Genomic DNA, 71,743 nt, shown 5'->3' on the forward strand with positions numbered 1-71,743 from the left:
GCAGAGTCTCCCTCCCATGTCCACAACACCTTGAACTTGATTTAGGGAGGAGATTGCCTCTAATTTTCTGGGGGCGGTTGCACTGACAGTCTATTTCCTGCTCAGTGCTCAGCACCGAGCTGTCATTGATGTAGAGAAATTAGTATGATCAGGACCGCGTTCAGAGCCATCTCTCGCACTGGAGTCTCTGACATGTTAATTAAACTTGATAAATTCTCTGGTCTAAAGATAACTTTTGATTAATGGACCCAGTCATTCACTTATTAGTTGAAGTACATGCTCCTGCAAATCTCGGGGGCGGGAGGGCCATGCTAGGACGGGGTGCTGGGGAGAGTGGACTGGCACCCTCCCTGGTGCAGGGACTCCTGGGCTGGGTGTGGAGTGGGGAGACCAGAGCAGCGTCCAGCCCCAGCTCTGAGCAGGACTCTGCCCTCAGCCACTTACAATTCCACCCCTCCCTTCCTGCTCAGCACTCTGTCCCATCACCACATCACTGCCGTCCCATGATGAGCACCACTGGGGGAGACAGGAGAGCCTGCAGATGTGACTTTTGCTTCCCACTTGGAGTCACTGTCTTGGGGGCCCATCCTGGGTGGCATCTTCCGGGCTGTTCTGCTCCCTGCTGCTCTCCCCTCTCCTACCACTGGAAAAGCCTTGTGATACATGAGTCTGCTCCCAGGATCACAGCAGCAAAACTCTGCGTTCCCAGAGCCCAGCATCAGGAAACACCCGGTGAGTCTGTCCTGTGGCTGTAACTTCCAGATTCTGCCCCAGGCTCCACCTAGACTGCCAAGTGCAGAGACATGAGAGGCCACAGGGTGTCACCAGTGAGCCCGGCGGAGGCCTGAAGAACCACACAACGGAGCCCAGCCTGAAGGGCTGAACTGCGTGAACCAAATAAACTTGTATATGAAGTCCCTGAATGTGGGGTGGTTTGTTAAGCAGCATTACTGTCGGGAAAAATAGTTTTGTATCCTTGTTTTAAGGTTGGGGCTGGGACCTTCAAGCTCTCAAACGCAAGGGCCCTGTTTGGTTGTCGGTGTGCTTTGTCCTGCCCCGTATCTTCCTGTCACCAGGCTCAGGGGTCCCAGCTTAGGAGGTGGTACAGAAGCATGCCACATGGCCCGCTCACTAATCCCCAGCCTGGTTCCCGACTCAGAGCAGAGGGGGCTGAGGGTCACCTTATCTTCAAGGCACAGCTGCTAAGTCTTAATTTGATTGCGCGGCTCACAGCTCAGCACAGAAGGAGCTCTCACTGGGGAGGAGGGGCTGTGCTTGGATTGTCTTGTGGTGGTGGCATTTGCAGCAGATGGTGATCACCAGGCTTGAAGCCGTTTTATATTTGTGACTGCCTTTTTGGAGCAGATCGATTGGGCCTTGTTATTTCTGCCCTGGGAGTGATGCTGGACCTCAGGGTGGAGTCGGAGCACCTCTTCCAGCGGGCCTGCCTGGTCTCACTTCTGCGGCTGCCTCCAGAAGCCCTAGAGTACAAGGAAGGAGACACAAGGCAAGTGACGTGGGTTCAAATCCCGTTCTGCCTTTTTCTAGCTTGTGACCATGGGCACATTGCCTCCCCTCTTGGCTTTGTCACTTGCCATCTGAGGGGTTTGGTCATATCTGAGGCTGGGAGGCCAGAAGAGTAGGTCCTGAGTGGGGCACTGGGGACGTGCACATGAATCAGGATTGGCCTCAAAGACATCACAGTCTGGTGGAGGAGATGGCTGCCCATGTGGGTGGTGGTCACACAGATCAGTCTAGAGCAGGGGGTGATTTTAGTTCATTGAGGTGCAGGTCATCAGGGAGGGCTTCCCAGAGGAGGTGACAGGCAGGCAGAGGGAGGTGTCTAAGAGCTCTCCTGGCAAAGGCCTGGAGGAGGGAAATGCAGGGAGTGTTTGGGGCCAGAGGGGTAAGTGTGGGCATGGAGTAGTCATGGACAGTCTGGAGAGGCCAGCCACCCTAGAGGCACGCCCTGTGCCCATGCCCATCACAGCCTCCTGATTTCCCCCACCCCCTTGACCTCTCTTCTGACTTCTCCAATGATCACATGTTGTGTTTCTTTGTGGTTTTATCCTCCAAGTAGAAGCTATCATCCTTTAGAACTCTCACGTGCTTCAAGTCCCTGGGTTTGCAGACGCCTCCACCCCTCCATTCTCTGTCCTGTGTCTTTTGAAGAACAGGGCTCTCTTGACTGTGGACCTGCCCCCATTGGCAACTGGCTGACTGTGCCTTCCTGGTGCCATTCAGTGTGCTCCTCTGTCCTCGGGCTCTGCTCACGCAGGCTGGTCATGGTGTTTCCATCAGGACGACCGAGTGGCATCTGGTGTCCCCCTTCTTTGGATGTTAGTGGCTGTTGATGTCCAGGGCATGGACTCACTGGGGCGCAGAATGACACTAGTCTGGTCCTATTGTAGCATTTCTTTTGTCATCTGGAATAAGTTCACAGAGGCCCTTGCTGGTCTGTTTGGTTACAAGGCGTACCTTCCTATGGGAAGGGCGGGGTACATGCTGGAATAGTGAGTCCATTCCCTGTCATCCTGGGAAGATGACCAGACCCACTTCCCAGAGGGAACATCCTAAGGGTGGGGACAGTGTCTTATTCAGCTGTGACCCTGAATCTAGCAGAGTGGGCAGACTGTTGGTGGTACCAGGAACTTTACTGAGGAATTTCCGGAAGTCCACCTTCCCAACCTACCTAGAATATGTACACGTATATGAATTATATATAAAGTATATATATAGCATGTGCAACATATGAATACATAATTTTACCAATTTTTAAAAAGCTAGGCTAGATCAATAGGCTTGGCTCCCATTGGCTGAGGGCTGCTTCCTCCCAGACCCTGCCAGGCTGCGTGGAGGGCAGGGGATCTTCAAGAGCTGCCTGCAAGGACCCCATGATCGTGCTGATCAAAAGAATTCACTGTGAGTCAGGGCTCTGGTCGTGGCCTCGGGGACGGCTGTGGCAGCAGGGAGAGTGGGAGTTTCTTCCGGCTACGTGTGGGTGCTGACCTTACTTCACCCAAACCTGTTCATGCCAGTTGCACCTGTGACTGTAACAATGATGAATATAAATGAGGAAAGAGGGTTTTTTTTCCCTATGAAAAAGAAATAATAGGATTTGAAGACTCAATAAAATTCAGACACTAAAGTTGTGCTGCCGAAGATTTGGGAGGAAGTTTTAACCCAGAAGGTTCTGCACTCTGATGGCACAGGATAGATCTTGAAGCTTTTTTCTTTTGTAAGAAACCTGATCTGGAAACTGTGAACAATGCACCAGGAGTTAGGTTTTTGCAATAAACACTCCCAGAAATGCCAATCAGAGGTAATGCCAGTCACATCCAAAGAAAAGTCACTGCATCAGGAAAGTGCAATGAGATAGTTTCAATTTGAAGTGAGAAGTTTAAGGTACATGTATGTTACTGTCTTTTAAAAATTGAGGTTAAATTCACAGAACACACTATGAACCATTTTAAAGTATACCATTTAGTGCATTCACAATGTTGTGTAATCACCACTTATTTCTAGTTTTAAAATATTTCAGCACCCCAGAAGAATACATGCATCATTTAAAAAATAATTCTTTGCTTTACTATACCTTTTTGACTGACAGACAGATGTTTCATCCTGATGATGTTGGTTGGGAGGGTTGGGTACTAGGAAGGTGGGCTTGGGCTTTCTGCTGCCACCTGTCCCTCCATAGGGTGAACTTCTGAAGCAGGAAGCTGCCAGACACAGTGGTGCAGAGCTGGAAGGCGGAAGAAGAGGTAGATCCGTTCAGCATCATGGGAGCATCTGGATCGAACTATGCCTGAAGCTGTCAACCCTGGGGCTTCTGCATTTTAGGAGCCAAGAAGGTCTCTGTTTTACTTGTCAGCATGAATTGGGGTTTCCTGCCAGTCCTTAAGCAGACATTATCCCATTGACTCCTTGCAGTGACCTGGAGCAGTCACCTTATTGCTAGTTTACTGACCTGGACAATGGGAATCAGAGGAAAGGTTCAGCGGCCGAGCCTGTCTCCCTTCTGCTCCCGCTTGTCCCCGTGATCCTCAGGTAGGAGGGAATAAGGGTCTGGAGGCCCGAGATCTCCTGTTTGACTGCCTCTGCTATCTCCTGGTGAGAGACCTGGCGAGGGCCCTCAAGCTGGGGCGGGAAGCCTGCACAGCACCAGCCCTGGGGGCTGTTACTGCCGGCAGGAGACACCTCTCATTCAGAGGCTTTCTTTGCCTTCTGAGTGGACATCAGATTATCTTTTTAAACTCACGAGGAAGCTCAGCTCCCAAACTCACACGCCACTGTGTGAACGTGAGCAAGGTCAGTCACCTCTCCGTTTCGCTTGTCCTACCTGTAAAATGCAGTGATTGGACTAGATTGGTGTCATCCATAGGAAATGTAATATGAGCCAAAACATGTCCTTTAGAATTTCTTAGTGACCACATTTAAAAGGTGAAAGAAAGAATAGGTAAAAGTCTTTTGATATTAAATTTTATTGAACTCATTATAGCCAAAATATAGTTACAACATGTAATCTGTATGAATTGATCATGAGTGATTTCACAATTAATTTTAATTTTATTGTTTTGGTTCGGAGCCTTTAAAATCTGGTTGTATATTTCACCCTTGAGGGGCATCTCAATTTGGGAGGCACTGCATCTGGAGTCACAGTAACCACACGAGCCTAGCGGCCACTGTGTTAAACAGTGCTGGACTAGATAGACTAGGTTCCACACTTTAAAAATGTATGTTTTAAGCAACAGGACCATTTTATTTTTTCGAATGAGACTTTGTTCAGAGTCTTATATAAATGGACAGAGGGAAGTTTCCCTGGTTGTTTCAGGGTCTTGTTCAACCTTCTCCCTCCTGCACTGACCCCTGTTTGCCACCCCCTCCCTCCTGGGGCCATCCCCCAACCTCCTCATCTAAGGTGGGGGCTCCTAGAAACACTACTTGGAGGTCACTGTTCTGGCTGGCCTCTGAGGGTCCTAATTATTGTAAACATCTTGGCTGATGTGTTTTTTTTGTGTGTGACAGATATGGAGAGACAGAGTGAGGGACAGATAGGGACAGACAGACAGAAAGAGAGATGAGAAGCATCAATTCTTCGTTGTGGCACCTTAGTTGTTCATTGATTGCTTTTTCATATGTGCCTTGACCAGGGGGCTATAATAAACCGAGTGATCCCTTGCTCAAGCCAGCAACCTTAAGCTGGTGAGCCTTGCTCAAATCAGCTGAGCCAGCGCTCAAGCCAGTGACCTTGGGGTTTTGAACCTAGGTCCTCTGCGTCCCCATCCGATGCTCTATCCACTGCGCCACCGCCTGGTCAGGCTTGGCTGATGTTTACATGTAGAGAAAGGCTGGGGTTTCTCCCTCCCAAGCTCCATGCTGCTAACCAAGTAAATCTCTGGAAATCTGTTTTTATTCATTCCTTGAATCAGTCAGCCTGGAATGGGCTTTGTGGCAATAACAAGGTCTTAAACCTCAGTGGCTCAACACAAAGTTTATTTCTTCTCATGCAAAGTTGCATGTAAGCGCCTTGCTCAGGAGTGGGTTCCTCCATACAGTGACTCAGGGACCCAGGCTACTTCCTTCCTTAGCGCCTGGTCTCCATGATCCCTGTGGCAGAGGGAAGGAGGCTGGGAGCACAGCCCTGACCAGAATGCAGGACCACAGCCCTTAATGCAAGGTCAGTGCACTGCTGAGACCCCATAAAATGAAAGGGTGCTTTCCAAAGAGCAAGCCCCCTCCTGCTTTCAGGCCTGTGCCCCAAAGCAGTCTCCTCTGCTTGTAATGCTCCTTACCGCCCTTTTCTTCTAAGTCAGTGCTGGTGGTCTCAGTTCATTCTTCCAAGTCAGTGCTGGTGGTCTCAGTTCAAAGGTCATCTCCTCAGGGAGGGCAGGGAGAAGAAGCTTTGGCACAGCGTGAGGCTTGGTCCTGCCGACTTCACTGCACAACCTGTGTGGATCAGGGAGGCCGGGAGCGAGGCAGCTGGCATTTGAGAACGGCCTCTTTGGTGCCTGGTAGATGCACAGTCAGTAATGATACTTCTATTTTTAAGAAAGGCCATCTCCCCCGGTGGCGCCCTGAGAAAAGGCCTCCCTGCATGACGCCAACGTTGATGAACAATCTCGACTCTGTGGAACAATTTCCCCAGCACATCGTGTCAGAGCCGCATACGTGACTCAGTGGCGCAGCGGCGTCAGCAGAGGGGCCCAGGCTGCTCCCCGGTGAGCAGGCTTTGTAAGGCCGAGGGCCCAGAGGGGCTGGGGAAGGCGGCGCTGAGAGTCGGGCCCCTCGGAATCTTCTCAGCATCTCAGCCAGGGTTTCCGGCCGCCTCTGAAACCCAGCCATATCCTTCATGTCACAGGCCTTGATGAATGCAGACTCTGAGTGGCCACCAGGGACACAGTGGCTGGCTCTGTGCCAAGGTGGGCAAACAGGCCAGTGCCAGGGAGAACCAGAGCAGAACCCAGCCGGGCCCACTTCCCCAGCGGCACCACGGGCCCTGGGTCCCCGTCAGCAGCCTCGGGGGTCAGCTTTGGCACTCTACCACCTGTGGTGCAGGCTCAGGCTTTCTACACAATACAGTGTTTCAGTCTCTGCCTGTGTTCTTGGGCTACAAAAGATCTGAGGTTAACGGAGTGTTTTTGTTTGCAGACTGACCTAGATTTGGTGAAAATTCCCAAGGCTGCTGCTGTGATGGCTGGCATTTCTAGGCTGACTGCAGGACAAAACCTGGTGGGACCGGACCCCCTTGGCTCTGGCTGGTGAAGCCGCCGCCCAGGACCACTTAGAGTCCTGGCACCTTCAAGCCAATGGGCCCGCATGGGTGCAACCTCTGTGAGTGCCTGTTCTCCCAGATGGGCCTTCAGTGAACCCACAAGTTGCCCTGTGCCTCCCGTAGCTGCATGGCTCTCCAGGGAACCACTCTCAGCCTAAACTAGATTGAAGAAACACCCTCCTGGGCCCCTGTGTCCCTCACATCAATTCCATTCCTTTCTTCACTCGTGAACCTTCAAACTCTCCCGCCTTCCCAGTTAGCTCTTTCACTCCACCCTCTGTTAACAAACATCCATCTGGATGCTGGGATGGTGGGCTCTTTCTTTTTGACTAGGTCAACTCCTATTCATCCGTCAATACCTGCAAATGCTCCCTCCTATTTAAAGCATTTCCAATTGCCCATAGTAGCCACTCCCTTGCTGCTGGTGCTGCCAAAACACGTCATGTAAATGAAGGACATGACATCAGAGACCAGAGTCTCCACTATCTGTGAGGCTCAGTGCCAAGCTCTGTCCATGGCGATGGGGGAGGTGGCATTGAACAGAGGCCAGGCAAATGAGGGCACTGGCCGCATTCATCTGTGGGGTCACAGGATACTCCCTCAGGGTCTTCCAGCAGGGTTGGGGCATACATGCAGGCTCAGGAAGTGACCACACATTGTGTTCAGGCAGAGGGGAACTTTGGAAGGGGAGAGAAAACCTTCGGTTCCTAACATGGTTGGTGGGCAAGGTAGGGTGAGAATTAGGGGTCAGCCGGCTGCAGAAGAAACAGGTGATTTCATTTTTTTTGTTGTTGTTGTTGTTTTTATTTTATTTTTTACAGAGCCAGAGAGAGGGACAGGGACAGACAGACAGGAACAGAGAGATGAGAAGCATCAATCTTCAGTTTTTCTTTTTTTTTTTTTTTTTTTTTGCATTTTTCTGAAGCTGGAAACAGGGAGAGATAGACAGACTCCCGCATGCGCCCGACCGGGATCCACCCGGCACGCCCACCAGGGGCGATGCTCTGCCCACCAGGGGGCGATGCTCTGCCCATCCTGGGCGTCGCCATGTTGCGACCAGAGCCACTCTAGCGCCTGAGGCAGAGGCCAAGGAGCCATCCCCAGCGCCCGGGCCATCTTTGCTCCAATGGAGCCTTGGCTGCGGGAGGGGAAGAGAGAGACAGAGAGGAAGGCGTGGCGGAGGGGTGGAGAAGCAAATGGACGCTTCTCCTGTGTGCCCTGGCCGGGAATCGAACCCGGGTCCTCCGCACGCTAGGCTGACGCTCTACCGCTGAGCCAACCAGCCAGGGCCAATCTTCAGTTTTTTGTTGCGCATTGCGACACCTTAGTTGTTCATTGATTGTCTCATATGTGCCTTGACCGCGGGCCTTCAGCAGACAGAGAGTAACCCCTTGCTTGAGCCAGAGGCTGGTGAGCTTTTTGCTCAAACCAGATGAGCCCGCGCTCAAGCTGGCAACCTCGGAGTCTCGAACCTGGGTCCTTCCGCATCCCAGTCCGACGCTCTATCACTGTGCCACCGCCTGGTCAGGCAGGTGATTTCATATTAAAGCACAGGATGGAGTTCTAGTCTTTCCTCCCATTCATTCCTGTATTCACCTATAATCTAGCCACCCACACACCCACCCACCCAACATCCATCCACCAACCCACTCACCATCCATCCGCCCACCCTCCCACCCATGCCTCCCCCACCCTTCCTCAAATACTTGTGTCCACTCTGTACTACACTAAGGATGCTAAGCAAAGTCAAACCCAGTCTCTGGCCTTGACCCTTGGCAGACCTCAAGCCCTATAACTTTGTGCTGACTTTCTTCAATCTTTCTGGTTGGGGAGGGGGGACAGAGGTGCTACCTGGCAATGACCACCCCGGGTGGACACTGGGATGGACAGAGGGGAGAAGGATGGGGCTGTGAGCACCCAGGGGCCGTGCCTGGGAATCAGGAAGGGACATCTGAGATGAATCCAGAAGTATGTGAAGGAGGTATAGCCAGGCAAGGGATGGGGAGGAAGAGGGCAGCGGTCGGCCTGAGCGGGGCAAGGTCAGGCCAGGGCAGGGCTTGCAGGGTTACGGGGAGTTGAAGTGGAGTTGGGCTGGGGCCTCATGCGCTGTGTGGAGGTCGGAGGGGCCAGCAGGAACCAGATCCGGGCTGGCCTGGGTGGCCAGGCTGCAGGGTCAGAGGTGGCTCTGATAGCTCAGCCTGGTGGGGCTGGGCTCTGGCAGGCGTTTGACATTGACCCTTCTCCCAGGCCCTGCATGTGGACTAAGGTTAGTTAAGAAATATCGAGAAAGGAGGCTAAACACACCCATTTCCTTTTCCCCTTGAGCCCCGCGTGCGTGGGCTGAGGCCTGAGAAGGGGCGGGCTCTGTGGCTACCCTGACTCCCACCCAGGGCTCTCTCCCCTATGGCCCACCAAACACCCAGTGCCCTGCCCTGTGCTGCCCACTGCGAGGGCGCCACTAAACACCCCTTGCTGGCCCAGGAGCTCCCCACCTGCATCACAGTGGCGCCCCAGGTTCAAGGGCTTTCCTTACTGAGATGAAGAAAGAACATGGGGCAAGCTGGACATATAAGCCTTCAGAAAGGTTGTTTGAACAGGTTGGGTGAAGGGGTGGAAGTGCATGGCTGTCAGACAGTGGAGGGTTCCAGTCTTTGCCACAGCCATCTTCTCAGACGGGGTTAAGTGCCCTGGCTCACAAGCCAGGCATCCTGGGACTTGCGTCCTGGCTGTGTGGCCCCAGGTGATCCAGCCTCTCTGTGTCTCATTGTTACATTTGTACCATTATGACAGGGGTCCAGCCCACCTCTGGAGTGACTTGTCATGTCAGACACACTGGGACATTGAGGACAACTAGTGTCATCATTGTTCTTATTTTCCAGGGGACAGTCCTGCCTGGTCAGGCAGCTTGCATGGCTGTGCTCAGGAGCTGAGACTGAGGTAGAATTGGCCGACAACTGATCATCTCTGAGAGTACTGGCCTGGGGATGTGATGCCTCTTCCCTTCCTTTCCTGTGGCTTCCTTCCCTCCACAAACATTCTGACATTCTGCCCTGGATACACAGAGATGACCCAGGCTGGATGGGACTGGGCAGGGGGGACAGCAAGGTGGACATGGGAGGTTGAGAGGTGGTTGAACCAATGCCTGGGACTTCAGAAAGCAGCTCCAGGAGACATCAGGTTTGAACCGAGTCAAGAGGCGGAGAAGGTGGGTCTCATGATGAGTAGAGAGAACAAGGGCAGGTGCAAAGACCCTGGGGCCTGTCCTGGTTGGTCATGGGTTCCAGGGTCTGGTCACCAGCATTTATCTTTTCACTCTGCCGGTTACTAAATGTGCAGCCTTGGATGTGAGATTTCTCTCTGTGCCTCAGTTCCCTCGTTTGTACGCTGAAAGGGAGCAGGGAGCAACACTCCCTATCTCCACTACTTGCCTGTTGGGAGAGTGAAGTAAGTGGTGTGTGTGTGGTGCTTGGAGCAGGGCCTGAAAGTGTTACTTAAGATCAATATCCGGTGAGTCATCTGGAGGGCCCTCTCATTCGTTCACACCCCCTGCCGGTGGAGACTGACTTGAGGAGATAGCAGCACGAATGCAAATTCTTGACAGGTGAACACAGGTCTCAGATCCCGCTGGAGATGACCTTCTAATTGGCGGTGAAAAGGAGCATTTTCAACTGCCTGCTCAGACTCCGGCAGCGTCTGGTGACAAGCTGCTGTCCCGTGCTCTTAACAAGGCTGGGGTTTTACCGGGCTAGGGTGCCGGCTGGACCAGATCTGAGATAATTGGGTCCTTTGAAAAGTCTCCAGAAGGGACACTGATGAACTGTTCCCTACTTGGAGCTCGGTGCCAGCGAACACGGGCGCTGGCTGCTGTCTCCCAGGGACACGCTCCCTGTGTCAGCACCACAGCCTCTATCTAGCATCTAACATCCACGGTCAGGTGATCCCACTGCCAGGTGCCCCCACCAGGGGTGGGCAGGGGGGCCCAGGGTGCTCAGCTGCCTCCCCTCCAGGAAGTCACTTGCTCCGTGAGGAGGAAGCGGTGTGGGCTCTGGGCCGTTGGAGGAGCCCTGGCCATGCTTGCCGCTGGCTGTTGAGCTAAAAAACCCCAAAACAGCTGTTGCCGTCTGTGTTCCAGATGGATCCCGGCGCTGCGATCGCCCAAAGATTTCTGCTAATTAAAATCAGGTTTTGACATGTGGGGCTTTTTGCTAAAGATGAGAGATCACACTGCCGTCAACGAGGCACTGAAGCGTCAGACTCTGCCTAAGCGCGGGCCCCAGGAGGCTGGGTGCTGTGTCTCCACACAGTCGGATGCATTCATTTATTTATCGATGCGTTGGTACTCTCCCCCACCTCCCGCCTCATGTTCCATAGACTCCCCGAGGGGGCCACAGGAACAAATTCATCTTGCTGTAGAAGAAAAAAGAAAACTCACACAGGCATTCATGTGATTTCTGGAGTCCAAAAGGACTGGGCATGCATGACTTCTGCTGTTGCTCTAGCTGTGTGTCCTCAGGCAAGTCACTTCACCTCTCTGAGCCTTGGATTCCTCATCTGTACAATGGGCTTGTAAGGACCAAGAAAAGATCAGAATGTTTAAAATAATAGGATGTAGGCTAGGCACTAATAGAACAGGGAACTTAAGTGTTACAGGCAGGCCCTGCTCCTGACCGTTAGGAATGCCATGCCCAAGGTTGTTCAAGATGCTGGCTCACTGACCACAAAGTAACAGTATGTGTGTTTAGGCTTGATAACGGTATATGTGCTATATGTGTTTGGGCTTGCAGGATTTTGAAAAATTCTATTCCATATTTGGGTTGTTATGTTATATAAGTATGAATTAGCCAATAGCTAACTGCCACATTTGCTTCTATGAACTGCTTGCTTGCTTAGCTTATAAAAGGACTTAGCTGTAAACACTAGGTGCGATTCCCATTTGCAGCTCCTTGTGAGTACAGTGTCTCTGGACATCTCGGGAATTCGCCCTTGCGCAGGTTAAACTGGCCAATAAAGAAACATCCTGAAAGTCTCCGACGTCTGTTCTTGTACCCGGTGCATGCTACAGGCTCATGCAGTGTCTTCATTGCAAGTTTCAATGTAAATAAAATTAGATCATGAGATAAAGAATCTTCGTTGTTCAATAGATATTTCCAAAACAGGCCTTGTTTAAAATGGTTCACAGAATAAGAACAGAGAAATGAGGCCAAAGGACGGCAGGGCGGCAGGGGTGGCCACTGCTGCCCAGCCGGGACTGTACCTGCTCCTTCTCCACCTGGATGGCGCTGTGGGAACTGCCACCTCTGGTTCTGGACTATGTGAGTGGTTCAAGGCTGGGACACAGAGAAAGGGAGGGCCAGGGAAACTGAGGCACAGCCTTCTCTTTTGCTATCTTTTTTGCAGGAACTGAGGTCCAGGGAGGGAGGGGTGGAGAGAAGGGAGATAAGACTGGATCCAGGAAGCCCCCTGGCATCCGGCCTCTGCCTCCAGGTGTTCCTCAGACTCCGGATCCTCCCAGCATCCTAATAAAAAAGGCCCCATTTTGGTTGTTGGCTGCGTTTTGAAATGAAAGGTGTGAACACAAGGGACAAGGGTTGTAGTAGACAGAGTAGTGGGGACTGAGAGCAAATCTGGGCCTTTTTGCAGTGACCACAGGGGATCTGGAGCCCCCTGCCCCCGCCACTCCGAGCATAAGTGCTCCGCCCTGCTCTGAGCCCTGTCTCTCCCCCCGCAGAAGCCAGGCTCCCCACGCCTGCCTGTGAGCTCAGGGGGCTTCTGGCATGTGATCTGGAAATATCTGAATTGTAACAGGAGAACTGGCCACAGTGACTAGTGGACCTAAGTCCCCATTCGACCCAGCAACCCTGCTCAGTGGAAAGGTGCACAGATGGTCACCAGAGATGCACAGAACATGCCAGAAGGTTCATGATCGCCTCAAACTAGAAACCACCCATTTGCCCATGGCAGTGGATGAATAAATGAACTTGGATGTTCACACAGTGGATACTTCACAGCAACAAGAAGGACAGTGGAGCAGACACAGGCAGGGGCCATGATGAATCTCATAAACAGTGTGACGTGGAGGGCATCAGGCGGGAACGAGACCCTGTCCCATGACGAGGCTATGCGAGACAAACACAGGCACAAGAACCCAACAGTGACAGAGTTTTGTTTGGTTTCCTTTTTCTTTTATCCTTAATTTTTCTCCATCCTTCCTCCTCCTTCTAGATTTGGTCTCTTACTCTCTTTCTGTGCACACACACACATGCACACACACTTGTAGCCTTTTCTCTGCATCAGGAAAGAATACCCTTCAAAATGATGTCCCCACTGTCACAGGAAGGTTTGCAAGTAGTGTGTACTTATTGACAGTTTAAGTAGGAATGCTTCGGGGGAATGCACTACCGTTTTCATACATACATCAGCACGGGTTCCAGGTCACTATCAGACACAGGTGCTCTGTGGGGTTTGCTTCGCTGGAGGTGGAGGTCGGCAAGTGGGGGTGCTCATGTGAAGGAAGGGCTTGCCATGCCCCATCGGGTGAGGGTGCTCCCGGAAGGGGGGCATGGCGATGCCATCCAAGTGGGTATTCCCGCAGAAAGAAAAGGTGAGAGCTGGTCATTTTAAAATTGTGTCTGCGTCTTTTCAGGGGCTGTGAGCAGTCGGTTATGTGGACAGTTTATGGCTTTTGTAACCATGTCTTGGTGACCAGTGTTTAAGGTCCAACATGTGGGCACCTGGCTTTGTCTTTTACTAGTGATTGTTCAAGGGCAAGTTAATTAACCTCTTGGTATCTCAGTTTTCTCTTTGGTAAAACAACTTCAAAAATCGCACATATTCCCATAAGATTGCTTTAAATAAGAGATGAGTTGCTGTTTGTACGTATAGCACTTGGTAAGTGTCAGGAGCACAGTAGCATTTAATAAATGTCTCTCTACACATGGGTAGGTTGTTGAAAAGTCTCCCCCGCTTTATCAGTCAGGTTCGCTGTAATAATGCCATGTGGCAAGCAACCCGGACCTCTCTCCTGGGCTGTGGTTTTCAACAAGGATCCTGCTCTCTCCTGGGCTGTGGCTGGGCTTAGGTCTGCTTCACCTGTCTGTCTGTCTCCCCTTCAGAGAAGGAGCAGTACCCACCTGAGGCATTTCCTGCGAGGAGGGAAGGCAGGAGAGCAGAACCGTGGGATGCCTCTAAGAGCCGCCGTTCACTCGCACCCAATACTCTTACTGCCCCCAGTCTCATGACCAAGCCTGGGGTTGGGGAAGCAGACACGCTGACCCCACCCATAGGAAGCCATGGCCAAGGAGCAGCTGAGGGAAGGGAGATTGTGTGTGTGGGGGGGAAATCACACGATTTCCTACCCATTCTCTATCACCTGTACACACGGCCCCTCCTGTGGAAACAATGGTGCCCTGATGTGATTAGATTCATGAACCGGAAATACCTAGTGAGTGACATGAGCATTTTCCTGCCATTTCATAAAATGTTGCCAAATTGCCCCCCTCTCGAGAGATTGACCAAGTTATAGTCCTGCTGAAGTATATGAGCCTGACCCACAGTGCCAGCCTGCGTATGGTAAACGCTATTCATCCATTTTTGCTAAGTTGATAGGTAAAAAATACTGTCGATTCTAGTAACGATAGCATTACCCTGTATTACTGGTTTGGACCTTTATGGTGAAGTCGGCTGCATGTGGAGTCAGAAGGGTCATGAGGTCATGGCTGCTGTCCCCTCCTCACCCTCGCTAGGCTGTGCTGTGCTGTCCCTTTGACTTGGGGCTTGGCCTGTGGCCTGTGGGCCGACAGGCCATGCCCTGCCCAAGCAGTAGCTTCAGTGTACTCCCCTGGTCTGCTCTGCCCTCCCCTCTGGGCTGCTCTCTCCACCACGAGAGCGTCATGTCCTGGATGGTGGCCACCCCTCCATCCTGGGCTCTAGAAAGAGAAGACACCTGGAGTCCATCTCAGCTGAGCCACAGTTTTGAAGGAAATGTTTAACTCACATTCTTTTCTTCAACTAATTCCCAACCCCCTTCATTTGGATTCCTCCGGCCGGGGAATAGAATCAGAAATAGCTAACTTGTTTCCCAATCCCCCAACCCCCTTTGTGTCCAGTCACCCGGTTGTTTCTGACCATTCCTCAACCCCTTTACCTAGTAACTGATATCCCCATCTCTCCCTTCCACCTTGACACAGCCATTTAAACTAGCCAACCGAGAAAGAATAAGATTGTATGATCAACACTCCAGCCAATGGAGCAAGACCCAGCATCCTAGAGCCTGCGTTAGGGATAAAAACAGAATTTGCCCTCTGCCCACGCGCTTGCTGGCTGGCTTTCACTAGCGGCAGCACGCCCTTCTGCAGAAGTTATTAAAGTTGCCTTGCTGAGGTGTTTTGTTTTCATGAGTCTTGCTTAATTCCATCTCTAACAGTTTCATCTCCACCAGTCTTGCTTAATTCTCTCTCTAACATTTTTATGATGGAGAACAGGCAGTACTGTTCCTTGCTACAAAAAAAAAATAGGGTATTAGAATTGTCTATTACTGTAGCAAAACCTGCCCTGTGACTTGGCGTCTGTAAGGCCAGTGGCTGCCACCACGGCCATCCACATGCAGATTCACATTGGATTCAAACAGACGGTAAAAGAACTGTGGAGCCAGATAATGGTGGGCCATTCCGTTTAACAGCCGACAAGCAAACAGGCAGGGAAGACCGACCGCTTACCTTTCCGGACCCAGTGGACTCAGGCCCCCTACCAGCCTCAGCACTCCCCAGCCAAACAAGTCGGGCTGAAATCTCAGGGTTCCCAAGCTCCTCAGCACACTCTTTCACTCTCTCTCTCTCTCTCTCTCTCTCTCTCTCTGGACTCTAGCAAAACAGGCTGGGGGAAAATAACCCCTTCTCCAGCAAACAATCACCCCTCCCAAGCAGGAAGGCAATCCACAATTTGCGATCTGCGCCCTGAGGGCAAGCACCCACAGCCTTCCATAGACAATACACACATGGTGCTACCCTGCAGCAGCACCAACGCAAAATGCAAGTGAGCAAACCTAAACACACTTGTTTGCCCAACAGCATCCTCCCCTCACCGGGGGTCTGAAGGTTCCAGGTTTACAAAGGGAAGGGCCTGGACAGTGATGCATAATGTCTTTCTTAAGCTGGGCTCCTGTGGCAGGATGCTGGCTGGGGTGGGCCCTCTAGCACACTCCAGCAGGGGTGAGTGGTGCAGGCACAGCACGGCCTGGGGAGAGGCTGGCCTGAGCCACTGGCCTGAGACAGGCCTGCAGGAGAGACCTCAGCCACCAGCGCTGGACGTGGGAGGGCCTGCAGAGACCGCCTGAATTGGGCCAAGGCCAGCCCTTTCCACCCCTGCATTGAGCAGTCATGGGAAGCAGGCTTCTCCTGGGGAGGGGACTACCTTGGGCCAAGTTCGTTTCTGGAGACAGATGCAGCTGGGAACCGTCAGCAGCCAGCTCCTGGGCTGGAGGATCTGTGTGGTGACTAAGCTTCCATTGTTGAGCACCAACTGTGGTCACAATGGCCTCTGAGGTTAGTGTCAACATATCCTCCCTTGGAGAGAGGTTCCCAAGGTCAGGCTCTCTACAAGGAGGCCAAACCAGGTTGGGGTCCAGTACTGTCAGCTGCACAGACTGAGTGGAGTGGGCACACGGCTGTGACCTAGGATCACACCTCTCCCAGCAGGAGGCGCCCGATGGCATCATTGTGCAGATGGGTAATAAGATCTGAGGCATGGCCCCCTGCTTGGGTGATGGGGTCTGACTATTGTGTTAGAGATCGCTATTGCTACCGCTGTCTGACTCTGGGAGCTTTTACTCTTCCAAAAGCGAAGCAATTTAGAAAATGACTCAGCAAACAGTCTAGCAGATGTTCCCTGGGGCTTTGGGTTTTGCCAGTTTGGAGAACGTGCCTCATCTTTGTGATGCATCAAATCTGGTCCAAGTCCCCGACGAGGGGCAGGAAGTGTGGGAAAGAGCCCTGAGATCTGTGTGGGGGTCCCTTGTGTCTTGGGGTGAACACTCGGGATCATTCAGGCCAAGATTCCCTATGACCCAGCAGAGAATAAGGCTGAGGAGCTGGGAGCCTCTTGGGAACTCTGGAGGGGCTGCATTATTCCAACCAGGCAGAGGAAGCGGCCTTACTAAAAGCCCTGGGCATTCAACTGAGACTCCAGAGCGGCCACACTTCAGCCCAAGGTAAAGACAGTGCTCGGCTCTTCCTGGCAAAGCCAGGACTTGAGAGAATGGAGGAGAAACACCAGTAAATTAAGCGCCCTCCAGAACCAACCCCCACAGTGTTTCAAGGGAAATGAAATAATTTTGATGGTCAATAGCCTGGCGATCACAGTGCCCAGCACACAGTGAAAATTTACCTGTACAGGTGAATGTCCAAACAAATCGTGGCCTTGTCATCATGCCAAGTCACTCAGTCAAAAAAGAAAAGGATCTAGGGAAACAGATAACTTGAGTCCCCAAATCTTATGCTGAGCAAGACTGCCTAGACACGGAAGGCCATGTCCATAAAAGACTGCGGCATCCGAAGGTCTAGACAGCAAAGCTAACCTCAGGGGTAGAGGTCAGGGTAGTGGTGACCTGTGGGGCCAGCCGGGGGTTAAACTGACAAGGGGCACGAGGGAAGATTCTGAGGGGATGGAAATATTCTGTATCTTAATAGGGCTTGGCCTTAATCAGGGTGTTTATTTATGCCAATTGTACTTAGGAGAGGTACCTTTTACCATGTATAAATTATACCTCAGTAATAGACTAAAATGGACACGAAAGGTTTGCCAGCTGAAGGACATGTTTCTGCCAGGCGACTATTGTGGCACAGGCCGGGGGAGGCGGGATGTTGGGGGAGTGGCAGGCTCAGTGGAAACTGAGTGATTTTGTTGGGCTGGATTATTAAGAAGTATGATTTAGGGGTAATTTGGTTGGACTCCTATTTTATAGATAAGAAAATAGATCGGAAGGGGAGTTGCCTGGTCCACACTTTTGCAAGATGTCCGTGGCTGAGCTGGAACTCAGATTTAGTGTGTGTGTGTGTGTGTGTGTGTGTGTGCGCGCGCGCACGCACGCATATGTGTGTATATGTGTGGGTGGGGTGGGGAGGATGAGGCTGTGATTCGACTGCGGTGATATTTGTTGAAGGAAAGAGGGATTCACTCTGACCTGTGTTCATGTCACTCAGACATGCTAGCTGTTTTAAAATAACTCTTCATAAAACAGAGAAACTTCCACCCCAATCTGCCACACCAAGAAAGCCAGCTGCCCTCCCTCACGTGAGTAATAACAGAAGTCACGTTTTTGCCTCTAACTCCTCTTTGCAGCCCTTGCAGTAAGACTTATGGGGTGGTTCCTATTCTCATTTTCCAGATGAGGGCTTGCGGCTTGGGGGTGATGCTCTTTACCTGAGGCCAAGTGGGCAGCAGGCCCAAAGGCGGCCGCCTGCTGGGTGTGACAGGTGGGTCAGAGTGCTGTTGGGACTTGAATGGAACCCTGGTGGTCAGGCCTCTGCACTTGCTGCTCCCGATACCTGGAATGCAGTGCCCCAAATATATGTGGTGGAGCCTGCTGCTTATTCAGGCCTCAGGTCAAAGGCCAAGGAAGGCCCCCACTTTAGTCACCAGCACTTTCCAGCATGTCCCCTTTTTATTGTCACGAGAACACATGCTTTATGAAATTATCCTGTCTACTTTGTGTGCTCATTATCTGCCTGCCCTACTGTAATATAGGTCCCAAGATAGAAAGGTCCTACTGTATCATCCAAGACCCCATCGAATGAACAAATACATGAATGAATGAATGAATGAATGAAGAAAGGAATGAATGAATGAGTGTCGCTGAATCCTGTGCCTTCCTAATTTCTAACAGTCCCTGCTGCTGCAGCCTTTTACTTGGACATCAAAGTGGTCTCCAGTTTCACTACTGTGTCCGTGGTTGCAACCCATCATAAGATGGCCTTTGTGGATTTCCATAAATCTATGAATGTGTGCCCAGTGAATAACATGTTTAAAAAAATTATTTGAGCCCTGGCAGGTTGGCTCAGTGTAGAGCATCAGCCTAGTGTATGGACATCCTTGGTTTGATTCCCCGCCAGGACACACAGAAGAAGCAACCATCTACTTCTCCACCCCTCCTTTTCTTCCTTTTCTCTCTCTATCTCTCTCTTCCCCTCCCTCAGCCATGGTTTGGTTGGAGTAAGTCAGCCCTAGGCACTGAGGATGGCTCCATGGCCTCACCTCAGGCACTAAAATAGTTCAATTGCTAAGCAACAGAACAACAGCTCCAGGTGGGCAGAGCACTGCCCAATAGGGGGCTTGCTGGATAAATCCCGGTCAGGGCGCATGCAGGAGTTTGTCTCTCTGCCTTCCCACTTCTCACTTAAGAAAAAAAAAATTACTGAGATCAAAGTGTTTATGATGGTGTGTGGTTTGTTTGTTTGTTTGTTTGTTTTAATCACAAAAGCCTGCCATTTTGAACACCTGCTATGCTGGACCCTGTGTGCAGTGTGGCCTCCGAGTCTCATTTGGTCCTCACCATCCCTCCCCTCTCTGCTCCTTGGCTCACAAAGGGAGGCTCTTTGACACGCAAGCAGCTGGGTTCCGCCAGCAGGTTGTGGAAAGAGCCCCATCAGGTCCTGGGCTCTGCTATTATTATCGAAATTCATGCTCCCAAGAAGAGCCTGCTCAGCTCAGCTCTTCAGCAACAAAGAGGCAAGAGGTCGCTGTCCCTGGAAATTAAATCATTGTCTCCGGTGGAGATTAGCGAGGCGGTGATGCGCTGGGGCGCTGGGGCCAGCCGGCAAGCGGTGGCTCTGCCTCTTATTAGCGTGTGTAGCTGAGTGAATACCTTCACCTCCCTGCACCCCCGTGTCCGCATTGGCAAAATGGGGGTAATGACGGTCACCGCTTCAGAGGGTTGGAGAGGAGATGATGGGAGGCACTTGGCAGCCTGGCACACTCACCATGTCCTCCCACAGGCAGCCTCGCTCACACAGCAGAGCATCCATGACAATGGGATCTCGAACCAGGGGCTAGGGCTCACATGCTGCTTCTCGGTACCCACTCTTTAAATCAGCAGGGTCCGTGGGTCCTGGGGGGATCAGCTAAAAGATCCTTAGCAGGATGGACATGATTGTGACACTGCACACAGAGGGTGATGCCTGGGTGGCCAAGACTGCTAGACATGGCATGGCTTTCCTCATCCATGCACCTACCTGCCAACACTACTCACGGGCCATCCCTGGGTCCATCTGTCCATGGAAGAGACCAAGGACACTGGGCCACAATGCTGCCCGGCTCAGAGCATAGCAGGGGATGTTTGGGTGGGCAAGTAAGCTTGTTCTTTTCATGTCATTGCCCTCTAATTATCTGCTGGAGTTCATTTGCATTTATCATAGCGACAATTTGCTGCACTGTATCCCGAATTCACAGAGACGCAGCCATGGCCTGGAAGTGGCTCGTCACCACGTGAAATTGTCCTTTAGACAGAAGAATGCTGACCGAGGACGCAGAGGAAGTTCACAGCCGTCTCCATCAATAGCAAGAAGTGGCTATGCCCGTTCCTGGGGAAGTGAATCTCCCCCATAGGATGATTTTGCCCAAGCAGCCGAAAAACAAAAGCACCAAATAAAAATGGGCCCAGTTCAATTATCTGAAAAATTGACTTCATTTACCAGTGAACTCTTGTCCCCAGGCCTCGGGACATTATTGGTTATGATGAAACTTGTATCAAACAGCAGCCTGAAGCTGAGGAAGATGCCACATCTTATAATTCATGTCGGGAACCCCCCTGCCCTGTGGTAAACTGATGAACTTCTCAGAAGAAGCCGGAGACAAGACCTCCCAGTGCAAAAGTGAGGGGTTTTTCTAATGAAGGCTGAGACGGAACAAAAATGACATCCTTCAGCATTGCCCTCTCTGTAGCAACGGCAAAGAAGCAAAGTTACTGCTTCTTAACTAACCACAGAGTTTGTGCCAAACATCACACTTGGAGAAAACTAAAAGAACTATCATGCCAAACCCGCATCCGATGGTCCTTTGGGACAGTGGCCAATGCCAAGGACCTGCGACATTTAGGAGCAATTCCTGAACATGCACCTGCTCACACAAACTTCTCTCTCCCCAGGAAAACCTCGGATCTGAAGAGAATGCTGACTCAGCTTCCGGTGGAACCGGTGCACATGCCTGCGGTCCTGCAGGAAAGTCCTAGTAATCCCAGCTGGAGCTGAGCCCGAGCTTGGGCTAGGAAGCGCTCTAGGAACTTCGCAAGGATTGGGCAACCCTGACTTTTATTTACTTATTTTTAATCGCCACAGTTGATTTATTTAACAAAAGATGCTTTCGTTCTCCACGTTTTTTTGTAGTTGGCCAACGCCAGCCCGTGGAGGCAAGCTGGCCAGTCCATACCACCCAGCTAGTTGGCAGCAGAGAGTTGCATGAGGCAGCAGAGAGGCGGGCTGTGCTCACACATATCCTTCCCACTGTGTCAAAGAACCTATGCCCAAAGTGAGCGACAGTGGCTTTTTTCCTTTACTTTTTCTTCTGTTTATTCAGTGAGAGGAGGGGAGGTAGAGAGACAGACTCCTGCATAAGCCTGGGCCAAGACCCACTAGGAGGAGATGCTCTGCCCCTCTGGGGCCATGCTGGCAACCGAGCTCTTCTTAGTGCCTGAGGCGGAGACCCTGGAGCCATCCTCAGCACCCAGGGCCAACTTGCTCCAATCGAGCCATGGCTGGGTTTGGGGTGGGGAGAAAGGGGAGGGGTGGAGAAGCATATGGGAGCTTCTCCTTTGTGCCCTGACCAAGAATCAAACTTAGGACATCCACACACCGGGCCAACGTTCTACTACTGAGCCAACCGGCCAGGGCAACAGTGGCCTTCCCCCTCCTTCACTACAGAAAGCCCATGTGTCAGGAAAAAAGGCTTTTTTTGTGAAGTGAAACTATTCTGATGGGTCACTGACTCTGGCTGGCAAGAAAGGACATCACTCTGGGAATAACAGGTCGCACAACATGCCATCCTTTTATCCTCAGCAAAGAGTTAATAGTCCATTTGATCTCGTCTCAGTGTTGAAGGAGAAGTCACGAATAATAAACGTGACCAAGGACAGCTGCGGAGTTGGCGTCTTTCAATCCTCCCTGTGAGTTAATTGGCAGCAGCTACCAAACCCTCAAGTGGGAGAGAAAACACTTTTTTTTTCCCCCTGACACAGATAAAGCAAGGAAATGCCATTCCTGGGATTTTGAGGGGCTCATTCAAGTATCTTGAGGATCCATTTCATATGTATTGACTGTCACAAAGACCCTGGATCTGTCACTCAAAGACAGAAAAAAATCACGGGCGCTTTAAAAAAGATCAACCATCCCGGGTACCACTGGAAAAAGAAACCGAGGATCGGACGCATCTGAGAGATCATACCCACAAGCTGCGTGAAATATATTTCCAGACCTGAGTGCAGGAAAGAAGTGTGGGCAGGGCACACTCACGGTCATCTCCTGCACAGCGACATGCCACTTTCCGGCGTCGGGGTGTCTGGCCAAGTGGCAAAGTGGTGAATTTGTTTTCTGTGAGATTTACATTCCCTTATTTTTTTTTATTTGTTCCTTTTAGAAAGGGGAGAGAAAGAGAGAGAAAGGGGGGAGAAGCAGGAAGCGTCAACTCCCATATGTGCCTTGACCAGGTAAGCCCAGGGTTTTGCATTGGCGACCTCAGCATTCTAGGTCGACGCTTTATCCACTGCACCACCACAGGTCAGGCTATATTCACTTATTAACCTATTATAATCATCATATTAGGTCATTAACCTAGTCCACGAGGATGTATGTGGAATCTTTCCATAATGATCACCGTCTCTGAGCCCTGAGCCCGGTCTCTGTGAGTTGGGATTATCAGATTCAGTAGAGAGATGAGTTAGAGGAGAAAACTAATTTACTGTTCAACCTCTCCATTCTCGAGAAGGTGACAGCCACCTCCACAGACATTTAGAATGATTTCATCTCTCAGACTTATAAGAAATGGTCATTATTGCCATTAATTTTTAAAGCACTGCCTTCACTATAATTGCTTTTGGAAAGTGGGTGACACTCTAGAGAAAACGACCCCCCAGGCCGTTGGGGTTGGCGGCCTGCTCTCCTCTCCTTCCGCAGAGGCTCCCTTGGAGGTTAGGCCCCACACTCAGGATGAGGGGGTGGTGGAGCCTGAATCCGGTCACCTCGATGACTTCACCGACACTCAGGTGTTCAGTCTAAAAGTCTGATGACGTTTCCCTCTCCCTTGTCTTCTTCTCCCAATTCATCACCAAATCTCAGAGAATTTACCTCTTCACAGTGTCCAGAGTCTGACTGTCTCTCTGTATCCCCACTGCTGCCCCCACCCCAAGTCCCACCCCTTCCTTGTGGGACTGTCCAAAGAGCAGCCCTGGGAATATGGCTGGAACTGACTGGTTGTTTTAGAGTGAACCAGCTCCCTCCTCTCACTCTCTGCATGGAAAGCCCTCAAGCTCTCAGCCACAGCGCCTGATCTGACCCTGGACTGTTGCTGGGAGTGGGACTATGTACTAACTAATCGAATCCCACGGCAAGCCCGGAAGGAAGACTACTCCACCTGGGCTGTCTTGAAATCACAGGTGTGGTGCAGGCTGGATCCCAGGGGGCAGCAGAAAGGGCGTGGGGAGAGAGACACAGGCCGAGAGGAGAGAGAGGAGATCACTGTGGGCAGTGGGGTTCAGCTCCATCCACTGGGGCCCCTAACCATGTAGAAGGCACCTGGGAACTGTCCACCTGGATGACCAGAACTGGGTGCCCTCCACAGACCCCTGTACCTGTTGGCTCAGAACTGTCCTGAGCAGTGCACTCCCTTACATTTGCAGAGTCTGTAAGAGCAGAACATTAGTCTGTCTTGTTCATGACCACTGTGACTTGCTAGGCCCATGACCCTGTATTGAAGGAATCTTAACTGGGGACGATCCCTGCTTCCCAGCCATCACTATTCTGCCCCCCCCCAACACACACAGGTATAGCTCTATCAGGAAAGAGCCAGAAGCATGGGGCTGCCCTGTTGCCTGAGGCAGGAGGTAGGAGAGTACCTGGGATCATCCTGTGTAGCACTAGCTGGTTCCACGATCCACCCCCAGGGCCCATCTTCCAGGCACCTTACCCTTGAGAATACTCCTCCACCTTTTCTGGCTAAGTCCCTATCTGTGTCACTAGGCATCTGAATTTGCAGAATGTCCCCACCCTCAGGTAGTTACCCCTGTGCTTCACAGTTTACAAACCGTGGTCTCTGTTTATCCATCTTTCCACCCACCCTCAGCCTTCTTCCCCAAAAGACCTGAGGCGGTGTGCAAATCCTGTTTCCCCGTGGCATGGTCCCAAGCCTAAGGTGTTCCACTGATCAGGTTTTTCAGGAAACGAGCAAATACTACTGCACAGACATAGATGTGAAAAAACTAGCTGCACCGTCGTGTCCCCCGCTTTCTTCTCTCTTCAAGTTTCTCATGCTGTGAACTTGCACCGACCTCACTGTTCCTCGTCAGCATACCAAAGCAGAAGCTTCATGATGACCTGCGCCCCTTAAACTTACACAGCGTAGCTGTACAGGGTCTCGTCAGTAACGGCCAGAATGGTATGACAACCAGAGGTGAATACCAAACTGGTGTCAGCACACATTCTAAGCAGTCATCTATCACAGGACCACCAGGAGGTGAGGCTCCCAGCACATATGCCTTCTTTCTCCCTTTGTCTTGTCAATCATTAGTAACCAGGCTTTACTATAAAAAAAAATGTAATGTCTGGTAGCACAGATTAGCTATGCAGACTGTCAGGGTCGTCATCCTCTCCGACCCCTTTCCCTGTGAGTAACTCACCCTCTAATAAATTCTGTAAGAATCTATGGGGTTGCCTACGTTATCCTTTGGCCTCAAGAAATTGTCTTGTTATGGTGGCCGCTATCCTGGCACCCCACTGTCTGATGACTACTGTAAATGCAAGATTAAAAAAAAACAAAACAAAAACCCAACAACTCACAAGTGACCTGCACACTCACACAATTCCATCCCAATCTCTCTCTGGTCACCACCATGAAAATTTGAGTCTGAATTGTGCTAGGCGGCTGCATGGAACACCACGCCGCCGTTCTCCAAACCTGCCGCTTGTGAGCTGACCTCTCTCGCGCTCTCAGCGAGGGAACTGCCTTGAGGAGTCCTGGGGTTCAGAAAGGAAAGCAGAGTTTCAGTTTTCCTCCTTAATTGAATTTACTTATCACCTGAAGTTCTACCGCTTTTTCTGAACGGCAGCCAGAATCTTGAGACAGAAGGGGATGTTTTGGCTCCTAAGTGATATTCCTTTTGACAGATGAAGTGGTTCCTGGAACCTCTCCAAGCCTTGGAACTTCTAGAATCTATTATGAGTGATTTGGCAATGTCACCTGTCTTCAATTCATTGGCAAGTGTGTGACAAGACTGGGAATTACCCACAATTAACTTGCAGTCTTTTTTTTTTTTCTTCCCTGTTTTTATAGCTCAGGAATAAACTCACAGAATTTAGAGACCAGATTGGGGATTGTCTGACATAAAATATATTCGAAGAAGTAATGGCAAAATTCACTTTGGGGGGGTTGTGAGGAAAATGACTTAAAGAGAGAGGCAAGCATCATCATGAACAACGAAAATTGAAGCTCTAGGTGTCTGGGCTGACAACTAAGAGACAGGCTATGAGGATACAGGTGTTGAGATGATTGTTCCAGAATCTTCATTCTCTGCCGCTATTTCCATGAGTGAGCATACTCCACCTCTTTGATCCCGGGTCCAATTATGTGACCTGCTCTGGCTCTGTGATGGGCCATTCTTATTCTCTGCTCCTTGACCTTGGGCTTAGCCATGTGGCTTGTTTTGGCCAAACGGATCCTAGTGGATGTATTTTAGCAAAGTTTTGAATGTGCTTGTGGAGTAGACTACCATATGGTCTTCTGCCATCCCCTGAGAAGAGCTTCCCCCTGGGTAGCAGCTGCCTCTTCAGCCTGCACCCCTGAATGAACACAGGTGGGTACCAACCTGGACTCATCCTGCCTCTTAAAGGCAAGACTAGCCCTGTCCTTGTCAACTGACCTTCAGCCAATCACAAGCTGCGTGAGAGAACATAATGATTGGTGTTCTAAGGTTTGTTCAAAGCCATTGAGTTTTGGAATACTTTGTTATGCAGCATTGTTATGACTGTAGCTGACTGAGACAGATACTGACATGGTTTCAAATATAAGTCTCCAAAGACACATAAGAAACCCATGCAAACGCAGTGCTGACTTGTGATTGAGCAGCTGACCATGTGGATAGCTCTTCATCAGACTTTCCTTCTGTAAGGATGCTTTTTCTGGGCACCAGGAGGAAACAAGTAGGAGAGCACTTTTGGTTTTAATGCTTCATCATCTTGCCCTATTGTAATGACATGATTTATAATAAGAAATACATATTTGTTCTTTTTTTTATTACAGGGACAGACAGAGTCAGAGAGGACAGACAGACAGGAACGGAGAGAGATGAGAAGTATCAATCATCAGTTTTTCATTTTGACACCTTAGTTGTTCATTGAATGAACAACTAAGAAACTATGAGAAACTTAGTTGCTTTCTCATATGTGCCTTGACCACAGGCCTTCAGCAGACTGATTAACCAGCGACTTTGGGTCTAAGCTGGTGAGCTTTTTGCTCAAATCAGATGAGCCCGCGCTCAAGCTGGCGACCTCGGGGTCTCGAACCTGGGTCCTTCCACATCCCAGTCCGACGCTCCATCTATTGTGCCACCGCCTGGTCAGGCCATATTTGTTCTTTTACAGAGCTCCTCCAACCCTTGGAATTTCCTGAGTGATAAGAGCATCAAAGATAAAATTGGAAGGGGTGTCTTTTGTTATTCATTAGAAGCCCCTTTTGACCACACTGGAGTGTTTGTTAATGAGGTGACTTTTGGAAAGTCCTTAAAAGTGGGGGGTGCTGGTAGTTAGGGAACCAACCAAGTGATTAGAGGGCAAGAACTTTCAGTCCCTCTCTATCTCCAATATCCAAGGAAGGGGGAGGGACTGCAAGTTGAGCTAATTACCAATGGCCAATGATCTAATCAATCAGCCTTATGTAATGAAGCCTCCATAAAAACCTCTAAAGTGTGGAGACTGAAGAGCTTCCAGGTTACTGAGCATGTGAGGGCCTGGAGGACAGTGTTTCGGGGGTCAGCATGGGGACCCTGTGCCCCGCCCCCGTACCTTGAAGAATGTGTCACTGCCATTTGACTGGTCCTTAGTTGCATCCTTTATAAGCCAGTAAGTCAGTCACCTGCTTTGCTGAGTTTTGTGAGCCACTCTGGGAAGTTATTGAACCTTGGGAGAGGGTTGTGGGAACCTTTAATTTGGAATTGGTCCATCAGAATCACAGGTAACAACCTGGGACTTATGACAGTCCTCTGAAATGGAGGCTCTCTTGTGGGGCTGAGTCCTTAACCCATGAGGTCTGATGCTACCTCCAGGTGGATGGCCAGGATCAAGTTAAACTGTAGGATACCCTGACAGTGTCCACGGAGGACATGGGGAACTGCTTGTTATGGGATCAGCTCCTACAAGTTTGGTGGCTAGACTATTGTGAGGAGCAAAAGAAAAACGTTTTCCTCTAGAAAGAAGTGTTGAGAGAACAGACAGTTTTTACTGTCATTTACTAAAAAAAAATTAAAGTGAAATCAGATGTGCTCAATTAGGTTAAAATTTAAATGTTTGTGATGCTGCCCATGCCCACAGATGAACTGAGGTGGCGAGGGTAGGCAGACACCTACACAGAGCTGAGGTCACAGCTCTGGCTTCTGCAGTGAGCTTGCCCCTAAGCAGGCTGGCCAACTCACCCAGGTTTGAAATGGAAGGTCCCACATCCTGGGAGCCCGCTCAGGGCTAAGGAAAGTGAGATGGTTGGTCACCCGAGGCCCCACCCTAGGCCTGGGGACTGGCCAGGTCTTTGACACTTATCGTAAGATGAATTCACTCATTTCACAAACATTTACACTTTGAAAAATTATGCGTCTTAGAATTATGCAAACAGTGTGCTGACAGTAAACAGGATAAAAATAGATGACTACATTAGGATGGAGATTAGGAGGCCGAAGGTGGGTTGTGACACACACACTATTTTTTACCCTCCCCCTTCAAACCCACTATCATGACAATAAAAAATGTGATTTTTTTTAATAGACATTCATCCACAAGGACAAAGAAGACAGGGGAAGAGGTGATGGAAATGAGATTTGGGAAGCAGGGGAGAAGCTAGACACAGGCACACTGATCAAACCACAGTTATAATGTAAGCATCTTGGGCCTGAGGCAGAACAGTAAGAAGCTAAGAAAATTCCTTGGCAAGACAAATGGGGAAACTAGTCAGCCGAACAAAGGGCCCCAGCAATTTACAGCCAGATACAGAAGGTCACCTCCCTGGAAATAAGTTCTAGGCTTCAGTTATGTTTCAGCTCCAGGCCCAGAAAAGCAGTAAAACCAGGTGAAGTGAACTCAGGACCAGCTACAATGACTAATGACCCCTGCCTTGGGCCTGACCAATCAGTGGAAACCACAAACTTGAAAGGATATACCTTGCCCTGGCTGATAGCTTGGTTGGCTAGAACACTGTCCCAAAGTGCAGATGTTATTGGTTCAATCCACGGTCAGGGCACATATAGGAACAGATAGATGCTCATATCTCTCTCTCTCACTCTCTCTCTCTCTCTCTCTCTCTCCCTCCCCCCCCTTCCTCACTCACTAAAAATCAATAATTCCTTTTGTGTGTGTGACAGAGACAGAGACAGAGAGATAGAGACAGAGAGAGGGACAGATAGGGACAGACAGACAGGAAGGGAGAGAGATGAGAAGCATCAATTCTTTGTTGCAGCACCCTAGTTGTTCATTGATTGCTTTCTCATATGTGCCTTGACCAAGGGCAGGGGTGGGGGCTACAGCAGAGCAAGTGACTTCTTGCTCAAGCCAGCGACCTTGGGCTCAAGCCAGTGACCATGGGGTCATGTCTATGATCTCATAGTCAAGCCGATGAGCCCGTGCTCAAGTCAGATGAGCCTGCGCTTAAACTGGCAATCTCTGGGTTTTGAGCGTCAGACTGGGTCCTCTCCATCTCATCCCAGTCTGACGCTCTATCCACTGCGCCACCACCTGGTCAGGCAATAAATCTTTTTTTAAATTAAAAAAAGAGAAAGGATAAATCTAGAAAAGCTGTTGACTAGACTATTGAAATCGTCACAGTCTTTAAAAACCCTCAAAACAAAGGACAGTGCATTCTCCCTCCTGGGAGCACACCCTCCCCCCTTTACCCCTTCTTTCTCCACAGCGTGTAGCTCCTAAGTTTTTAAGGGTCCTCAAGGAAACCTGAAACCAGGGAAGCAGTGGGCAGTGGCAGCTTGTCCCAGGCTAGCCCCTGAACCTGTCTCCAAGGCCCCCTTTTCTCGGACTTCCCAGAGAGTAAAAGCAGCCCTGCCAAGGCTCTCCTGCTGCTTCTTCTGTTCTAGGCCTTTCGTTGTTTTACCATCCCCAGCTTTTATAAACACACGTTCAAAATCACCTGGACTCATGTTCACTTCCCTGCACAGAGTCAACTACTGGCTGGCCCTAGGAGGAGAGAAAGCATGTGTGTGTGTGTGTGTGTGTGTGTGTGTGTGTGTGTAGCTAAATCATCATCTTCTATGATGGGAAGTTGATAGATAACACCCAAATCTAAGTATTCAATAAAACATGAGATGCTATACACAGATTTAAAGGTAAATGTAAAAGAAAACCAGGCAGGAGCACATGCTTTGGGGAAGTGGCTATGGGATGGGGCCAAGGACTGCTGTATTTATTACAGAGTGAAGGTCCAAGCACACAATTCTCTAAACCAGTGGTCCTCAACCTTTTTTGGGCCACAAACCAGTTTAATGTCAGAAAATATTTAATGGACCGGCCTTTAGGGTGGGACGGATAAATGTATCACGTGACCGAGACAAGCATCAAGAGTGAGTCTTAGACAGATGTAACAGAGGGAATCTGGTCATTTTAAAAAAATAAAACATCATTCAGACTTAAATATAAATAAAACGGAAATAATGTAAGTTATTTATTCTTTCTCTGCGGACCAGTACCAAATGGCTCACGGACCGGTACCGGTCCGCAGCCAGGGGGTTGGGGACCACTGCTCTAAACTATGTTCACGGGAAACTTGCATGAAAGCAACAGTGTTGAGTGGACCAAACTCGAACAGAAGGAGACAGTCCAAGAACACGGCAATTTGCTGTGAGTTTCACTGGCAGTTTTTTGATTGCTAGTGAAGTTGATTTTTTAAAAAACCTGTTTGCCGGCTTTTTGGGTCTCCTCTTCTAGGGGCTTTGCTCCAGAGTCTTCATTTTCTTATCGGATGATTCTCTCTTTCTCATTGACAGGCATTCTCTCTACACTCTGGATACCAATCGTTGCTGACGGTAACATGCAGTTATCTTCTCTTTACTTTGGCTTGCCTTCATTTTGTGCCGTGCGTGTGTGTGTGTGTGTGTGTGTGTGTGTGTGTGTGTGTGTGTTTATTCAGAAGTGTCACATTTTGATGAACTGAACTGATCAAGCTCCTCCTTGCAGTTTGAGTTTTGGTGTCTTATTTAAGGGGGATCCTTCCGAACCCTATAGCCAAAAGAACATGCTTCTGTATTTTCTGCTAAGAGTTTTTGAATTTTGCTACTTACTTTTAGATCTTTGTAGAATTCATTGTTGTATAATGTATAGAAATAAAATATGCTACATCCTCCAATATAGAAATGTGGGGGGAGGGAGGTTATTGAGGAACTGGAAAATATACCTGGGAAAAATGACCCAGAACACAATGCAGTGAAGGAAAGGAATGGAGAATGTGAGTTCAACACAGAGAGAGCGAGGTAAGAGGCAGAGAGCAGAGAGCGTGATGGGATATCAGCGCCTATGCTGCGGGAGGGGCGTAGTCAGGGTTTCCAGCTGAGCGGTATTTGAAATGTTCCCGGAGACCCATTTTCAGGAGGAATACGAGACACCAATCATAGAAGCCAGAATCCCGGTCAATTCCAAAGACAATAAACAAAAGAAAGTCGCACTTGGATCAAAGCGGACAACAGAGAAAAGGGGGGAGGGGAGGAAGGCTGGCAGGATGGAAGGCGTGCTTTCTTTCAAAAATGGAATTCTGAAGACTGGAAAATCTCCCCCAACATGCAGAGAGGAAATAACTGTCTAGTTAGCAAACATGCCTTTTATAAGAATGAAGGTAAAATAAAGACATCGTCAACATTTAAATAAATAAATAAATAAAACTGTAAGAATTTGCCCTAAGAGACCTTCACTAGAGAGAATTCAAATAAAAGGAAAGTGCTTTTTAATACAAGGTCAGATGAATAAGAATAATGATTAAGCAAGACAGGGGTGATTATGTGGATAAATCTAAACACAGCTGATGGCTTCGGAAAGCATTCAGTGGGGTTTCAGAAGGTGTGTGCTTACCTTACTCATCAATAATGTGCAGCAGGAGCCTGACCAGGTGGTGGTGCAGTGGATAGAGCGTCGGACTGGGATGCGGAGGACCCAGGTTTGAGACCTCAAGGTTGCCAGCTTTAGCGTGGGCTCATCTGGTTTGAGCAAGGCTCACCGGCTTGGACCTAAGGTCGCTGGCTCGAGCAAGGGGTTACTCAGTCTGCTGAAGGCCCGCAGTCAAGGCACATATGAGAAAGTAATCAATGAACAACTAAGGTGTCACAACAAAAACTGATGATTGATACTTCTCATCTCTCTCCATTCCTGTCTGTCTGTCCCTATCTATCCCTCTCTCTGACTCTCTGTCTCTGTAAAAAAAAAAAAAAAAAAAAAAAAAGTGCAGCAGGAGAGGCGTGGTCAGAGCTAATGGGGCTCAGGCTCTTGTGTTGTTCAGAAAAAGGGTCAGGAGTGTGATGAATCTCAAAATTCCACTAAAATAACCAGGCTAACTGCTGAAGGAAGAAAAATCAGAGTACAACTTCCAAATTAATAGAGGGATAAAATAAAAAGAGGAAAAAAAACCTTAATCCAAAAGAAATCAAGAAGGACTAGAAAAAGGCAGAAAATTGTTGGGACAGTTTGAAGACACATCATATGTTGGCAGAAGTGAATTCAAATAGAACTATAATAAATAAAATGAAGTAAACTTGTGAACTCTACAATTAAAAGATAAAGATAGTCATATTGGATATTTAAAAAAAAAATCTAGCTACATGCTTTAAACTGTAGATACACCTAAGGCATAAGGGCATAAAAATAATTGAATATCACTCACTAAAAGGAAACTATAGCTATAATGATACCAGGCCAATTGATTTTTTTTTTATTTTTATTAAGTGAGAGGCAGGGAGGCAGAGACAGACTCCGCATGTGCTCTAGCCGGGATCCACCAGGCAAGCCCACTACAGGGCTGATGCTCTGCTCACCTGGGGCCACTGCTCTGTTGCTTGGCAACTGAGCAATTTTAGCACCTGAGGTGAGGCCATGGAGCCATCCTCAGTATCCAGGGCCAACTTGCTTGAACCATTTGAGCAATGGCTGCAGGAGGGGAAGAGGGGGAGAGGGAGGGGTGGAGAAGCAGATGATCACTTCTATGTGCCCTGACCAGTAGTCAAACCTGGGACTTCCACATGCCAGGCTGACACTCTACCACTGAGCCAACCAGCCAGAGCCCAGACCAATTGATTTTAATGTAAAACATCCTTTTGGAGATTAAAAGTATACTCACAATAATAAACAGTTTGATTAACTAGGACTATGTAGCAATTATAATTTTGTATGTACCCAATAATAGAGCAACAAAACATAAAACAAAAATTGACAGACTAACAGATAAATCTACTACAATTAGGAACTTTTATGATACTTCTCTCAGCAATTGAAGAACATATACAGAATCCAACACCAGACAACTATAGAATACACATTCCTTTAAACATACATGGGCATTTATGAAAATGAACCACAAACTGGAACATTCTCTGATTACAATGATTTTAAGTTTGAATAAATAATCTCTAGATAATTAGAAAAATCCAGGTTTGAAAATACAGGATATACTTCCATATAATTCATGGGTCACAGATCAAACCATTAGGAAATAAATGAAGACAAAAAATTCCATTTATCAAAACTTGAGAGATGCAGCTAAAGCACTATTTTAGAGGAAAATTTATAGCCTCAAATGCTTATCTTATATGGAGGGACAAACAGGGCTGTCTGGTAAATGACTGGACATTTGTGTTGTCCTGGAGCAAGGGCTCCCTTTCTCCCAGCAGCACAAACCCAACACCTCACTTGACCCCCAAGGCTAGCAGCTGGCATTCCTGGACAAGCCCCTGCACACCTTGTGTTTACTCTGGACTGCTTGTTGCCTAAGCCCCAAGAGCATTCCCAGCACCCATGGTGGTTTCTCATGCTTGACTGTAAGAAAGCAGGGAAGGAGGCAGGAATCATGTCTCCCCTGAGATCTAAACCCATAGCACAGTCCCATAGCCCTGCTCAGGGCTGGTGGAGCCCATGTGGATTTCTGAGAACACCAGGCACCATGTGTGGTTTTTTCTTACTTGCCCTGGACTTGTGAGTTTGCTCAATCAATCCTGTTCTTTATCCCACATGAATGAAACCATTGTATTAGCTTCTCTCTTTGCCATAGCACTGCAAGGCAACAGGTAAAAACAGGATGAGCCTAGCACCTAACTGAAGGTGTCAGGAAAAGAACAAAATAAATAAAAACACATAGTAAAGTATTCAAGGTCGCCATCTTCCAACGGGCCCCTAACACAACCTGACAACCACCCTCCCCTCACCGTGGCCCTGATGCTCTGAAAACAATCTCACTCTCTCATCCTCACCCCTATTTGTCTGTTCATCCCTCTCAGCTAATAACCTTCCTCCCTATTACAGACTAAACTGTGTCCCCCAGAATTCAATATGTTTTGTTGTACATAAAAAAAAAGGAGAGTGTAGGCATTAGCAGGAAGGGGAGGCAGTGGCATCATGAGATGTTTTACAAGATGGAGAAATAATATTATTTGTATACTGAAATAGCATTATTTGTATACTGATGCGACTAACCCATTGGGAAAGGAAAAACTGATTAAGTAAGAGAAAGGTGGTACAAAGGTGAGAATGAGGACCTGGAGACAGGGAGAGACCTCAGGAGAAGGATCTAGAAGCAAAAGTTAGGGGGGAGGAATGAGCCTCATCCAGGAGCACAGGAAGTTGCAAGAGGTGTCCATCCAATCTCCCTCCTCCAATGTTCTCCCTTTGCCCAGGTTCTCTTGTCTTTTTAGAAACTTGGCATCATAAAATATAATGCACGCACTGGCAGGTACACAAAACACCAAGTGTGCAATTCATTAAACAGTTGCTGAGGGACACATCTGTGTAATTACTACGCAGGTCACGAACTGCTCTGTTGCCTGTGGTCTAGAAGACTACATTGTTTCTTCATTATGATAAACCTTCTTCTTGCCCCGAGGGGGTCACAAATCTGAACTCTGTAGAAATAATTGTCTTATTTTCCTTAGCACAGTTAATACCTATGTTCGCACCCGTAAGAAATACAAGCTAGTTTTCCCTGATATTGAACTCTATATAATGAGATTAGACAGCACATATTCAGAGTCTTCTTTCATCTGTATGTTTGGAGAGTGCATCCTACTGGGAGTAGCTCATCGATTTTCTTCGTTCTGCAGGAGCACTTCTCAAAGTAGGGTCTGCAGACCAGCAATATCGGTGTCACCTGAGACCTTTTTAGAGAAGCAAATTCTTTGGTCCATCCTGGATCTATTAAATGAATCAGAAAATCTGGGTGTGTGGGGGGGTCGATCTTTCTAGGTGATTCTGATGTACACTCAAATCTGAGAGTGACTGCTATGTACTATTGCACTGGATTTTTCCAGCCTTTTGGGATGGGTGTTTGTGTTATTCCTGGGGTACTGCTATGAGAAACAGAGCCCCTGTGAACAGTCTTACACAGGTTCTCCAGGGCAGTGGTGCCCAACCCCTGGGCCACGGTCCAGTATCGGTCCACGGGCCATTTGGTACCGGTCCGCAGAGAAAGAATAAATAACTTACATTATTTCTGTTTTATTTATATTTAAGTCTGAACGATGTTTTATTTATTTATTTATTTATATATATATTTTTTTCATTTTTCTGAAGCTGGAAACAGGGAGAGACAGTCAGACAGACTCCCGCATGCGCCCGACCGGGATCCACCCGGCACGCCCACCAGGGGCGACGCTCTGCCCACCAGGGGGCGATGCTCTGCCCATCCTGGGCGTCGCCATGTTGCGACCAGAGCCACTCTAGCGCCTGGGGCAGAGGCCACAGAGCCATCCCCAGCACCCGGGCCATCTTTGCTCCAATGGAGCCTTGGCTGCAGGAGGGGAAGAGAGAGACAGAAAGGAAAGTGCGGCGGAGGGGTGGAGAAGCAAATGGGCGCTTCTCCTGTGTGCCCTGGCCGGGAATCGAACCCGGGTCCTCCGCACGCTAGGCCGACGCTCTACCGCTGAGCCAACCGGCCAGGGCGATGTTTTATTTTTTAAAAATGACCAGATTCCCTCTGTTACATCCGTCTAAGACTCACTCTTGACGCTTGTCTTGGTCATGTGATACATTTATCCGTCCCACCCTAAAGGCTGGTCCGTGAAAATATTTTCTGACATTAAACCATCCGTGGCCCAAAAAAGGCTGGAGACCACTGTTCCAGGGTACTTGTGATTTAGGAGAGGAACTATCTATTTTCACCTTTCTTATTTTGTGCCAAATTACCTTGCAAATGTATTGGGATCAGTCCAGGTCCCTGCAGAAAACAGAAGGCAAGCTCAGTTCCAGGTAAATGAAAAGAAGTTTGATATAGAAGACAAGTCACAGCAGTGTCCTAATGAAAAGCAGTGTCTTCAAATGATTAAACAGCCAGTGGAGCACAGAGGTACCCGGGCTCGGCTGCGGCTCACATGCCATGAACATGGGCATCCTAGTTATCTGTGATACTTTATCAAAGACGAAGCTGTAGTTGCCAATCTTTAAAAATACTTTTATGGGTATGCAGTTGGAGAAATTAGGCTAACACACATTTTTGTGACAAAGTTAATGTTTGTTGTTGTTTTATAGAGGGAGTCAGAGAGGACAAATAGGAACAGACAGGAAAGGAGAGATGAGAAGCATCAGTTCTTCGTTGTGGCTTCTTTGTTGTTCATTGATTGCTTTTCTCATATGTGCCTTGATGGGGGAGGGGGTGGCTACAGCAGACCAAGTGACTCCTTACTCAAGCCAGCAACCTTGAGCTTCAAGCCAGAGACCTTTGGGCTCAAGCCAGCGACCCTGGGGTCATGTCTATGATCCCACGCTCAAGCCAGCAACCCCGTGCTCAAGCTGGTGAGCCTGTGCTCAAGCCGAATGAGCCTGCGCTCAAGCTGCCAACCTTGGGGTTTTGAACCTGGGTCCTCCGCATCGCAGTCTAATGCTCTATCCACTGCGCCACCACCTGGTCAGGCACAAAGTTAGTGTTGAATACAAAAACAGACTTCAGGTTCCTGGTGTGTCCTTTCGTCTTTGTTGTAGTCATTCATAGGACCTTCCAATGCTGGGGCCCTTGAAGACCCCCTGTGTACATCTGCCCAATGCCCTAGAGAAGCACTGAATTTTTGGTTACAGAGTACTCTATAAATTTTTGTTGCCTGTGTTCAAAGTCCGTTGGAAATCTTTGATCAAAATATTTGTTAAGTGAGCATGAAGAATCTTGAGCTTGGAAGCCGTAGTGAACTGTAATTATTAGAAACTACCCTTGCCACAGGGAAACACTGAAATTCGTCCTGACAAAAGCAAGGGAGGAGCCGCAGAAATTAACTGCTGAGAGCTCCAACTGTGTTTGTGGGCTAATGCTCAAATTCCATAATTGTTTCTGGAGCATCTCAACATGTGGAAAGAGGTTTTTTGATGAGGTTTCTAGCTCTAATTAGATAAAATTTATATTCTGTATTGGAATGGAAAGAAATCCAGAAAGACCCACAATTTTGTAGCTTCTAAAATTAACGAAACATTTGAAACAACAATAGACACGTTTCAAGGGGGATAAGTTTTTCTTTATAAAAATGTTTGTCAAAGAAAGCTACCTTGAAGTCCAGTAGACTGAACCTATGGAGATCTTAGAGCTGGAATGGTTATACATTTCAATATCAAAAAAAAAAAAAAAAGACTTGATATAATCTTCCATTTACTAATTTTTTTTCTGAGTGGTTTCTTAGTCCCTGTAGAAAGAGGATTTGTCAATTAAAATATAGTCTACAATGAAGAGTTAATTGAAAATGTCAACAGATTTAAATTTATAACCACAGGATACAACTTGGAATAAGACTGAAAGTCATTTTATAATAAAATGAAGAATAATCAAACCATATTGAAGGGGGAAAAAAACCATTCTTTAGCAAAATGTCAGCAACACGGCCATAGTTACAGGTCTACTAGTACAAGAAACCAACCTGCTGGCGATAAACGATGTTTCAGGGAATGCATTTTTTAATCATCTTTAGCAACTTGTTTTATTCTCAGAAGCATCCCAGTTTGAATGACACCCCCGCCCACATGAAGGCTTTGGCATGGACGGCCACCCTCCCCTCTGAAGCCAGCCCCTGGCTTCCCAGGTTCCGTAGTTTCCATCCGCCCTTTGGACTGCTCCTCAGCAGCCCCTTCGTTCCTAGACCTCTAAATGGTGTGTGCGCAGTTCTTGACCCTCTCTTTTCCGTCACACTCTCTCCCTAGCTCGAAATACCACTGGCCTATGTATGGCTTTCCAATGGTCCTGTCCCCAGAACTCCAGAATCATAGCCAGAGCCAGCCTGGTACCCACTCAAAGTTATGAAAAGGTCTCAGATTCAGTCTCACTGGTGTACCCCCACCAAAGCTCACCTCACCTCCTGGAGCTGTAAGAAGTAATAGGGATGGACCCGCTGCACCCTTTCCTTTGTTTCCCCCAGTGGTAACATCGTGCAAAACCACAGCGCAGCATCACAAATGGGATATTGACTTCGATATAGTCAAGGCACAGAAGTGCCCCTTGTTGCCCTGTTATGGCCACACACACTTCTCTTCCATCCCAAAGCCCCCTTAAGTCTTCAGTTCTTTGGGATAAATACAACTGTTGAGTCGAATGACAGTAGTAGGCTTAGTTTTTAAAGAACCCACCAAACTGCTTCCCAGCGTGGCTGTGCCATTTTACATTCCCATCAGTAATGCACCCAGTATCCTGCATCCTCACTGCTGTTGTCACCAATTTTTATTGGTGTGTGTTGACTGATACATCATTATGGCTTTAATTTTCTTTTCCCTGATGGGAAACACTTTTTCTTGTGCTAATTTACTCTCTGTACAGGGGTGAGCAAAGGTAGGTTTACAGTGTTTGTATGGAAAATAATACAATAATTCATAATAATACAATAACAACTGTGTTTTGTGTGCTCAGAGCGGTTAAACCTACTTTTGCCCTCCCCTGTATAGTCTCTCGGGTGAAATGTCAGTCCACGTCCTTGGCCCATTTCTAATTGGGTTGTTTGTTGTTTTACTGTTGAATTTTGAGAGTTCTTTATATGTTCGAGATGCTACTTCTTTGTAGGATATGTGGTTTGCAAATATTTTTCTCCATTTGTAGTTTGTATTTTCATCCTCTTAACAGGATCCTTTGCAGAGCAAGTTTTCAATTATGATGGGGTCCAATTTATCAATCTTTCCTTTTATGGATCATGCTTTTGGTGCCAAATCTAAGAATTGTTAGCCTACCCCTACATCACAAAAGATTTCAGCATATATTTATATATATGTATAACTTTATATAAAACATAGGACTATTTAACTATTATAATTTAATAGTTTTATATTTAAATCTGTGACCCATTTTGATATAATTTTCATGGAAGATATGAGACTTAGACTGAACTGCATTTAAAAAAATTTTTTTTGAACTTATGGATATTCAATTGCTTCATCACCATTTGTTGGAAAGGCTATCTTTCCTCCATTGGATTACTTTTGCATCTTTGTCAAAATGAGTTGGGCACATTTTTATGGGTCTATTTCCACATTTTCAATTCTGTTCCATTGATCTATGCATTTATCTCTCTACCAGTATAGCATGACCTTAATTACTGTAGCTCTATAATAAGTTATGTGGTGCATGACAGAATGTTCATACCTGTTGTCACAATGGATTGACTCTTTTACTATTATTACAAAATGTCCTTCTTTTTCTCTAGTAACAGCTTTTGTCTTAAAGTCTGTTTTGTCCGATAGTACTCCAGTTCTCTTTTGGTTACTTTAAATAGTATATCATTTTCCATTTATTTAATTTCAACTTATTTGTGTCTTTAAAACTAAAGTGTGTGTTATATATAGCATTGAGTGGGGTCTTAAAAAAAAGTCCACTTAGCCAATCTCAACCTTTTAACTTGAGGGTTTAATCCATTTATACTTAATGTATTACTGATTAGGTAGGATTTACATCTGTCATTTTATTATTTGGTTTCTATATGTTCTATTTTTTTCCTCTATTCCTCCATTACTGCCTTCTTTCATGTGAAATATATATTTTCTAGTGTCCCATTTTAATTTCTGTGTCATTTCTTTAACATATTTTTTGAGCTATATTCTTAGTAGTTGCCCTGAGGATTATGATTAATATCCTAACTTATAAAAATCTAGTTTGGATTAATACCAACCTATTTCAATAGTTTTTAGAAGACTTTTATCCTAAATAGCCCCTCTCCTCCCCCTCTCCTTTTTGCTATTATCACTGAAATTACATTTTTGCATATTGTATGCTCATCCACATAGATTTGTAATTATTGCTTTATGCAGTTGTCTTTTAAATAAAACGAGAAAACAGAGTTACAGACAAAGACACATTTATACTGTCTTTTATGTTTACCTATGTTGGTACCTTTACTGATGCTCTTTATTGTTTGTATGAATTCCAGTTACTGCCTAATGCCCTTTCATTTCACCTGAAATATCTCCTGATCTTTCACCTGAAAGATCTGTCTTTATTATATTTTGTAGGACAGGACTACTAGTGATGAATATGCTAAAGTTTTATTTACCTGGGAATGTTCTCATTTTTCTTTCACTTTTTTTTGAGAGCGAGTTTTGCTGGATATAGAATTCTTGGTTGATAGTCCTTTTCTTCCAGCACGTTGAATCTGTCCTCCCACTGCTTTATGACTTTCATGGCTTCTGATGAGAAACCAGTTATTAATTTTACTGATGACATTTAATACATGATCATTGGCTTCTTTCCTGCTGCTTCCAAGATTCTCTGTCTTTGACTTCTGAGATTTTGCTTATGATGCACTACGTGTTTGAGTTATCCCATGTGGAGTTTGTTGAGCTCCTTGGATGTGCAGATAAAGGTGTTTAATAAAATCTGGGAAGTTTTCGGCCATCTCTCATACCACCCCAGCTGGGGAAAGGGGTGTGGTACCTCCTTTCAGCTTGGTAAGGGTGTAAGTCTGGGCTCCCCTCTAGGCTGTTGTTGGCTTGAGTGGTGGTGGGCCACTGGTTTTTCTGCAGCGTTGCTGGTCTAGAGTGATTATCATCTAAATGTTTTCTGTCTTCTTAGACTGTTCCTTTTCTGGTTCTTTGGCTTGAGAGAGCAGGCATTTTGGGGGACCTTTTTTTGGCAGCACTCATTGGCATTTCCAGGTTACTAGCCTCTTCAGTTTTATGTCTGAGATCTATGATGTAGGAGCATACTCACATTACTCATTACCACATTATTTCTTGGGTTCTGAGCAGCCTAGCCAGCCTGCCTTTTTCTCTCTGCCTTTTAGAGTCTTTTTTAAAAGCTGTTTTCAGCTGTGCTTTGCTGAAAGAATAGGGAAGAGTGCACTTATTCCATCTTCCTGCAAATGGAAGTTTAATGTATTTCCTTTTAGAGGGCACTTTACCAGAACGATTTCATATGGTTACATTTCAGCTTTCTCCCCGCTCCTCCATGTCCATTCTTTACACAGGTTTATTTCTTCATTATCCTCATGGTAGATCCTAAATATTCTTACTTTGAAGGCTTTTCATTCCCAGACTGTTCTGCTAATTTAATTTCATCTAGACTTAATTCATATTATGATTATTGATTTTGGTGGCCATTATTCTTAGCATTAGACGTCTTTGTGGGCTTCAGAGTTTTTTTTAGGTTCATTTTTGGGTAAAAGGCTGTCTTTCACAGTCTTGCTCTCTCTGTGTACTCACCCCTACCCCCATCTAGTAGTTTGGGGCTGTACCAGGAACACCTGGTCTGCAGTACAGAACATGATTTATATCAGCAGTGGTGATTCACACTTCTTGGCCCTTATTGTGTACTTGTCAAGCCAGGGGGCATGAGATTCATGAGACTGTACGTGCTTTCCCTTGTCCCAGCACCACACCTCACAGAGGCTGTTGCTCCATGAAATGTGCAAGCAGACCTTTTAGACTCCTTTCTGATATTGCAGTGAGCCCTCTCTCCCCTGGTTTCAAACAAGAAGCCTGGCTCTGTTTTCAGACCCACGTCCCCATCCTTTCCTAGGAGGCCCATGCCCTTGTCAGTACTCAGCAGCTTGTGTCCCCGAGCCACAGTGGAGTTTATGTGGTGTTTCCATCCAGCCAGGTCTTTTCATTGTAGTTTATCATTGTTTTGAGTCTGCAGCAGAGAGGGGAGCCTCAGAGCATGAATCATAGCATCATCTGGATCAAAAGCCAAATACTCTGCTGTTTTTCTCATTTTAAAAAGTCTGTCTACTCTTTATTTCACTCTACTTTTATGCACTGCCACTTTATATCCTATTTGAAATAAAATAAAATAAATTATATATTTCTTCAAATGCATGTTTTATAATTTCTGAAATCATGGTTCAATGCACAGGGGAATTCAAGACATAGTGCCAACCACACCTGAAATTGGAGCAGACACTTTGGTCATGTGCACAGCATCCAGGGACCTGGGGAAGTGCAACTCAGGCACTACAGGCAGAGAGACCAATGGGGTGACTCACAGGAGTGGACGGGGAATCCTGTGTTCGCTTGGAAGAAGTGGGAGGGGTAGAGGGGCCCAGGCCAATGTCTGCAGCCTTTGACCTCAGTCAAGATTATTGCAGCCCTTGCCCCTGCCTGATTTGGGAGATTTCATGGAGGCAGTTCAAAGAAACACTGTCTACTTTCTCTCCTCTCTTGCCTTATGCTCTAGAAGTTTTCAGCTGGTCACAAAAAGTGCATCCTTTGACACATTGGGGTACACACACCCTCATGTTCCAATTTCCATTTTATAGAAGCAAAAAACAGTACAGGCACAAGTGAAGCTGGTTCTGTCCCAGGCGTATATGAGGAGTAAATGAAGGTGGCTGCCAGGGGTCACTACCTCCTCGAAGACTGTGTCTACAAAAGACTGGCATGGTGGGTATCTTCTCTCCAGCCAAGCCCCAACCTGGAACTGACCATGGAGAAGCAGCTCAGCAAGGTCAAGCGGAAAAGACATCCAGGTCAAAGAGCTCATTCATACTCTTTGGCCCAGTAATGTCATCCCTTGTAGTTTATCTTGGAGAAAGTGGCAGAGAAAGAGTCCAGAATTTATATATGTGTGGTTTAAAAAACTTCCACATGGGAAAAAGATGGAGATCCATTGAAAGGGGCACGGTTAAATCAAATACGGTACATGATTTCAGTGGAACCCTAGGTAATATTTGAAAATCAGGTTTTTGAAATATCTGTAAGGGGAAAAAGCTCAAAATTCAGTGTATCAAGGGTATGAAACAGTTCAGAAAGTGCAAAAATTAACATAATAGACCAGATCATCTAAAAATGACCGGATAGAACGACAGAAATATTACTATTTGTTCCGTCCAGGCGGAGAAATTCTGGGAGAAATGAAGGATTTGTTTGGACCTCTCTGACATCAAAATTTGCTACAGTGACTACATACTACACTGGATTTCTATCCAGGTTACAATATGAAAAACAATTTCATTAAAAAATGAAAGAACAATTAACATATAACAAGAAGAGTTTGGCAAGCAGTCTCGTGCAGAATTAAGAAGAAAAGAAAGCAAGCACTTACAGTACCAAATTAACAGTAACAGCGAACACTGATTGGCTGCTGAGGAAGGACGGGGAGGAGTTGCCCTGTGAGGCGGTACTGCGCTGCCCGGAGGCGGGGCTTGGTTCACTACTTCCGGGGCGGGGCTGCGGCCGCGGCCGCCGCCTGCGCGAGCGAGCGGTCTCCATGGTAACCAGTGGGTTCCGCACACGGCCCACTGGCCGCCGATACTGCCGCCTCCGCCGTACCAGCCCCGGCCGCGCCAAGGTCGCGTAGCGACCCGCCCTCCACTGCGACCCCGTCCCTGGTTCCACTCGTCTTCCCTCCTGAGGTCGCCCGCTTTCCTCTGCCACGGCTGCCCTGGCCTGACCTGACCAGGAAGCAGTTCCGGTGGACAGCGCCGTGACTCATCCGCCTGCCTGCGTCTCCCGATCGTGCCATCTTGGTTGCGGCCGGCGCGGCAGACGCAGCCGCGGAGGAAGCCTCGGAGACCCAGGTACCCGCCCGTCGCCCGCTCCAGGCCTCTGCGCCGCCGCAGGTGCGACCGCCTTTGTTCTGCCTCAGGTGGGTGCGGGCCCCGCGCCCGCTCTTTACCCCTCCCACGCCGCGACCCCTACTCCGACCCCCCTTTTCTGCAGACGAAACCTCTTAAAAACATTTTTTTTATCCTTCAGGCCCTAGAACAGTCTAATCTCCTGTACAGCCCGCCTTGGCCTGGTGAGGTTCGCGGTAAAGGAGCTGATCCGGAATTGGGGATCCCCTAGGCCTGCACCACCTGTCTGGCCGCGGCTGCGCGCCTATCCCGGCTCCATCCACCCGGCCTTCGCTCGGAGTCTTGAACCCCTGTGCTCGCATTCCTGTCTGGGTCTACCCAATTTAGCATTACAGGTCCTTCAACCTCCTTCACCCACCTAGTAATTGAGCCTTTGACTGACCTTTGCCAACATGGTCCAACCTCAGACATCAAAAGCTGAAACCCCAGCGTCTGCATCCTCTACCAATGCCCAAATGGATGACGTCATTGACACCCTTACCTCCCTGCGCCTCACCAACTCCGCGCTGAGGCGGGAGGCCTCTACCCTGCGAGCGGAGAAGGCCAATCTCACCAACATGCTGGAGAGCGTGATGGCAGAACTGACCTTGTTACGCACCAGGGCTCGGATTCCGGGTGCCCTGCAGATCACCCCGCCCATCTCTGCGATTACCTCAAATGGGACCCGACCAATGACCACGCCTCCAACCTCTCTGCCTGAGCCTTTTTCGGGAGACCCAGGCCAGCTAGCAGGGTTCTTGATGCAGATGGACAGGTTCATGATCTTCCAGGCCTCCCGCTTTCCAGGTGAGGCCGAGCGAGTGGCGTTCCTTGTGTCCCGGCTGACTGGGGAGGCAGAGAAGTGGGCGATCCCGCACATGCAACCTGACAGCCCCTTGCGAAACAACTATCAAGGGTTCCTGGCAGAATTGCGGAGAACCTACAAGTCTCCGCTGCGGCATGCGAGGCGTGCCCAAATCAGGAAGACTTCTGCCTCCAATCGTGCTGTGCGGGAACGGCAGATGCTGTGCCGCCAGCTGGCTGCCTCGGGCACAGGCCCCTGCCCTGTGCACCCAGCCTCCAACGGAACTAGTCCAGCCCCAACCGTGCCTACCCGAGCACGGAACCTTTAAGAACCCACCAGCACCCTGGTTGCATCTGCAGCTACCAGGTAGCAACCCCCTTTGCTGCGTAGAAGAAACGTCCCTACAACAGCATCCTTCTTTGAAGATTCCCCTTCCTGCTTCTCCAGACCTGTTCCAGCAGGAGATTTTCCTTCATATTTTTGGGCTCCTTGTTACCCACTTTGCTTCCTTATATCATGTGCTAGCTTGGTACCTGCACCTCAATGCATGTTCCCTCTCTCATGCTTGCAACTCCAGCTCTTCTGGTGACCACAGCTCTGCTCCTTGGTCCCGTGGACTCCCCAGTGTGCTCTGGACTAGTTGGGCTGTCCCTCCCAGCCTGACGAGGTTCACAGCTGCTCCTATTCTGCCCTCTGCAGTCCCCCATGGCAGCTCCCCACCTGGTTGCCCTGTAATCACTGGTGAGCTCACTGATGACAGAAGGCACTTTAGCCTTGATTTGGGGACCTGGAGAGGGGAGTCTGGCCTCCCACTCATAAGTGATCAGCAGTCCCGCCAGAGCCCAGTGTAGCAGGCCGGGGCCTTGACCTTGCTCACAGTGGCCCCCAGCACTGCTGGGCTGGGAAGTGATCACTGCTGGGAGTGTAGTTCCAGCATTCCTGGGGGTTAGCTTCACTTTGCGCTTGAATGTGCAGTCAGTGGCCCATTGTTGCCATTGGGGAAGGCTGAAAATGCAGGTAAAGGGTGAAACCTGGAAGCTGCACCTCCCTTTATGCCTGGCTTTCGCTGCCAGTGTTCTGATGGCATCAGGAATTTGGGGAATCTGACTTGCCTGCTAAAGAAGGTGATTGCCTTTGGACCGCTGAGCAGTTCCATCACACTGCCATAGGCAGTGCATCCATGCCCGAGACCCTCCGCAGGCTGAGGGCTGGATGCCAGTGGCTCATTCTGCTGCCCTGGACCTCCAGTGGGAATCACCTCCAGTTGCAAGTGCATAATTATCCTCTTCTGTTCCATGTCATGTGATGGTGGGCCTTGTCTAGCTTGAGATATGTTCCTTTCTCCATTCAGGTGACAAGTGGCCTTCACTCCAGCCCCTCAGCCACCCACAGCATCTCTAGGTCTCCAGAGCTTCCATATAACATGCCTTCCCCAAGCCTGGGCTGTCCATCAACTGTCCAGCCTTTGTCTAAGACAGTGTGACCTCTTATAGCTAGAGACCCAATTTCTTTGGGACACATCTATAAACACTTAAGGCAAGGGGGTATTGGCCTCTGGTAACCCCAGCCAGGGCATTGGTGGCATTTATAAAGGAAAAGAGCTGCAAACTACCTCCATCTTAACATGACAGTGCAGACTGACATCCTAATTCTGAGAGACAAAGCTATATCTCTTAGTGGTTGGTGGCCATGTACTTCGTTATGGGGGATGCCCAGGAATCACTTTCTAAATGAGTCTTGGCCAAGTCCTTTGGATGGTGATGCTCCTGCCATATTTGAATGCCAAATGAACTGTATTTACATGACCATCTGGACAATGGGGGGATGGAGGGTTGGGTATCTTACCCTGGGTTCATCTGCCTCTCTTCTGGCTTGACTGCAGAAAGATAGCCTTTACACCCACCCAGAGACCTGTTTTGAAATACCCAGAAGTTGGGTCCTGGGGCCTGTCCTTACTTCCTAAGAGTTTTGGTGATCTTGGGAAAAGTGACTGCGTTCCTGAAGCAACCACTGCCTTGCAAGGTCAAGGATACTCAGTGCTTGCTGATGTTTGTGGGTCACTGCTACCCCATTCATTGTAAACTGTTAGCCCAATTGCCCTGCTGAACAACTGCCTGAGTACAGGCCACAGCCCCCCCTGGGTTCCAGCCAAGGCTGTCCAGGTGGGACCATGGTGCTCATAAAGCATGAATGAGGGAAGGACACAGTGGAGCCACCATCCTGGGGGTGGGACTTCTGGTAGGGGTATGCAGATCACTTTCTCTTAGTGTGCAGTTTTCTTCTGCCTGCCTGCCAGGTGGAGGTGGCCACAGGGGGAGGGGAACAGGGGCACCTAGGGAAAAGGAAGCCTGCATGGGGTAACGGACATCTTGAAGGTTCTTGTGTGGCCCAGGCCCGCCTGGGTAGGAGACCCAGTATGGGAGCAGGGCGGAAACCCTGCTATTTCAACAACCCCTGAGTCTGCTCAAGTGGTTTTTACATATCCTGTGCATTACACACTGTGTTTCAGTTGTGCTTGTCCATCCATACCCATGACCTGGCCCTTTGTATATGGGTTGTGCCCCCCCCCCCCCCAGGCTGCTGCTCCAGCTTCATCTGGCTTGGTAATTTAATCACATCTTGTCTTGGTGCTTATGCTTGTGGGCTTGGGACTGGTGCTGTTGTACATCTGTGACCTTGACTGCTTCTGGCAGCTGTGGAAACTGGAGCAGATATTAGAGCTTGAAGCTGCCCCATATTGGACTTGGGAGAAGCTCCACACTGGGAACCCACCGGCTCAGATGGAAGATACCCAGTCCCCAGCAAAGAAGGATGGAACCCAAGCTCTATGTGGCCCTGATCTAGGCCACAGTGGCTGGCAGGGTCAAGCCGAAGAAGGAAGTGGGAGAGAGGAGCTGCTCTGTACATAATTTGGGGTTATAATTCCTCTAAATATAAGAGAGCTGGTATTGATTTATAAAAGGGTCAGGCAGTTAGTAGTGTTAATGCATGTGAGGGACAGTTTTCTGTTTTTCATGGTGTTGACATTGGATGTCATTGTGACTGCTGTCTGGTCTACATGATTCCCATCTGGAAAGCTTCATTTCCCAACAGCATCATTTGGGATGGGATTTAGAGTAAGGGGTGATGTCCTGGCCTAATATATAGTGTGACCTTGGGGTTAATTTACTGTCTAAGGCATTTCAGTGACTTCTAGGAAAAGGCAAAAACCCCTTTCATTGGTCCCAGCTAAACATGGTGAGTAAGCCACCACGAGGAATGCGAAAGTACCTCGTGAAGGAGCAGGTAAGACTTCCCTGATGCACAAGTTTCTGGTCAGGGCAGAACCGCCCACTGGATGACCACGACCCTGACGGGCCTACGGGAGAGTGAACAGTTGTGGGGAGAGTGAACAGTTGTGGGTAGAGTTGGGCGCGACCTTGGGGAGCAAGCCCTGTGATTGTATGAACGGACAGATGCTGGGACCACCGACTATAATTGGAGCCTTGAGTAGGAAGAGCTCCTTGCAGAGGTCCCTTCCAACTTGCAACCAGAGCTGTGAGGCTGAGGTCACCTCTGCTTGGGAAGCATGAGCTTAGGAGCTTAGAGATAATGACACAAAGTAGGGCTGGGGGAAGGAAGATTGAGCAGGTTTTGGGCCATCAGCCGAAGCTTGCCCATGTCAGGAGGAGACTGAGGTTTAGGTGGGCCCATCACCCATTGAACAGAACTGCCATCTCCTGTGTCATCTCAGGCCTAACATTGATGTGGTGGCAGTGGGCACAGCGCAGACGCAGCAGAGATAAGAGGAACCCCTGCTCCTCACTTCAACATTACTAACCCCTTTCCATAAACGAGGGACAAACTATATACTAGGTCTTTTCAGCAAAACTACACGTTATCAAAGTTTTTGAAAATAAAATATATGAAAGAGAAAAGTAAACATTTTGATATTTCTCCTTTCAGGCTCCTTCCTCCTCTCCCTCACCCCTTGTTACTAATTTTATTTTGGAATGACTGGTACTCCATCAAGGAGATGGACAGTAGTGCCAATGGTTGGTCGCCATGCTGGTACTAACTTTTCACTGTTAGAAAATGATGAACACGTCTTTGTGCATAAAGCTTTCTTCCAGGTTTTTTTTTTTATTTCGATAGGATAGATTCCCAGAGGTGGGATTATTGAATTAGGAACTATGAAAACCATTGACTTATTACGTATTGACAGTGGTTTTCAGAAACGTATCCATTTACACTGCCACCAGCAAGGATGAAGGTGCCCATCTTGCCAGCACTGAGTATTAACATCTGGCTAAGTCTTTGATTTGTTAACGAAAAAAATAGCATTGTGTTTCAGTTAACATTTCTTTGATTTTTAGCAAAGTTTAACATCTTTTCACGTTAAGCCGTTGTATTTCCTCTTGTGGATTGTCAGTGCCCTTTCCTCTTATCTACTGGGGTCTGATAAATTTGTATGAGCTCATTGTATATTAAAGATATTAACCTGTTGAGTGACCTATTCCCTGCACATTTGCAGCTTTTTACTTTTATGGGTGTGTCTTATTGCAGTTCTGACTTCTTATCCTAGCGGGTCTGTTCCCTCAGGGTACCACCCACTGGACTGTAACAAGACTGACAGGTATATCATTGCATCTGTAGCAGTGCCCTCTGGCACATAGCAGGGACCCAGGAGATGGTCAGATTGTGGGACAAGTAGATGCACTGGGTGTTGGGGAAAACAGCCCCTGCCCAAGTGCTCAGGGACCAAGAGCAGTCCTCAAGCCTTTGGGTCTCCAAGTCCCTTTGTAGCATTGAAAATCCCCAAGGGCCCCAAGGAGCTTTTACTTATGTAAGTTTTGTCAGTATTTATCATCTTATAAATGAAAATGGAGGATGTTTTAAAATATTGAAAATAAACTCAATATCAACATAACTAGCATATTTTAATGAAAACTGTATTTCCCAAAACAAAAAGTTTAGAGGAGTAGCGTTGTTTTACATTTTTGCAGATTTCTTTAATGTCTGGCTTAATAGAAGATAGTGGGAACCTCAGACCTGCTTCTGCACGTAATCTCTTACGAGATCACAGGTCATGTGGCCTCTGAAAAATCCCACTGTTCACCGGGAGATAGAGTGGGAAGGCACGGGGTGTTCCAGTGTAGCCATGAAAACCTGTTTCCCTCCCAGACCCTGGAAACAGTACTGCTGGACTGGGAAGAGACGAGAAAAGGCAACCCTGCAAACATCTCCATCTGGTCCTGCGTGGTTTCCATCACCACTTTAACATTAAGGTCTTTTCTTCCCTCCAGAATTCGTAAACTTATTTCTGGAATCCATCTGGCATGCATGTAGCTTGAGGCGAGACTCTAAATTGACTTTGTCCCAAATAGTTCAGCAAATATCCTGAGCTCATAGATTCCTTTGCCTTCCTGTTCGGAAGTTTCCTTCATCACATTTGAAAATCTTACCTCTTATAGGCCAACTTTTCTGTTAACTATTGATCCATTTTCCCCAGCACTTCCCTTTGCAAAATGATTTTAGTTTCATAGTTCATATTCTTATCTAGGGTCCCCCTTCAGATTTTCTTTGCTGCTCTCACCAGATGAACTTTAAATAATCGATTCCAAGGTTTTCCCAAAATCTTGGTAACAGGTGCAAGTGCTGGAAAAGGCACTGCTTTGGGGAGTTGCAGTGGGGAGTCCTGTGGGCTGGGAGCCCCACCTGCAGGCCTTGCCCCTGGGATGGGGTCTTCCACCAATGTGCTTCTCTACAACTGATTGTTTGGGATTGGGGGTAAAAATCTGTGCCCCAACTGGCTGTCCTGTTGGCAAAGTTGACTCCCAGCCCTCCCAAAGTTGTCCTCCCAGCTTGCCCAGATGGTTGGTGCTAAGAGGGTTACAAGGACCTGGCCACCCACTCTGATATTGGAGGTATGGAGCTGTGATCCCTACCCCCCACCTCCACTCCCCAGCCAACCCTACTATGTAACCTAGTTTGAGGCTAAAGACCAAGACCTTAACGGAACCCGGGCTCCGTCTTTAGTGGCTGCAGGACCCCTGATCTTGCTTTGAGTCCATATACCCAACCTGGTAGAATCTACCCCATGGCTCTGAAGACTCCCTGAGGTATCTCCACTCAATGAGTGGTGGTTCTATCCATTGTCCCCAGGCCAGGAACCTGGGTGTCATCCTTGCCTTAAGTCATTCATCTCAACTCCATTGTCAGGGCCTCCCAATGCCTTGCCTAAACCCTCAGTCTGGAGCTCTGCCAGCAGCACTACTACCCTCTTCAATCTCTCTTCCTGCCCCCCTCCCCATGCTTGTAGTCCTATGTCAGGACAAGGATCAAGTAGTCCTCCTCTTAGAAGCCCTCCCTAAAGAACCAGGTTGGGTTAGGGGTCTCGCTGTGCTCCTGCGACCCTACACCCAGGCTTCATCTGTGAAAAGTCATCACCTTATGGAGCTTACATTAATCGGTGCCCCTTGAGGGCAGAGCTGATGTCTAATCCATCTGTGTCCTGGCACCCAGTCCAGGGCCTGGTGGAGAAGCCGCTTGGGGAAGGTTCAGTGATTGAAGGACAGCACAACAGACATTAGCTGTGCTTGCCTGCTGGGTGACCGGCACTGTCTGGGAGCTGAAGGAGTGATGGCAAGACAGTAACTGCCCTCGTGGAACATGGCCCTCCCAGGGGAGAGCAGTGAGCCCACCATTCTACCATACTAAGGAAGAGGGTTAGACCTGGCAGTCAGCGGAGGCTTCACCCCTGAGTACCCTCAGCATGCACATCACTAACTAGATACGGTTCTTTCGGAGGATGAGGATTAATCACACGTAGTTATACCATCAGTCTTAAGTATACCATTTGGTGAGTTTTGAAAAATATATACACCATAATAGCCCAAGCCTCTATTGAGATATAGAACATCCCCACCCAGAAATTTCCCTAAAGCCTCTTCCCAGACCTAGAAACTTTTGTCCATTCCCAAGACACAAAGAAACGCTGTAATTTTTTCTAAAAAGGAAAGATAGTTTTGCCCTGGCAGGTGGACTCAGTGGTAGAGTGTCAGCCTGGCATGTGGAAGTCCTGGGTTCAATTCCTAACCAGAGCACACAGGAGAAGCACCTATCTGCTTCTCCACCCTTCCCCCTCTTCTTTCTCTCTGTCTCTCTCTTCCCCTCCTGCAGCCAAGGCTCCACTGGAGCAAAGTTGGCCTGGGTGCTGAGGATGGCTCCATAGCTTCTACCTCAGGTGCTAGAATGGCTCTGGTTGCAGCGGAGCAACGCCCCAGATGGGCAGAGTATCGCCCCCTGGTGGGCATGCCGGGTGGATCCCGGTAGGGGGCATGCAGGAGTCTGTCTGTCTACCTCTCCCCCCCACCTCACCCCACTTCTCACTTGGGAAAAATACAAAAAAATTAGTTTTAACTTTTACATGTAGGTCTCTGATTCATCTCAATTATTTGGTGGATGACATGAGGTGGGATTGGAATGTGTTCTGTTTGTTTGTTTTTTGCCAAGCAGAGTGGGCACTTGTTTTAGAACCACCTGCTGAAAGACTTCCTGTCTCTCCATTGGATTGCTTTTGCAACTTTGCCTAAATCAAGTGACCTCATGTAGTTAGTTGGTCGTCTTCTGGACTTGTTCTGTCCTGCTAATCTACGTGTTGATTCCCATGCCAGTGCCACGCTGTCTTGATCCCTGTGACTTTGCAGTACATTTGGAACTCAGACAGTGTAAATCCCGCACTTCCTGTCCAAGGCTGCTCTGGGTACCTTAGGGCTGCATTCTCCGTGCAGTAAGTCACTAGACACATGTGGCTATTTGAATTTCTATTGTCGTTAGATCCATTTTAGGTCCTTTGCAATTACGTGTAAGTTTTAGAATCAGTTTTATCAATTTTTATTTAAAAAGCCAGCTGGGGCTATGACTGGGAAGAAATTAAATCTACAGATCAAAAGGAGGGAGCTCCCACATTTTAATAATATCAAGTCTTTCGATTCATGAATGTGGTTCCTCTCTCTATTTAGGACATCTTTAATTCTTCTTGGCAGTTTTATAGTTATTAGTTGGTGGCCTTACACATCTTATGTGAATATATCCCTAAGAACTTTATCATCCTGTTGCTATTGTAAATGGGATTAAGCTTTTCTTTTTTCATTTTGCAATTGTTTGTCACTAATGTATAAAACCCAAACTCATATTTATACTTGCTTTATGCTGTGATTTTACTGTATTTGTTGATTAGCTCTAGTACTTATTTCCTGGATTTTTTAGGACCTTCTGCGCACACTATCAGACTGTGAAGAGAGTTTACACCTCTCTCTTCGTCCCGTGTGCCTTTGCTTCTCTTTCCTGCCTTTTGCACTGTCCGGGCCTTTCCGTTCCATGTCATACAGCAGTCACGGGCGGGCAGCCCGAGCCTCACTGCTGATCTTTGGGGAACGTGGGTGACGTCTCACATTCATTGGGTGTGATGCCAAGTGGCATGTTTCTCATCTGGGTCTTTTACCAGATTCATTAAGTTTCCATCTCTCCCTAATTTATGAGAATTTTTAAAATAATTCATATGGATGCTGAATTTTGTTACTGCTTCTTCCTCATCAATTTCAACACTCGTATATTTTTCTCTTTTATTCTGTTAGCATGGAGAATAAAACTGATTTTCAAATGATGCACCAACCCCGCACTGTTGGGATAACACGACGTGGTCACTGAATAAGTACCCTTTCTGTAAATGTTGCATTTAATTTGCTAATGTTTTTCAGTATCTTTTGGGTTTCTTATTAGTGGGGATATTGATCAGTAACTCTCTTTTCTGCATTGTCTCTACTATTGGCGTTGTGCTCACCTCATGAAACAGGTTGGGAGTAGTTCCCCCTCTCTATTTCTGGAACGAGGTTGCAAGATTGGATTCACTGGGGAACAATTTTTTTTTTCATTTTCCGTTGCATGAAATTTTACAACTGTTTCTATATATTTCTGCATCACTGATTCCAAATCTGAAATCTGTTTTTTGGTGCATGCTCTAGTTTTTATGCAATTTTAATTTCTTTTTGTTATAGTTAATGGCATGCATTGGTTTTTAAGTTGGAGTTAAAGGGAAACGAGTCTTGGATTGAACATAACCACAAGGCAATTAATGTTTTATAAACATCACTTTTACATAATTGTAGTTGTTTTTAAATGTAAATATAATTATCTGATAAAACACCCTCTTATTTTGTTGTAAGATTGAATCATGGCTTCTTTGAGTAGGTGTAAATGTAAGAATCATCCTGACACCTCTGTTATATATGTGGCTGTTACACACTTCAATGTCAGAGGCGCAATATTTCATCATTTGTGACACGTGCATATATTGCCTATTTTCAAGTTCCCCTTGGTGATCAAGACAAGAATTGGGCTCCTCATATTTGTGTCATAGTTGTGAGGAAATGCTTCGTGACTGGACAAAAGGAAAACGCAAAGGAATGCCTTTTGGTATTCCCATGGTTTGGCGTGAACCTAAGGACCACAGCAGTGACTGTTATTTCTGTCTGAAATTAGATTATGCATATGATCGCATATTCTAATATTCCTTCAGCAGTACAACCTATCCCACACTCTGAGACACTCCCGGTTCCGGTTTTCAATGGTTTTATTTCTTCTAAGGACGAAGAAAGTGAACATGGTGATGAAGTGTATTTTGATAAGATGCATGAGGAAATGGTTGTAGAATCTGAAGGGTCTTCTTCTGATGCCAGGCAGTCTTTAAACCCTCAGCAGTTTAGCCAACCCGAATTGAATGACTTAATAAGAATGACATAAAAATTGTCCTCGACTTTCTGAAGTATGAGGAGCATAACTGGATCATTTGTGTGGATCTTAAAATGGTAAATGTCCTGCTAGGACAACAGAGAGGTTTCACGAAGTATCCTTGATTTCTATGTTTGTGGGACAGCCAAGCTCGGGAGAAACACTGGACACAGAAGGAATGGCCGAAACGTGAAGCTCTGGAAGTAGGGATCCAAAATATTGTGAATGAACCTGTACTTAATCGAGACAGGATCATTTTCCCCCCACTTCACATCAAACTTGGCTTAATGAAGCAGTTTGTTCAGGCTCTGAATAGAGAAAGTGAATACTTTCAACATATTGTTTCTGCTTTTCCTGCCTTGTCTTTCGAGAAGATAAAAGCAGGTGTATTCTATGGACCTCAAATTTGAACCCTCATACATGATGAAGAATTTGCCAGGAAGACGAATAAGGAGGAGAAAGCAGCATGGCAGTCTTTTGTGGCAGTTACAAAGAACTTCCTTGGCAACAAAAAATCAGAAAACTATGAACTTCTGGTTCAAAGGATGCTGTTGGCTTTCCATGACATTGGATGCAACATGAGAATTAAGATTCACTTCCTGAACAGTCACCTTGATAAGTTTCCCAAAAATCTTGGAGCTGTTAGTGATGAGCAGACTACTGCTGGAGCATCAAACAAGATTGTCCTCAACAAGTACACAAACGCAAGAGCTACAAACACAAATTTTTGCCTGAATAGAATTTAAATAAGTTTTGCACAAATTTTATGTTTAAAATAAGTGTTTTAATATGTTCTGTTTTGAAATTGTAGACAAATTCTGATGCAATTATCTTTTAGAGTATTAGTGTATTTACTGCATTATGTAAATTATTATATTTTCACAAAGATGATGCCCAAGAAGACATTCTACTTCATTATGGAAAACTAAATGTTGAAAATTTTACAATAAGATGAAAACTTAAAATCTTGAATTGCAAAAAAACTGTAGCTTATAGAGAAAAACTAATGTCAGATTTGAGATCAGCACAATTGTATTAGGTAAGAACAAGTATGTTTGTGGATGCAACAAATATTTTGTGTCCCAGTGTATTCCTTCTGTAATTGTTTGATGAAACCCCTGGGTCTGGGGTCTTCTTCATGGTAACAAGGTGGTTAGCAGCAGATTCAGTCTCTTTAGTGGATCCATAGGACTATACATCTACTTCTCCTTTTGGGAGCTTTGGTGGTGTGTGTGCCTTTCAAGAATTTGCCGGTTTTCTCAAAGTTAGAAAGTTTGCGAAAGATCTTGCTAAGATTCCTGTATTATCTTTTTGAAGTCTGAGGGGTCTTGAGTGTTTTCCCCCTCTTTCATTGCGTTATAATGGTAGGTTGTGTCTTATCTATTTTTCTGATATTTCTAATTAGAGGTTTATTGATTGTATTGATCTTTGCAAAGTAACATTTTTTACTCCACTGATTTCTTCCACGTTCTATTTTCCGTATCACTGACGCCTGTGCCTGCCCAGTTATTTCCTCCCTCCTGCTTATGTTTGTGTTAATTTATTCTCTTTTTCAAGTTCAAGATGAATCTTGTGTTTTCTTTATTTTTATTATTATTTTTAATGTTTATTTTATTGATTTGGGAGAATGAGAAAGGGAGAGAGAGAGAGAGAGAGAGAGAGGAACATTAATCCATTCCTGTATGTGCCCTGACTGGGATTGAACCGGCAACCTCTGAGCTTCAGGATGATGCTCTAACCAACTGAGCCATCCAGCCAGGGCTGAATTTTGTGTTTTAATAAGGAGAGTCTGGGATAGCATGTGGCTTTGCATGTTTGTGTATTGAAGAAAGGCCAGCTTTCTCTGGCCCTGTCCCCACTATTCCTGGTGACACCAAGTAAAGCCCACGGAAAAGAGCTCATGAGTGAACATGGCTTCCATGTGCCTGGGGCTCCCAGTAATCCTTAAAGGTCCCCCTGTCCCATATTCAGCCTTTAAGAATTTATTAAAACATTGGTATTTCTCCCGTCCTTCTGGTCAGCCCTTTTTCTCCGTGCTCTGCTAATGGTGAAGCGGCTCCTGGGTCCTGCCCCTCCTCACAGGGGCTGGCCAGGATCTGACCTTCACCTCCCTTCACTTCCTGTGACCTTAGCTCTCGTGAGCTCAAGAAAAGTTCTCATTTTGTAGATTACGCAGATTTTCTAATTGTGAGGTTGGGTGGTAGTATTCTCTATGGCTTTCCATATCTTAAACCTGAATTGGCATTTTTAAAAACAATTGAAGATAACTTTTATGTGTTTGTGATTCATATTGTTTTTGGTTTTAAATAGTTGTTAGAGCAGCCGATCCTGCATCACTGGTCTTTTCCAAAAATATATTGGCTGTTTAGACCCACCTATTATTTCTTATTAACTTTTCATAATGTTTATTGATGTGTTCCATTTTATAAAAGTAAAACTTTTATGTTCTATACAAACTGCCTACTTATTGTAAAAAGTTTAAAAAATAGAGTATAATGAAAACAATAAAATTAACCTAGAATTTTCTGCCTACATAGTGAGAGTTCAAGTATATGTTCCTCTTCTCATCTCTGTTTTATATATAGTTACTCAAACACAAAATGATGCATACTTATAAAAAACTAAACAATGGGTGGTGCAGTGGATAGAGCATCGGCCTGGGATGCTGAGGACCCAGGTTTAAAACCCCGAGTTTGCCAGCTTGAGTGTGGGGTTATAGACATGATCCCATGGTCTCTGGCTTGAGGCCCAAGGTTGCCGGCTCATCTAGAGGCCCTGGTCAAGGCACATAGGAGAAAGCAATCAATGAACAACTAAGGGGCCACAACAAAGAATTGATGCTTCTATCTCTCTTCTTTCTTGTCTGTCTGTCTGTCCCTGGCTTTCTCTCTTTCTCTCTCTCCCTCACTAAAAAACAAAACAAAACAAAAAAACCAAAAAAAAAAAAAAAAAAAAAAGCAATGAAGAAATACACAGGGCAAAACATAGAAGTAGCCCTTCATGCACTGTTAGCATTTTATGTACCCCTTTCAGACCTTTTGCAATGCAAACACAAGCGTGACACACAAGTTTGCACACGCACTCATTGGAGGGGGGCTCTCCTCTCATGGTTACAGGTGCAGTTATCATTGGGAGGGTTCCCCTGAACTGGACACCTCACCCTCATCCCAGTCCTGTTCCTCAGCCAAGCTGTGGAGTTCCCTGCAACCAAGCTGTGGAGTTCCCTGCAACCAAGCTGTGGAGTTCCCTGTGCCTTTCCTGTGGTTCCTTAGCTGACTTGCATCACTTTGCCTTCCCATTCACTAACTGATTCCTGGGTTTTGCCCTCATTTCCTGCCGACTGCCATTCTCAATTACCCACGACTCCAGTGGTTTCCTGCTGGTGCTCCCGGGCTTCCCTCGGCAGCAGGGAGGTATGTCTCCTCGTTGAGGACACCCACCTACAGGTTCATTTCTCATTAAATTTAATTGGCTGGGATTTCTGGTAACATAACTGAGATGATCAATGACATTATTTATCCCAGATCAGCTCCTTCTACTTTAATCATTTTGGGTACTTTGATGGAAAAAATGTCCATTTCATGGGGTTTTCCAAATTCATCAGCATATAATTATGCATGGTTTTCTCTCAGGCTTTGAAAACCCTCTGTGTCATATCTCTTTTCTTCTTAATCTATTTTCTTTTTTCATTGGTTAGAGTGGTGAGAGATTGACCATTTATTTTAAAAGTTAACTATTGGTTTAACATATTTCATTGTTATTTATTCATTAACTTCTGGTGATATTTTTATTGTTTCCTTCCTCCAAAACTGGCACTTCCTAATAAGTGGTAAAGAACTCACTTTCCAGTTTACACAGTAAAACACAGAGACATCCCCTGGGTTGTGGACGAAATGGTGGCCAACAGAGCTTTATGTCAGGGGACAGTGGATGAGATCAGGTTCACACTTTTCCTCTAGACCTCTTCTCAGAACCTTAAAAGTACTGATGTTCATTTAGCATGCCAAAGACATTTAATTTAAATTCTTCCAAACTAATTTATTAAGATACAGAAATCATTTTTCTCCCTCTGATCTTCGTTTAGGCCTAAGATGTCTCAGAATTTATGCTGGGTAATGCTCCTCTTGTGTTTGATTGTTCCGTTTGCTGTGATCTTCCTCCCTCCCTCCCTCCTTCCCTCTTTCCCTCTCTCCCTCCTCCCCTCCCTACCTCCCTTCTTCCTCCCATCCCTCCCCGCAGAGCCCATCTGAGATAACCTGGATCTCTGGGGTATGTGGTTTCTTTCAGAGAATGATAAAAATGTCCTACATTTTATTATAGTGATGGTTCCACAACTCTATAAGTAAACTTAAATGCATTGAATTGTATGTTTTTAACAGGAAAAATGTATGCTACACAGATTATATCTTAATCAATTTTATTGTATCTCAAAGTTGCTAAGGAATCTAAGCATGAACTGTATAATCGTTCTTATGGAGCTTAAAATATATACAAAACTAACACACACAAACACAAGAGCATACAAGTTGGAAAAGCTGTAAATAAAGTGAAAAGAACTTATATCCCTCCCTTGCCCTGGAAAGTGGGGGAAAGCAATGAATAGTCCATGTTCATAAGTAAAGGAAAGACACTGACATCGCTAGGGGCACCACAATATACTCATATACTCATATACAGGAGGCAAAATGGAACAATAAAAAATATTCAGTCAACCCTAAAAGGCAAGAGCTGAGAGAAAACGGAGCAAAGACAAGGTTAGACAAGTAAAAACACACCACACAATAGCAGATTGAAGCCAGGTATGTCAGAATCCGACCAAAATCACACGGGCCAGATTCTGTAGCCAAAAGGCAAAAATTGTCAGAATGATTTTTCAGAACTCTCTGTGCTGTTTACAAAAGACCCATCCAAAAGTCAAGGATGCAGAAAAGTGGAAAGTGAAAGAATGGAAAAACAAACAAACATATGTCATGTGAACACTAACCAAAAAAAAAAAAAAAAAGGCAGTAAAGCTTTATTGGTAACAGGCAAGATAGCAAGAAAAAAATCACCAAAAGAAAGAAACACTTTATAGCAATAAAGGCTACGTCCACCAGAAAACTGTGACAATTCTAAATCTGTGTACACCTAATGACACGCCCCCACATGTCAGAGCAACATGGACAGAACCACAGGGGTGCAGACAGGTTACGCAGTCCTGGCGGGAGCCTCAGTAACTGAGATAATGAGCAGATAAGAATAAGTGCGGACATAGTTAAGATTTGAGATACACAACAGGCTTAACCTACTTGGCATGTAAAAAGCCAACTTTAATTGCAGAATGCTTGTTGTTTCTGAGCGCAGATGGGGTATTTTTTTTTTTAAAAAATGACCATATGTTTGGCCATCAATTTATTTTTATTGATATCTAAGGATGGAAGGCGTACACAAGAATCTGACACAAGGTAATTAAATGATAAATCAGTATCAAAAAGATAGCTATCAATTAAGAAATGCTTGTCTAAGTAATCCACAAGTAAAAAAAAAATCACCATGCAAATTAGAAAATTTGAATTGCATGAAAAAAACCCAGCAAAGCACATCAGAGCATGTGGGAGGCAGGTAAGCAGGGCTCAGGGAGGAAGTTATGGTAATGGATATTTACTTTAGAAAATATCCTCGGCTAAAAATTAATGAGCGAAGCACCCAGCTCAAGGAGGTTTTTTGTTGTTGTTTTTTGTTTGTTTGTTTTTTTAAAGAATAAAACCAAAAGAAAAAGGAGAAAATAATAAAATGAATTTAGGAATTAATGAAATAGAAAAGAAGAAAAAAAATTAACAAAAACAGATATTAATTCTTTGAAAATCCTTGAGGGGCAAGGGTTAACTTGTCTGTTTCACTGAAGACTGGCCCCCAGAAAAAAGGTAGGCTTGGCACAGAGCTCTGTTATAGCTGGGCAGGGCCAAGTGCCCAAGACAGGTGTGCTGGCCAACTGAAAAGGCTCGAATCCCAGCCCCAGCACACCTGGGAAGGGGCAGTGCACCTCCAGCCTGAACGCCAAGCTGGCAGAACAGCCCTGTAGCCCAGGGTCTGCTCTTCGCATAGCTGTGGATCCTGGCCCATGACGTGCCAGGGAAGGACTGGTGCTTTCCTAATTTTGCAGCTTCCGAGTCCCACAGTCCAGAAGTTGAGTCTCCTTGTCTTGGGGTCTGATGCCCTCAAGTGAGAGCTTTGTGCACTTTGCACAGAATGCAGGAGAGGCCCCACCCTGGATGATGGCTCCTGCCTCTGATTCTCCCTTCGTGTACACTGCGAACCTGTTCTGGCCATGCACGCTCGTCTGCATGACAAGACTGATGGAAACACCCTGGAGAAACAGATGTGGAGAGAAAGAAGAAAGGTGCAGATACCCAGTCGGGACTGGAAAGACAGACACCGTGGACCTGAGGACATTCAAAAGATAGTAAGAAGACGTGGTAAGCTAAATGATGACCCCATAGAAAACCCAGCTCCTAACCTCTGGAACCTGTCCCCTTATATGGCGGAGTGACTTTGCAGATGTGATTCTTTTTTTTTTTTTTTTCTTTTTTCTGAAGCTGGAAACAGGGAGAGACAGTCAGACAGGCTTCCGCATGCGCCCGACCGGGATCCACCCGGCACGCCCACCAGGGGCGGTGCTCTGCCCCCCAGGGGGCGATGCTCTGCCCATCCTGGGCGTCGTCATATTGCGACCAGAGCCATTCTAGCGCCTGAGGCAGAGGCCACAGAGCCATCCCCAGCGCCCGGGCCATCTTTGCTCCAATGGAGCCTTGGCTGCGGGAGGGGAAGAGAGAGACAGAGAGGAAAGCGCGGCGGAGGGGTGGAGAAGCAAATGGGCGCTTCTCCTATGTGCCCTGGCCGGGAATCGAACCCGGGTCCTCCGCAGCAGATGTGATTCTTGAGATGGGGAGAGTAGCCTGTGTTATCTCATGGGCCCCTTGTGTGATCACGTGTTCTTAAATGAGGGAGCCTGGACCTGAGGAGAGAAGAGTGATGATGGAGGCAGAGACTGGAGGATGCACTTTGGAGATGAGGGAAGCGACTAGAAGCCAAGGAGTGCAGGCGGCCACTAGAAACTGGAAAAGGCAAAGAAACAGATTCTTCCCCGGAATCTCTGGGGAGCTTGGTCCTGTGGACACCTTGACTTTTAACTCAGGGCAGCCCGCTTTGGTTTTCAGGCCTCCAGCCTGTAAGGAACTGGATCTGTGTTGTTCTAGAATACCAAAATGTGACAAGTTGTTACAGTAGCCACAGGAAAGTCAATAGAGACTGCTAAGAGAAAACCTGTGGCAATTTAATATGAAGTTTTACACAGAATGGATACATTTCTAGGAAAATACAATGCTCCAAAATTAGCACAAAGAGAAAGAGGAAATGTGAACAATCTTGTAACCATTGAATCCGTAACTAAAAACCTTTCCACACAGATGGCTCCAGGTCCAGATGGCATCACCAGAGAATCCCACCTTACATTCATGGAAAAATAATGCTACGCTCGCCCACACTCGGCCAGAGAAAGGAAAATGGGAAGATGTCCAGCTCACTTGGTGAGATCAGTGTAACTATTTGATGTAAAGAGAGAGAGAGAGAGAGAGAGAGAGAGAGAGAGAGAGAGAGAGAGAGAAGGATATTAGGAGAAAAAAATTACAGGTAAATTTTATTCATGAACATAGATGCAACATTCTAAACAAAATATTAAAAATCCACCAAATCCCAAGGTAGATGTAACATGATAAACTTTTATGTTATTTGCCATATTAACAGATTACAGGAGAGAAATCATACAATTATTTTAGTTGATGCAGAAAATGCATTTAGTGAAGTTCAACATTCGTTTATGAAAAAAAGAAGAGCTCTGAAAACTACGAATATAAAGAAATTCCTGAATCTGATAAAAATCTATAAAAGACATATTTCTTTGGTGAAATGTTGAAAGCTTGCCTTTTAAAGTTGATATCAAGACTAAGATGCCTGCTATCCCCACTTCTATTCAACATTGTACTGGGGGTCCGAGCCACAGTAATGAGGCAATAAAAAGAACGAAGTCATGGGAACTGGAAATGAAAAACAGACTTGTCATCATTCGCTGGGCATGTGATTGTGTGCGTGATGACTTATAGACATGCTGCAGGTAAATATTAGAATTAACAAGAGTTTAACAAGTCAGTATATAAAAATCAACTGGATTTCTAAATACCAGAGCAGAAAATTTTTTTAAAACAAATTCTATTTAAATACTATAAACAGATGTATTCTCATAAATTAGACAACAGATGGAATAAACAAATTCACAGAAAGATATAAACTATCAAAACTGACTCAGAGAGAAAGTAGAACACTAAATTTAAAAAATTAAAGATATTGAATTAATAATCAAAAGCCTGACCACAAGGTCCATTTGGCTCCACTGGTAAATTCTATCAAACATTTAAAACAAATTAATGGCAATTCTTTATAAATGCTTTCCCCCAAAAATCAAAGAGTGAGGAACACTTCAAAAATTATTCTGAGGCCAGTATTACCCTGATAATAAAACAAGACAAAGATAGCACAGGAAAACCATGGACCGATATCTCTCATGAGTATGCATGCAGAAATCCTCAACAAAATACTAGCAAACCAAATCCAGTCACATATAAAAAACATTATTCACCATGGCCAGATGGGATTTAACCCAATAATGCAAGGTTCATTTAACATCCAGAACTTCATTGATATAATATACCATATCAACCACACAATCATCTCAGTGGTTACAGAAAAAGCATTTGGTACAATCCAATATCTTTGCATAATAAAAAACAAACAAACAAAGAACCCAACAAGCTAGTGAATTCCTCAATGTGATGAAAAACCCACAGCTAGCATCACCTGTGATGGGGAAACACAGGATGATTCTCCCTGAAGATTAGGAATAAGACAAGAATGTCCATCCTCATGACCTTATCTAACTTTGTGCCAGGGGTCTAGCCTGGGCAAGAAAAAGAGGTGTTTAGATGGAAAAGAAAGAAGTAAAAGAATATATCTATTTGCAGATAAAATGACCTTGTAGAGAAATGCTCAGAAATCTACTACCTACTCAACTAAGTGATTAGTTAAATTAGTTATTAGAACTAATAAATGAGTTTGGGATATGAGTCCAATATATATAAGTCAGTTGTATTTCTATATGCTAGTAATAAACAATCTGAAAATAAAGTTAGGGAAAAATTCACTTATAAGAGCATCACAAAGAATAAAAGAGGAATATATTTAATGCAATACATGCAAAACTTATATTCTGAAAACTACAAAACATTGTCAAAAGAAATGTAGGAAGGTCTTAATAAATGGAAACACATTTTCATGTTCATGGACCAGAATAATTAACAGTCTTAAGATGACAATAGGCTGATCTATAGATTTAAGATTCAATGCAAACTGACCTATAAATTCAATACAATTCCTATCAGAAACCCATCTGGTTTCGTTGTACAAATGGACAATCTGATCCAAATTTATATGAATATTCAAGGAACCCCGAATATCCCAAACATTTTGGACATGAAAAATATAACTCAGAGGGCTCACACTCATGATTTCCAAACTTTCCACAAGCTACAGTCATCAAAACAGTGTGCTACTGGAGTAATTATACACACATAGATGAATGGAATAGCATTAATGGGATAGATTAATGAGAATAGCATAGAAGTGAGCCTTCACAATGACAGTGGGAGCAGGCGGTGTCCTGAAGGTGGTCCAGCCTTTAGCAGAGACCCTATGAGAGGGGTAATAAGCCTGGTGGGGAGAATGGGCAACCTCCCAGGCAGAGGAACAGCAAGTGTGAAAACCTTGAATCAGGGTTCTGCTTAGTGCATTTGAGGAATGGGGTGGGGGTGGCACGGAGGACGCACAGTGGACAAGAGTACGGGTGCCCCGAGGTGCCCTGGGGACCCCTGCAGTGGGGAGTGGGCACAGCAACCACTCTTAACACATTGCTGTCTCTCCTACCAGACTTTTCCATTGCAACTACGTGCCTGTGGATATAATAATTTTAACAAAAAATGAGGCCATGCTTATAACCATTCTTTTATAACCTTCTTGAAAAGTTAGCACTATGTGTAAGCATTTCCCCCTAGGAATGACTGCCAGGACCACTGTTTTTAGTGTTAGCCTCTTAGTTCTTGGGCACATTCTCACCACTGTGAGCAGCGCAGAGTGTGGTGAGAGGGGGAGGGCTCTGTTTGCCCCCAGGCCTGGAGGAAGAAGGAGGGTGGCCACATTTCCGTGCCCAGTTCCTGGGACCTGCCACCTCTCTGCTCCACTCTCTGACCCCTGTGGGGGTCATCTGCACACCCCAGGGGTCCAGGGGGATGGCCTTTTTCCAGCTCGGTCCCCCCTCCATGTGAAGAGGTCCTTTCTCTAGAAATAGCACAGAATCAAAGAGCTCGCGGTGGCTGGACAAGAACTTCAGGCTGAAATTAATCCCTTTTGGTGGCTTTAAAAATAGACCAGCCATTATGCAGGTAATATGTTAACGCCAAGATTAGCATAATATGCTAATTGGCTTCTAGGCAAGAATTCTTTTCTTGCTTTTGTGTCCAAATGTTTCCAGGTTGGGACCCCACAGCAGTCGAACCCACACGTATCTAAAGCCCAGCTGTGTGCACCTGGCAAGTCCCTCCTCCAGGTGAGCCGGCGCCGAGGGAAAGCCGGCAGAGGCCCACGCATAGCGGGGAGGGGACCTGGTGGAGAGGAAGCTGGGCTGAGCCAGAATTGAGCGTCCTCCATTAAGGCACAGGAACACTACCGCCCAGGAACTGGGGCAGGCAGGAGACCAATGGAAAAATTTGGAATACAATTAATATAATGGCAGTCCTTCAGCCCCACGGAGTTCAAACTGCATAAGCAATGTTCCAATCCAGGCTGTTTATCACTCTCGAGGCCGGTTACACAGAGATAACAGCAAGCTGTTGTGTGGTCCGGGAGGTGATTTGTCTTAGAGACAATTCTCTGTGGCTTTGTCTAGGAAAGCATCCTTACCCAGACACGTGCGCAGAATGAACGTGTCAGGTTTGATGAGTGGCATCCAGCACTCTTGATAAAAGGCTGAGAGTCCTGTGTGTCTGAAATTGCCAGACACGGAGTCCCTAGGAGCAGGACTTACGGGCCCCGGAGCCCACCCCTAGGGCTCTGCTGTCTCCTCTCAGGGGTCCCAGCTGCTGTCTGCCCACATTGGGGCAGAGTAAGCTCCCCATCTTTGAGGCCATCAAAGGTAAAGCAAATTCTTAGAGGTAGTAGTAGATGCTGTCAGTTGTCGAGCTCATCGCCATGCTCCCTGATTTGGGGTAGAGCAGCAATGTGCCCACTTACACCACTTGTTCTCCCAACCTCCCTTACATTCTAGGGTGGCCTGCTGGCTCTATTCTGGTTAAAGAGGTCTGAGTGAGAACCACTGGGGGAGGCTTTAGGGAGAGCTTTGTGAAAGTACCAGAGTTAGCTGCCATTTCCTTTTTGTAAAAAGAAAAAAAATTGTGTCCTTCCTGCCTGGAATGCAGAGTTAGTGCCTTGATCTCAGCATCTGTTTTGTGACCACAGGGATTCTAGTCACAGGCTAAGGAGGACAGAGTTGCAGGACAGAAGAATCTTGGGCACTGATAACAATGTTGGTCTGAACTAGCTGCCCCACTTCTGGGCTTTTCCATGAGACAAAGCAAGCCCCTCACTAGCTTAGCTGGGTTCAGAGCTCTGTGATACATAGGACCAACTGATGCAGTACAAGGCGCCATCTGTCTGGAGTTCAGGTGGAACATCTGGCAGGAGCTGGCAGCCTGGGAGCTGACAGCATTCAGATGAGAAATGAAGCCTTCCGGGCTTCCGAGGGTGGACCCACCTCCCAGCCATGCTGGTTGGTGTTGCAGAACAAGGCTCAGCCTCCGGCGGGAGGAGGAGAGAGGCGGTAGGAGAGAAGCCAGTGCCACTTGGGCACCTGGAGGAGTCGCCACTTGGAGCCAGAGCTGTTGAGCGTCCTTTGAGTCATGGGAGCCATAGACACTCTGTTTGCTCAAAGTTTGACTGGGAATCCAGACAACATGAAACAAGTGCCTGGAATCTGCAGGTGGCAACAAATGGAGCCTATGTGCAACGGGCAGGAGTGGAGCCTACTATGTGCAACTGGCAGGAGTGGAGCCTACTGTGTGCATTGGGCAGGCTGGGGTGGCGCCAGCATTGGGACCTCTGGGGGGCCACCAGCCCTGTCCCATGGGAACAAAGCACCCCTGTGCTCTCACTGAAGCTGGAGCTTTGGGGCTTTGGTAGAGAAACATCTGGACATGGGAAGATGATGGCTGCTCCTTACAGACAGAGGTTAGCACCCTTGCAGAGCCAAGCCTGGACAAAGAGAGATGACAGTACAGCTGTGTCTCAGGGAACTGTCTGTCTGGGGCCTTGAGTCTCACAGCCCAGGGCTTGGCAGGCTTGCAAATGCCAGTTCTCTACCCCAAGCTGGGTGTCCCATGAGCAGAGGTGGGAGCTGGAAGGCAGTGTCCTAGCCATCCTGAAATGCCTACTGGAGACCCTCCACCCTGACCTGTGCAGCCTGGGCTGCGGAGCACCCCTCTGGCTGCCCTGGTGCCCACTGATTACCCGAAGCATGGGCCCAGCTCAGGGAGTGGTTGCTAAGAGACTGAAATCTCAGGACTGTAGTCCAAATTTAAGACCACAACTCAGAAAGAACCCTGGCTTTCTTCCCTGATCACAGAGTCTTTAGAAACCAATTCCGCCTGACCAGGCGGTGACGCAGTGGATAGAGCGTCTGACTGGGATGTGGAGGATGCAGGTTCAAGACCCCGAGGTCGCCAGCTTAAGTGCGGGCTCATCTGGTTTGAGCAAAAAGCTCACCAGCTTGGACCCAAGGTCGCTGGTTCGAGCAAGGGGTTACTCGGTCTGCTGTAGCCCCCCGGTCAAGGCACATATGAGAAAATCAATCAATGAACAACTAAGGAACCGCAACAAAGAATTGGTGTTTCTCATCTCTCTCCCTTCCTGTCTGTCTGTCCCTATCTGTCCCTCTTTCTGACACACACACACACACACACCAAAAAAGAAGAAGAAGAAAAAAAAGAAACCAAATCCTCAGAGGCCACCAGAGACTTGAGGGGAACTAAGTCTAGACACAGCAGACAGGACAGTGGGGGCTCAGCCCTAACACAGCCCTGGACCCCCAAACAGGCACCAACAGGGATGATTTCCTCCAGTCCTCCTCCCAGTTGCAGCCTGAGAGAACAGTGAGGGAGGAAAATGCTCCCAGGATGCCACATTGGCTCCCTGGTAGCCCACTGTGTTACCGGACATCTGGGGGGGGGGGGGGGGGCTGCGGGCCTGGCCTGCCCAGCACCCGGCTGCTTGTCTCCTCGGGTGCCAACAGGACGCCACATTGGCTCCCTGGTAGCCCACTGTGTTACCAGACATCTGGGGGGGGGGGGCTGCGGGCCTGGCCTGCCCAGCACCCGGCTGCTTGTCTCCTCGTGTGCCAACAGGAAGCCACATTGGCTCCCTGGTAGCCCACTGTGTTACCGGACATCTCGGGGAGGGGGGGGCGCTGCGGGCCTGGCCTGCCCAGCACCGGCTGCTTGTCTCCTCGTGTGCCAACAGGAAGCCACATTGGCTCCCTGGTAGCCCACTGTGTTACTGGACATCTGGGGGGGGGGGGGCTGCGGGCCCGGCCTGCCCAGCACCCGGCTGCTTGTCTCCTCGTGTGCCAACAGAGATGGAGGGAAGCTGAGAGGGGGAAAGGACAGCATCTTGGACCTAAATGAACCTGGTGTGGCTGCAACTGTGTGTGTCCCTATGTTTGTGGATCCTGGGTGTGAATGTGTGTATGCATGTGTTCCCCATGTGTGGCCATGTGCGCCTAGTAACAAGTATACCAGGGTCTCTTTGATTTGGTTCACCCTGCAAGGTTCATTTCCTCCCCTTGATTCAGTGGTGGGTTTGGCAGTGACTTCGTGGGCAGAATTCTAAGAGGTGTTCCGAGTGGAAATCAGACAACATTCTCACAGCTTCTCCCAGACATGGAGTAATTGCCACTCTGCGTAAGCATCCTGGGTCTGGGGCGATGCTTCCGTCCGTCCCTGCAGCCCGGAAAGGTCATGGCAGAGGCCGTCTCCTCAGCGTGGCTCGCATCTCTGACTCACTCATCATCATCCTTGTTCTCAAGGCAGGTGTCCTGGTCCCCTGACTAGGGCAGGACAGCCAGACAGGACGGCCAGACAAGACAGCATTGACTGCCCTCAGAGGACCCCACTAAGGGGTGAGCTCATGGTCCCCAGCCAGGTGGACACCCCCCGCTGTCCCTTCTGGTCAGTCACAGGCTGAGCTGAGTTTTTCACATGTACTGTGGGATTTTATTCTTGACCTTTAGCTTCTTCCTTAAACAGGTAAGGGGTGGGGAGAACCAGGTGGTCCCCGAGGAACTCTGAGGCTCTCTGTTTCTTCTCCTGTCCCACCCATGAGTGGGGGGCCCTTAGTCTTGGCTCTTTCCTCGTCCTTGCTCACAGGCTCTGCCCACTGCCCTGCCATTGCTTCCTGGTGACACAGATGCCCCCTCTGAGGGTGACATGTGAGCCTGTGTGCAGACACAGTGATCCCAGTCCTTGTTTACTTCCTAATTCACTGAAGTCAGTCCCCCAGGCTTCCCCAAACCTGTTGCGGCCCGCCGAGGTAGCTGCATTTCTCTTTCACAGCTGCTGGATTCTCACGTGCAGCGAGCAGTACCAACGCTTGTGCCTGCACTTTGTCATGACCCAGCCTTCACACTCAGGGCGAAGGGACGATCACTCGAACCAGGGGACGTGGGGAAGGGCTGACCCTGCACAGGGCTCTGGAAGTCAGGGCTGCTGGGGGCTCGTTGCACCTCTTGGCCAACCAGGGAAGGAAGGATGGGACTTTTCCTGGGCACTTTGTACATGCCAGGCTCTATGCCAGGCACCTGGCACTGAGACGTGGATCAGACGCAGAGGCGGATTTAATGGCGGGCGTACCAGGCAAATGCCCTGGGCCCTGAGTTCTGAAGGGCTCTGCAAAACCCCAACTTTACACTTTTTTCTAATGACATCAAGTTTGGTTTCATGTGTGCAATTTTAACATTAATAGTACATAATATTTTTTATTTATTTAAAAATATGGTTAACATGTATTTTTATTTTCCCGTCTCTCTCTTTTTTTTCAATGTTTTTTTCTGAGCCTGGGGCCTCATCCAACCTTAATCCGCCTCTGACCAGCCCAGCCCTGCCCTGAGAATGTCCTGGTTGTGTGGAGCCGCAGAGCCTCCAGGGGTCTCAGAGCTACACCAGTGGCATGTTCCTGCAGGGACCCTGAGGTTCAAAGGAGGTATGGCTGATGTAGGCAACCTTGTCTTTGCTTTATAGATAAAGAATCCATAGAGCAGAGAACAAATCAGTTGGCTGTTTGCAAAATAAACTGGTTTAGGCCCTAGCTGCGTAGCTCAGTTGCTTAGAGCATCGTCCCGACATGCTGAAGTTGTACGTTCTATCCCCGGTCAGGGCACATACAAGAACCAACCAATGAATGCATAAATTAGTGGAGCAACAAGTCAGTGTTTATCTCTCTCTCTCTTTTCCTCTCTAAAAATCAATAAGCAAAATAAGCCCATTGAACAGACTCCTCCAGACTGGCGGCAGACAGAAGTAATCGAGTACTGTCCCACCCCGGGTCTGTATGTCAGTGTTGGCTTGGCTGGGCTGTCCAGGTTGGCTTCACCTGAGTGGCTCAACTTCAGGCTGTGGCCGGTGGGGCTGGGCTCCAGGCCTTGGTCAGGTTCAGGGGTGCTCCTGGCCCAGGCGTGTCTTCTTAGCACAGATCCCTGGAGTGCTAACCACCAGGTACTCTCAGAGCCTGTGTATTACCATCGGTTGAGGGCAGTGCTGTGGTCAGTGATGGGCCCGCATGATGTGCCACATACGTGGGCAGGAGGCTCTGCAGTTCATCCCAAATCACACAGACCAGGGTGAGCTGGGATTTTTGAATTCTAGCCTGTCAAACTCGGCAGACAGCCCTTGTTTGAAATCGTGCATGAAGCCTGTGGTCAGGGCACCCCCAGTGACAGCCTTTCTTCCCACCGTCTCTCTGAGGCAAGAGCACCAGAAATTAGGGACTGTGCCTCAGATGCACAGACAACACTGTCCGGAGTGGCTGCAGCAACCTGGCCTAACAGAGTCCAACAGTTAGGGCTGCCCCACTTCCTGGCCTTGCGGTCTTATTGCTCACCTCTCTGCACCTCAGTCTACCCCTCTGTAAAGTGGAGAGAGGTCATAGTAGCCCTTGGTTTATTGGCTTGTGGTGGAGAATAAAAGGGATGAGAGGTGGAAGCCTTTAGTACAGCATCCACCTTGCTGCTCCCTGGTCATCCTGCCTTCATGTTTACATAGTACGTTCTTGTCCATAAAATTGTACCTGACCCCCCTAGCAGCATTCTGATGGGGCTATCCTTTCCTTTATTATAGTGAGATTGTGGCCCAGGGCATTTGAACCATTCCCCTATACCACATGACCTTGGCAGCACTGCCCCCAGGCCTGCCTGACCCTGGAGAGGAGATGCCCTCTCTCCCTCCCACCCAAGAGGTGAGGGCCGCACACTTGTGGGCAGAGGAAGAAGGGCAGTGGCACTGTCTTCAGCCAGCTCGGTCTGCAGGGCCAGACAGCCACGTGACTTGGATCCGTTTCACAGTCCGGGGAACGTGCGTGAGTCAGGTCACCTGGGAGACCTGGGAGAGAAATCAGACAGGAACCCTGTGATCAGACGGCTCCTGGGACCTCAGAGCAAGAGGAGACCTCGGAGCACAGCACCCTCCCAGGCAGCTGTTAGTCTCGGCTCCTCATCCTGCAATCGATGAGGAGCTCACTACCTTGCAAGCTGGCTCCTCTTGGACCTGGACATCTCTGTCTTTGAAAAAGTTCTTTCCTTTCAAAAACAAAGTTTTGTTGAGTTTGTCTGTTTTTTGTTTGTTTGTTTGTTTTGTTGTGTTTTTGTGCAGTTACAAATAGCACTCCCAGAAACAGTCTGGCACCCTCTCCTGCTGTACCGGGACAGGAGAGTCTCCAGAAGAGATGGACGTGAGATTTCCGGGCTGGCTCAGCTTCCCACTTACTAACTAACGCCATGTTGTTTGCCAAAGGGATTGCACCAAGTGACACAATTACTGTCTCATTAATTTCTAGTGACTCTACTTGGGTCTTTTTCAAATCTGTTTATGTCATTTTCAGAATCTCTTGTTCTGAAGTCACTTTTTCAATCTTCCCCTTTTTTGTGTCTTTACTCGTATTAAGCAAACTTCTTTTCTACTCGTCCTCTGATAATTCTGTTACAGGGACGCTACCGTAGGGCGGACTCGGTCCGGTGTGGTTTCTGCTGGTTCTCGCCTGATCCCTGGTGTGTTCAGCAATTTCCTCTTTGGGGTGCTCCTTCCCCCAGGAATTCTGTCTTCCTGTTTGGCTTCAAGGTAGGTGCTTCCAGAGGGTGTCTGCCTTTGTTTGCGAGAAGCCCGCAGAAAGCCATTTTAATCTAATATGAGGGCTGGCTGTGGTTTCAAAGTTTCCAGGGTTCTTGCCCGCTCCGTTCACAAAAGCATGCGCTGTATAAGGGCACAGGCTCGACCTCTTGTCTGCCATGCTGGGTGTCTGAGGCTGATCCCAGGCTCCTTGGCTAGTCGGTGACAGACACCGTGAC

At 47.5% G+C, this 71,743-nt stretch overlaps 1 protein-coding gene across 2 annotated transcripts; it reads left to right on the forward strand.

The window, feature by feature from the left end:
• Positions 1–43,034: 43,034 nt before the first annotated feature.
• On the forward strand, positions 43,035–48,730 carry RTL6 (retrotransposon Gag like 6). Of its 2 annotated transcripts, none has more exons than XM_066255706.1 (2): positions 43,035–43,453; positions 43,564–48,730. In XM_066255706.1, the coding sequence occupies exon 2, from the start codon at positions 43,835–43,837 to the stop codon at positions 44,552–44,554; it is 720 nt and encodes a 239-aa protein (XP_066111803.1). In that variant the 5' UTR covers positions 43,035–43,453; positions 43,564–43,834; the 3' UTR covers positions 44,555–48,730. The 2 variants fall into 2 exon arrangements, with proteins under 2 accessions (XP_066111803.1, XP_066111811.1); XM_066255714.1 differs by having other exon boundaries at positions 43,035–43,427.
• Positions 48,731–71,743: the final 23,013 nt, after the last annotated feature.

Source organism: Saccopteryx bilineata, chromosome 1 (genome assembly GCF_036850765.1).
Source record: "Saccopteryx bilineata isolate mSacBil1 chromosome 1, mSacBil1_pri_phased_curated, whole genome shotgun sequence".
NCBI lineage: Eukaryota > Metazoa > Chordata > Mammalia > Chiroptera > Emballonuridae > Saccopteryx > Saccopteryx bilineata.

Excerpts from the sequence above, each read along its gene's own strand:
- RTL6 (XM_066255706.1), top strand. The coding sequence starts at position 43,835 with ATGGTCCAACCTCAGACATCAAAAGCTGAAACCCCAGCGTCTGCATCC.